This window comes from Camellia sinensis, chromosome 11, assembly GCF_055761805.1.
Source record: "Camellia sinensis isolate YWXY chromosome 11, ASM5576180v1, whole genome shotgun sequence".
NCBI classification, from domain to species: Eukaryota; Viridiplantae; Streptophyta; class Magnoliopsida; order Ericales; family Theaceae; genus Camellia; species Camellia sinensis.
Window position 1 is genome coordinate 171,022,926 of NC_138971.1, and position 72,089 is coordinate 171,095,014.

The 72,089-nt window shown below is 37.3% G+C and overlaps 3 protein-coding genes across 4 annotated transcripts; 2 read left to right on the plus strand and 1 right to left on the minus strand.

Annotated features, from left to right (window-relative positions):
• The first annotated feature begins 24,330 nt into the window (after positions 1-24,330).
• Positions 24,331-25,458, plus strand: LOC145802868 (uncharacterized). The gene has a single exon (XM_082895666.1). It carries the CDS (start codon positions 24,331-24,333, stop codon positions 25,456-25,458), a length of 1,128 nt encoding a protein of 375 aa, XP_082751792.1.
• A 15,588-nt stretch (positions 25,459-41,046) lies between these two features.
• Positions 41,047-44,058, minus strand: LOC114297732 (uncharacterized). Of its 2 annotated transcripts, none has more exons than XM_028242199.2 (4): positions 43,153-44,058; positions 42,611-42,787; positions 42,335-42,463; positions 41,047-41,516 (listed from the first exon to the last, which is right to left on the minus strand). In XM_028242199.2, exons 1-4 carry the CDS (start codon positions 43,723-43,725, stop codon positions 41,415-41,417), a joined length of 981 nt encoding a protein of 326 aa, XP_028098000.1. In that variant the 5' UTR covers positions 43,726-44,058; the 3' UTR covers positions 41,047-41,414. The 2 variants fall into 2 exon arrangements, with proteins under 2 accessions (XP_028098000.1, XP_028098001.1); XM_028242200.2 differs by having other exon boundaries at positions 42,611-42,784; positions 43,153-44,017.
• Positions 44,059-49,780: 5,722 nt separating this feature from the next.
• Positions 49,781-57,228, plus strand: LOC114297733 (uncharacterized). The gene is made up of 8 exons (XM_028242201.2): positions 49,781-50,240; positions 50,353-50,374; positions 55,050-55,106; positions 55,180-55,261; positions 55,468-55,563; positions 55,668-55,792; positions 55,886-55,904; positions 56,687-57,228. Exons 1-8 carry the CDS (start codon positions 50,135-50,137, stop codon positions 56,888-56,890), a joined length of 711 nt encoding a protein of 236 aa, XP_028098002.2. The 5' UTR covers positions 49,781-50,134; the 3' UTR covers positions 56,891-57,228.
• The last annotated feature ends 14,861 nt before the right edge of the window (positions 57,229-72,089 follow it).

Sequence of the window (72,089 nt, forward strand, 5' to 3'; positions counted from 1 at the left end):
TTGGGCTACAGTATGCTAGAGCGTGCCTCTCCAGTCGCCAACCCTACACAATTAACAGATTGAACACACTAAGTTACACAGCTGGGAAAGATAATAACTTAACCCCTAATGCCTCGGTGTGTTCTACATCTATATCCTCAACAAGATGTCTACAACTAGGCCTAAGAATGCCTAGAATGAGATGAGGATGCCAAGATGCACATTTAAAAGCATTTTCAGCAAAACAGAGTTCCGCTCGAGCGCAGGTTTCCCCGCTCGAGCGGTAATGCAACAAAGGTACACGCTCGAGCGTAAACTTTCCCGCTCGAGCATACTGTAAAAGTACTGGATGGGTGAAATCTCCGCTCGACGCCCGCTCGAGCGTGAGACATGACTCCGCTCGAGCGCCCAATCCTCCGCTCGAGCGGACTGCAAAACAGTGCAGAGAGATGCTGGATGCTCGGATTCCACGCTCGAGCGCCACTTTCCCCGCTCGAGCGTAAGTGCAAAATCTGGGAATTCCAGATTGCACCTCCAAGCTCCAACTCACACTCAAATGCATCAAAACCAATCCTCTTGGGCCCATTTTCTAGAAAACATTTATAAACACATAGTATAACATGGTTCAAAGCTCAATTTTGAGAAATCAAAGCCCAAGGGTGTTTAATTCAAGCTCAATTTCAAATCATTTTCAAGAACAATCTTCAAACATGACATGCATGATCTTTAAATAACTTTCAAGCTTCAAAACATGCTCTAGTGAGCCAATTGATTCACAAACAAGATGAAAACATGGACCATTACAAAATTATGGACATGCATGTGACAATTTGCCATGAATTCAACTCAAAATCCAACAATTCAAACATGCATGCATGAATTATGTTCTATTTCAACATGTATGAACTAAAACAAGACTTAGCTCCTTAATTTGACATGAATCATGCAAGAACAAGCTCAATTCATAAGCAAGAGGGTAATTACTCTACCTTAGGTCTTGAATTAGAAGACTAGGAGCTCAATTTAGCAATCTACACTTCAATTCTCTTCAAATTCTAAGCAATATTGAGATGAACTCAACTCCTCAAGTCTCTCTCTCTCTATGGTCGGCTAAGGGTCTCACAAATAGGCTAAAGAAATGTTTGATTCAATGTATAAGGTTCAAGTGTGTGTGTGAGATAGTGGTCCACTAGGGGTAGTTCGGTAAATAAGGCCAACTCTGCAATTGATCAATATTTAATCTAATTTAATCATACCTAATCAGTTTTCAGATAATTATACCATAAAATCATATTAAATATGACGATCATAATACACTAACCCATTTCCGGTTCGGCCGCCGATAAGGCCTTCAATTAATAGTTTAAACATAAAACACGAACAGATCAAACAAACAGTCCACAGATAAAATGCAATTCAAACAGATGTATTCACTCAATTCAGTTTCAATTTCGGTCAGTCAGTTCAGTACTTTAATCAGTTCAATTCTCAGTCAGTTATCAGTCATTATCAGTTCCATTTAACAGTAATCGGTGATTATCGGTAATCAATCAGTCATTAATCAGTAAACAGTATGAGGGTTGTTACAACTACTATAAACTTAACCCGATGCAATTGGCCATTAACTCTTATAGAGTCATAAACGGTATTATTGCCTTAGCTAGCAAAAAGAACGCTAGGATTACTCTAGCCGACATCCAATACTGTTATACCATGTGTGGCCTGAAGTCAGAAAAGGGCTACATCTATTACCTTAAGCCGAGATCCACAGAATACAAACTCATCGCCAACCTCCCAGACTCCAACAAGGGTGTTGGAGACGATTATTTCATCGTCTCGGGCAACTGGGAGTTCCGACCAGAGGACGACCTTCACCTCTACCCCTTAAGCTGAACAGTGTTCAAAGAGGGAAATGGTAAGAGCCAAGTGTCGCTTTACTTGCTTTCCAGTCTTTATTATTTTGATACTTTTTTATGTTCTAATGTCCGTTTTTTACTTGCAGTCCTTCCTCAGCCTCCCAAAGACTTTCGCAAGACATTCTTCCCCAACAAAGACTTCAAGAGGCTGCTGGACTTGCCTGTTAATCAGCGCAAGGCTCCTCTATTGTTGAACTACATCCCCACTTACAAATCCATCATTCCCGACATCCCTAAGAAGAGCAAGTCCCCACCTTCTATGACAACTCCCCAACTACTTCATCACCAAGGCCTGATCAGGCCTCAACATTTGACCCAACAAAGCAGCCGTCAACTTCTGCTCCACAACTGATTCCACCCTCTCAGCGCCAACACTGACGTCGAGCTCCACTGCTCGCCCCCGCAGACAGAACTAGTAGCCGAAGACACCGAAGTGCAGAGGCGTCGACTTACGATCTAGCCAACCCATCGACAGTAATCCGCTTCAGCACTAAAGTCAATGTCGCCGTCGTCGCCGATGAGATGGGGTGAAAAAAGGCCATTGCTGAAGACCTTCCAGCTGATATTCCCAATGTTGTCACAGTCCAATCTTCACCATCACAGTCCCAGCCCAAACCGAAGCCAAAAAGGGTAAAGAGGGCCAAGACCAAAGCCTCTTTCACCTAGGTTGAGTCTGAAGACATCGTTCCAATCTCGAAACTTGTCGAGGTTAAGAAAACAAGCTCTGAAGCCGAGAAGAGGCCCGCTGAGGCTGATCTTTCTGAAAGTACTCGGTTAAAGAAGCCGAGATCTGATTCAGCAACCACCTTGGGTCCATAAAGACCTGATGACCCCTGGGCCCTATCAATCACAATTGAGGACAAGCCAGTCAAAGCTGGTGATAGCGCTACTGACATTGAAGTCGGCGTCACCCTCTTTACTGCTTTGCTCCTCCCTAATGACCTCAACCGAATGGCCGAGGTCAGCAAATACGAAAATTTTGCTCTGATGGTGCAGCATTCTATACTAGTAAACCCCTAACACTTGGTACTCTCCATTCTCTGTTTTCATACTTAATGAATTTACTAACTTTGTTCTTTGCATTTCTTCTAGGCAATCTAGTACACCCACTCCTTTGTGGACCAAGGAGGCTGCTGGTTTGCTCAAGTCCCTAAACAAGGCTGAGGCCAAGATGAAAGCCTTGATAGATCAGGCCAAAGCAGCTAAGCAAACCCAAGATGAAGCTGAAGAAAAGGCCAGTGCTGCAGAGGCTGTTGCTGAGGTTCTTAAGGCAGAGAAAAAAGAAGCCAAAGCAAAAATCGCCGAAGCCCAGGTTGAGCTCCGAGTTGCTTTGGCAACAAAAGATGCCGAGATCAAAACAGCAGACGAGAAGGCTTATGCCGAGGGGGTAGCTGAAGAATACAAGAGACAAGTCAGGCAGGCATGCAACAAGGGTTACATCCTTGGTTAGATAACTGCTTTGAAGGAGTTGGCTGTCCCTGAGGACTCCCCGCTCAAAGACGAAGGCTGACTTGCGTTGTCATTCCCTCCAATTTCAAGCCAATCTGAGGCTAAAGCTGGGGGGGAAGAAGAAGAAGAAGAAGTTGGAGAGGAAGAGGAAGACGAAGAGGCCGAGGTGGCTGATGCTAAAGTTTGTGCTGGGGCCAAGTCCCCAACTCTGAATGAGCAAGTCCTAGACTTGACTCGGGATGAGGAGGACGAGGTCTCAAAAAGTGCCTCCCCCAAGAAAACAATATCCGAGGTGCCAATCATCGAAAAGAGCCTCGATCAGACTCTACAAGAGATCGACGCCGAGCTCGAGGCTGAGAAGGCTGCCGAGAAGATTTCCCAGTTGTCTTCTGGGGTCGAGACACAACCTGCCACCGACGTTGAGTAGTCTGACTATAAGCTTTTTCTTTGTACTTAGTACTTTTGTAAACAATGTTTTTAGTTTTCATATTTGGCCGACGTGCCACTTTTGTAATTTGAACAAGTAATCCCTCTGTACGCCGAAGTGCCCTTTTTCTTCTTTTGAATGCAACTATAACTTCTTTTTCCAAGTGTTTTGTATGTTTGTATGCTTTACTGTTTCTATACTTAGAATATTTTACATGTCTTCAATTTTATTCTTTTAGCTGTGCAGTTTTCTTGGAGTAGAATACCTCGGACATAACTTCCAGCTTGTTTATCTCGGCCTTGTCGTAACACTTAAAAACATTTGTAAAAAATATTTTCACAAGTGTTATCTAAAACTTGCCACTTTACTTATTGTCTTCTGTCAAGACTTCAGTCTTCCATATTTTCCAAGTTTTGGCAACCTGGTAATCTCGGCAAGTACGTAGAAACTTTTTTCAATATGACCTTGGCTTAACGTCAATTTGTAAATTTTTCTGAAAATTTCGACAAGTGTTAAGCTAACTTTAGTTTGTAAATTCCAACTCATAAGCATCATTCTCCAGTTCTCTACCCCTTAATGTGAACTTTAGTTTCAGTTATGTTCACATTATGCATGTGCCTATGATCTTGTTGCTGAAGTTAAATTCAAATAGAGACTAGCCAAGGTTCTCAGCCTTGGTTCCTCTGTTAATCTTACTCAAATGCACTTAGTTGCAATCTGTGTCTGACTTTGCCGATATGACAAGTCCAGGTTAATTAAAACTTAGTTCAACTCCATTATATGCAAGTATAATTTCACCTCTGCAATATAATGAGTCTAAAAGTTATTCGTTATGTTTCAATAAAAAATATCGCCAACTTAATTCAACTCTATTATATGCAAGTGTAATTCAACTCTGCCATATAATAAGTCTAAGTTATTTTTCATGTTTCAATTAGAAACATCGCTAACTTAGTTCAACTCTATTATATGCAAGTATAATTAAATTCTACCATATAATAAGTCTAAGTTATTCGTCATGTTTCAATCAGAAATATCGGCAACTTAGTTCAACTTTATTATAAGCAAATATAATTCAACTCTGTCATATAATAAGTCTAAGTTATTCGTCATGTTTCAATCGGAAACATCGCCAACTTAGTTCAACTCTATTATATGCAAGTATAATTCAATTATGCCATATAATAAGTCTAAGTTATTCATCATATTTCAATCAGAAACATTGCGAACTTAGTTCAACTCTATTATATGCAAGTATAATTCAACTCTGCCATATAATAAGTCTAAATTATTTGTCATGTTTCAATCAGAAACATCGCCAACTTAGTTCAACTCTATTATATGCAAGTATAATTCAACTCTGCCATATAATAAGTCTAGGTTATTCGTCATGTTTCAATAAGAAACATCGCCAATGGACTAGTCAATCATATTACACAAGTTTGAAATTAAGAATCGAGCTAAAATTTTTATTTATTATTTACTTCAGCTACTGACAAAAAATTTTAAAAAACAAAAAATCTAATGATAGAAAAACTTCAGGTTGCAAGTATTTCAAGGTCTTGGCAACTCTTTGCCTTCACTGTCTTCAAGCTGACATGCCCCATTGCCCAGGACCGAGATGATTTTATAAGGTCCCTCCCAATTTGGGCCAAGCTTGCCCTCTCTGGGATCCTTTTTATTGCCGACGACCTTTCTCAGGACGAGGTTACCAACTTGAAACTCTCGTGGGTTGACCTTTTTTTTGTAAGCCTTGGCAAGCTGCTGTTGGTATGCCCCCAACTGAATTGTTGCTTTCTTCCTTTTTTCTTCCAATAGGTCTAGATCTTGGGCTAAAAATGCATCATTAGTCCCATTCTCCACCCCCTAGGTTTTGATCCCTGGGATGCCAACTTCTAATGGGATTACTGCCTCTATGCCATAAGCCATAGCAAATGGGGATTTCCCAGTTGATTTTCTCGGCGTAGTCCGATATGCCTAAAGTATATTGGGCAACTCTTCCACTCACTTCCCCTTTGCTACTTCCAGCCTCTTCTTAATCCCATCCAAGATAGTTTTGTTGGATGCTTCTGCTTGTCCATTGCTTTGAAAGAAGCTTGGAGTGGAATAGTAGTTCTTGATTTTATACTTTGCACAAAAGCTTTCGATTAGCTTACTGTTAAACTGTGCACCATTGTCTGCTATTATCACCCTTGGGATCCCAAACCTGGTGATGATGTTCTTCCATATGAAGTTCTTTACATCAATGTTCTGAATCTTTGTAAGGGGTTCAGCTTCTACCCACTTTATGACACCCGAATTTTTATTTATTATAAAAAATAATAATAATAATAATAATAAAATAACAATAAATAAATAAATGCATAGTTAGAAAGTCGATTAAATTACTAAGGAAATAGAGACACCGCATATTTGGAATATTAAATATTTTAGTAAGTGGTAAGTGATGTTTTATAGTTGGGGTGGTAAGATTTTTAGACATGAACCTAACATCTAATCATAAGTAATTTTAGGACTCATAAAGGAATCATAACTTTTTGAATTGAATTTTGAATAAATAAATAAATAAATATATAACATGGTGATTTGTCACCATCCTAATGCATAGGATGGTGACTAAGTACCTTAGCCACGAAACAAAGGTGCCACCTGTTGCACAGGTGGCCAAACCTGACCATACCCACATGGTGTAAAGCCATGCAACATGACTATAAATACACTACGCCAAAATTGGTCTTTAGCGGCGATTTTTTACCGCCATTAAAGGATGTAAAACCGCTGTTAAAGTCTTTAACGGCGGTAATTTAGGACCGTCGTTTATACTTGTGTCGGAAAAGGTACAATCGTCGTAAAAAGGTAAATTACCATTGTTAAAAGCCGACCAAAAACGGTGGTTCTTTACCGCCGTAAATAGGTTCAAATTTTTGAAAAAATAATTCTCTGTTCTTGCACTCCCAGGTCTCAAACCCTTGACCTCTAATTCACACACACCAACCACTCCACCACAGCCACTCTATATGAAATATATTCCCTAAATAAATATTTAAATATTACTTTCACTTTATTGTAGATGGTCATGTTCAACCTTTGGCCGCGCGTGGTCACCACTCGCCGGAGCTCCGCCGACAAAGACCGCCGTCATTAACGGCGGTAATGAGAAGGCTTTAGCGGCGGTTTTGTTACCGCCGTTAAAAGAGGGCTTTAGTGGCAGTTTTTTTAACGACGGTTTCATTGCCGCCGTTAAAGATATTTTAGCGGCGGTTTTTTAAACGGCGGTAACGAAACCGCCGTTAAAGATACATTAACGGCGGTATTAACGGCGGTTTCGTTACTGCCGTTAATAGTATCTTTAATGGCGGTAACAAAAACCGCCGTTAATGCCCTGTTTTGGCATAGTGATAGGATGTGTTAACATCCAAGAGAACACACTGCTAGTAGTATCCAAGTAAGGACGCACACTGCCGGAGTAAAAGGGCGTTGAGCAAGAAACGGAGAACGAGCCTAGAATAATTTAGGAATAATTTTAAGGTGAGTTTTATTATACCTTGGGTTACTATAATATGTTTTCTACATGTCTTGAGTTATCATAATGTATTTTACGAATGTTTTGAGTTACCACAATTTATTTTATATAATTTATATTTTATGATTAGGTTAATGTTTCAATTACGTGAATTGTTTTCTAAAGTCTATTTGCGTAAATTAAAACCCATGGATATGTTTGTTTAAATTTAGTATATATTTGACAATGATCTCGTAAATAATTATTTTCTGTAGGTACCACCATGGAAGTCCCATACCTTGGGGGACTTAAATAACCATTGGCCCCTCTTTGACCACTTTGTGGTCCCCTGTCATGGATCCATTGACCCTTGTTCTGATTGTTACTCCAGTGACCCCTATTCTGTACCGTGGTTATAACTATTTACGTAATTTTTATTTCAATTTCTGCTACTTAAATAATTCATTTATGCAACTTAAATGTTTTACCTTGAATAACTATCCATGGCTATTTTGTACCCTTATGCTCACAGTATAATGTTTCTCACTCTGCTATGTGCTTATAGCTGTTATCCCTTTCAGGTGGCGAGGTTTAGCGGGATCAAGATGTGGAATGAATTGTTGTGTGTTTTTTTAATTTCTTTTTTAAGATCTCTATCTGTTTTTTTTTTTATCGAACTCTTGTAATACAATAAAACTCAAATGACTATGTTTATTTCATTTTATTAAACATTTGGTACCTAATTATTTTATTTCAATTTATTCAATTTATCCGTTTGCGCTGCGATTACAAAATTATTTGAATTATTTTATGTTTATCTTGTCACGACGCCGAGCCTTTGGGTATCGGGTTTGGGTCGTGACAAAATGGTATCAGAGCCAGGTTTTGTTTTTATATATATATAAAAAAAAAAAAAACGTATATGTTTTTGAAATTTTCTTTACAATTATTCACAATTCACATTAATTGAATTGAAAATTATTTCAAAAAATAATAATAATAATTTTAACCTTATATTATTATTTGACATTATTTGGTATGCCTATTGCATGCAAACTATGTTATACATATGTCTAGGCTAAGTTTTCCTGTGTTGTAGATAATGGCGAATTTAATGGAATTATTTTGATTCGAGCCCCCAAAAGCTCATCTCCTCCCGAATCTATTAGAGGGTTGGGGTGACTTTGAGAGTCTTGTCAGGCAGACCCATCTGACACTTGACTAGCTCATGGGGGAACCCGTATATCTGCAAGCCGACCCCAATGAGGATTTCTTATTTTGGAGACTTAGCCGAGGTAGCACTTGCGAGAGGTACATAGGGCCGACCCATGTTGTTGGTCTTGCTCCAGACTTAGAACCACCGCATTTTCTGGCGGCACCTCTATCCTTAGGTTTTGTAGAGAGGAGGGGACACGCATACCCTAGCAGCCACATCCGCACCACAACACCTTCTCCACAGCACATTGCCCATACCCCAACTGTGGACTTCACTGATAGTGCATCATATTTGGAGATACCGATACGGATTACCGGATGGGGATTTTGGGATTATGATCACGGTGCTCCTATCTACATAGTCTAGGTGGTATGGAGTTACTTTGAAACAGAGCACAATGGGTGGGAGTTCGAGTCCCTTATGCAGAGTGAGTTCCTGGGGTTATTTCATGGGCCAGTTTTTCGAGGCCAGTTCCCATGGTGGTGGCCTGACAGTCCCTTCTAAATGTTCGACTAGGAGATCCTTTTGTGACCTGGCCATGATTAGTCTAATCCTTATATTTTTGTATTAGTAGGATTAGATATTAATTTTTGACGACTGGACTAATGCCTTATGTACAGTAACAATGATATATATATATATATATATGATGTTTTACGTGGTATTAATGTAATAATATTAATGTGATAGTAAAACTAAATGTTATATATGACGTTGTATCAAAGTTGTATTAATGAGATGTCACGTTTATATCATTTTACCTTGTAGTAATGGCTAATGACGGAAATGGAACCGGATCGTCTGTCAGCGGCATTGATTCAATGGAGCAAATCATGGAAAGAGTAGTTACTAGTTTTCTGCGAGCCCTACAAACCAACATCAATAACGGATTGCCTGAACGACGAGAAGAACCAACTACAATAAAACAGTTCCAGGACTTGAAACCTACCATATTCACTGGCAATACGAACCCACTGGTAGCAGAAGCTTGGGTCAGAGATATGGAGAAAATTTTTCGAGCACTACCTTGCACAGAAAGGCAGAAGGTGACTTTCGCCACATTCACCTTCAAAGACGATACACAAGAATGATGACTACTTACCCTGGAGAAAGAAGATATTGCGACTTGGGCAAGATTCTTGGAAGCATTCTATGAAAAATACTTTCCAGATTCCCTTCGGGAACAAAAAGCATCAGAATTCATACATCTAAGACAAGGAACCATGACAGTGGCCGAATACGAAAGTAAGTTCATGCAACTGATCCGATTTGTGATATACGTCATCTCACCGAAGCTCGAAAAGCCAGGAAATTTGAAGCAGGATTGGATCCTGAAATCAAGGACAGGCTAGAGGTTTTGAAACTACCAACCTATGCGGCGGTGGTTGATCGAGCTTATATTGCAGAAAAAGGAATTAAAGCCTTGCGCTCTGGGGAACCAAGCCAGAGGAAGCAATTTTGGGAAATAGATAACAGAAGACCCGGTATCGTGCCTCCCAAAAGAGTAAATACGGGCACAACCAGTTCAACCAATTCAAGCCATCAAGGTCCTACAAATCCCAGAGGTGACACTATTCCAGCTTGCACTACCTGTGGAATGACTCATTAGGGACAATGTCGTTGAGATACGGGAGCATGCTTTAGATGTGGCCATGTTGGCCACTTGCTGAGAGATTGTCTAAAGCTTACCAGTCCTACAGCTAGCCCCTCTGCACCAATCCAGAAACCCATGATACCTGGAGGAGTGAGGAAGGACAAGAAACGCCAAGGAAAAGCTTTTGTCCTGGTGCTTGGAAACACAGAGGTTACTGAGAATGTTGTGTCAGGTATACTTTCTGTTTGTGGTCACTTAGCCCATGTTCTCTTTGACTCTGGTTTAACTCATTCTTTTGTTACATCACACTTTGCTACCAAGTTAGCATCAATACCTGAACCCTTAGGATAGATACTATCTGTGTTTTTTCTTTCTGGAAACTCCACCCTTAGTGCTGATGTGTACAAATCCTGTACTGTATTCTTAAAAGGTGAAACCTTACACGCAGACTTGATCCCCATTTGCATTAGTACCTTTGATGTGATCTTAGGAATGGATTAGTTATCTGCCAACCATGCCTCTATTGATTGTAAAGCCAAGAAGGTCTTCCTTCGGTCACCAAACCAACTCAAGCTTGTCTTCGAAAGAACTGGAGCCTCTCCCCCTCCAAGTGTTATATCCTTCATGACAGCCCAACGGCTACTAAGAAAGGGTTGTTGTAATTGCATCTGTTATGTGATCGACACTCAACAAGAGACCCCCACACTTGATGCAGTCCCCGTGGTTCGAGAATTTCCGGATGTATTTCCTGAAGACCTACCTGGTACCCCAGTTGACTGAGAAATCGAATTCACCATTGAAACCCAACCTGGTACACAACCAATCTCAAAGAACCCTTACCGCATGTCCCTAACAGAATTGAAAGAACTAAAAACCCAACTCCAGGAACTATTGGACAAAGGCTTTATCCGACCAAGTACCTCACCATGGGGAGCTCCGGTACTATACGTAAAGAAAAAGGACGGTACAATGAGGCTATGTGTCGACTATCGGGAGCTGAACAAAGTCACCATCAAGAATCGATACCCTCTACCATGAATCGATGACTTGTTCAACCAGCTGCAAGGCGCTCAAGTATTCTAAAATTGACTTGCGTTTTCGTTACCATCAACTAAAAGTTAAAACAGAAAGCATCGAAAAGACTGCCTTTAGAACTCGTTACGGGCACTACGAGTTTCTTGTCATGCCATTTGGCGTCACAAACGCTCTAGCGGCCTTTATGGAGCTCATGAATCTAGTGTTCAAACCCTATCTTGACGAGTTCGTCATTGTCTTCATTGACGATATTCTTATATACTCCAAATCGCCAGAAGATCATGAGCACCACTTGCGAAGAGTTCTACAGACACTACGCGATCACAAGCTTTATGCCAAGCTGAAGATATGAGAATTCTGGATCACCAGTGTACACTTTCTCGGTCACGTCATTAACAAAGATGACATCTCAGTTGATCTCCAAAAGGTTGCAGCAATCGTGGATTGGCTAAAGGTTTAGCCTTGTAACCGGCCAGTAATCCGTGATTACCAAAGGCCTGCTTAATAGTAATAACAGTAGTACAGTATAAAAGGGGCTGGCGGAAGCCAACCAGTAAATAAAAGATATCCAATGAGCTGTGAAAATCTAAATGGAAAAAGACTTTTATAGACTAGTCCACATCATAACCATAAACATATATACATATCAGATACACGTAATATACAGGTTAGGGATCCAATCCTTTCATCATAACTGTACAGTCAAAAGTCTTAAGCATTCATTACAAAACAGAGACAAAAGGGTGAATCTGAGACACCCCAAAACACCCTTGGGTTGAATGGACTCGGAACCTCGAAGTGAGGCACAATAGTTGGCTTGACAAAACATGAACTTAACTTGACGCTCCTAGCTTCGGTCCGGTGCCTGGCCACCTACATACATGTATAAACAGTGAGCTAAAGCCCAGTGAATAACAACTGTGTAAAAGGGTTAAGAATGAATGTCCTTTCAGTGATTAAAACAATCATTTGCATCAGTAGATCAGTTATTTAATCAGTGGCTCATATTTCATGCCATATCAGTCAATTAGAAATCATAGCAGTCATACGTGGTACATCAAATAGCAAGACAGTACAGTAGGTCTTAATAGACCGAACAGTCAGTTGATGGCCATTAAAATAGTAAATAGTAATAGTTCCCAACATTGGAACTGACAGAGATCTTTGTAACAGTAGCAGTAACAGTAACAGTAACAGTAACAGTAAGTTGTTATGGATGCCATGAGTACAGTTTACAAATAGGACAAACATTCATTTAGTAAATGATGTCATTTCGGAAAGCAGTACAATCAATCGTTCAGAAATAATTATAATTGAACGTATCTTTACAACATTGTTACTCACAGGTTACTGAGCTATAGGCAGGCTAATTAGCGTCCTCGGGTGCCAACCCTATACAGTTGCAGAATGAACACACACTAAGTTACACACTTGGGATTAATAACTTAGCCCCTATCTTGACTTGGTGTGGTTCTATAACATTATCTTCATTAAGATGCCTTAAACATGGCCTAGGAATGCCTAGGATGGAATGAGCATGCAAAGATGTACTTTAAAACACTTTTCAAAATTTGCTGAAAATAGGGGTCTCACTCGAGCGTGGCTTTCCCCGCTCGAACGAGCTTACCAAAATAGAGGGGTCGCTCGAGCATAGACTCCCTTGCTCGAGCGGTCTGTAAAAATGCAAAAAGTATTGGTTGCTGAAATTCTCCGCTCGATGCTCGCTCGAGCGTGAGACACAGTTCCTCGCTCGAACGTAGGTATCGTCGCTCGAACGTGCGTCTGCACACGCAAAAACCCGAGAGCTTGCAATTTACCAGCATTCCGTCGCTCGAGCGAGAGGCTGAGAACAAAGGTGGTCGCTTGAGCGTGGAATCCTTCGCTCGTGCATGGAAGCTAGAATATGGGTTTTCCATATTTGCTCCCAAAGCTCAAACCAAGAATCAAACATGCTAAAACACATCCTTTTGGGCCAATTTTCTGGAAAACAGTTAGAAACTCATAATACAACATGTTTTGAAGATCATTTTATAAAATCAAAACCCAAAAGTATGTCAATTGAACACAATTCCAATGAAACTTTCATGAACAATGCAAGAACATAACATGCATGAGTTCTCATGAACTCTAATGCTCCAAAGCATGATCAAATACAAGCTTGAACTAAAAAACATGGTGAATTTCTAGAGTATAACCACAATATGGACATGCATGCAAGAATTTCATGAAAACAACCTCAAAATTCTATGATATGGACATGCATGCATGAATGGACTCTCAAATTAACACATTAAGCTAATTCTTGACTCTAATCACCAATTTTTCCATGAACCAGGCAAGAAACAACTTAAATTCATAATTAAGGGAGTGAACTTCATACCTTACGTCTTGAATTCCAAGTATGATAGCTCAAATGTGCAATTCTCCTTCAATTCCTCTAATTTTCCAAGCCAATCTCTAGATGAATCAATTTTCTCCCACTCTCTCTCTCACTCACGGTTTGGTCTTGAGGAAGAAAAAGATGATGCATCAAAATGTGAATAAGGTGTGCAACAAGGTATATGCCCACTCAATGGCAAAACATGTAATTAATCTAGATTCAATTAATTTAGCATTGTTTATTCTAAATTAATCATTCCAAATTGAATTTTAATTAAACCTACCATAAAATGCTACAAATCCTAATTAGCATATAACACCAATCAATTTCTGAATCAGTCGCCGATAAGGCTTTCAATTCGTAATTCAAAATTAAAACATGAACAGATCATTAAATGACAAACAGATAAAAATGCATTTAAAACAACACACTCACACAACAATTTAGGATTTCATCTTAATCAATTACTTATCATGCTTAATCACAATTTAATGCTAATCAGAGGTGAGGGTTGTCACACCACGACCTACTAACGTGTCTGGGATTCGAAGTTTCTTGGGCCTAGTTGGCTATTATCGGTGCTTCGTGCAAGATTTCTCGAAGATAGCTTCATCCTTGACCTAGAACACGCCATTTGAATGGACCGACAAGCAGGAACGTTGCTTCCAAGAATTGAAGCACAGACTCGTGACGGTTCCTATACTAGCACTCCTTGTGGAAACAGAAAGGTTTGTAATTTATAGCAATGCCTCACACAATGGTTTGGGTTGTGTTCTTATGGAAAATGGGAAGGTTATTGCTTATGCCTCTCGCCAACTAAAGACTCACGAAAAGAACTACCCAACTCATGATCTAGAATTGGCTGCGGTGATCTTCGCCCTTGAGATCTGGCGTTATTATCTCTACAATGCAACTTGTGAGATCTACATTGCTCACAAGAGTCTCAAATATCTGTTTACACAGAAGGAATTGAATATGAGGCAACGACGATGGCTAGAATTTATGAAGGATTACGATATAAAGATCTATCACCATCCCGGCAAAGCTAACGTAGTAGCAGACGCATTAAGCCGAAAAACGACCAAAAGTTTGGCATGTACCCTCGGTCCTCACAAGATCAATGGGTTGCTCACCAACATAATCGTGGAACCAGAGTTGATTGAAGAAATTAGAGCCCGCTGATGTGAAGATAAACTTTTAAAGAAAAAGTACGAGGAGCAAGGAAACACGCCCGATCCTAACTTCACGATGAGCAATGGGATGCTAAAATTTCGAAATCGAATTTGCGTACCCGACCTTCCAGAACTCAAGAAAAAGATATTGGTAGAAGCTTATAGCTCGAGGTTTGCGATCCGCCCCGGCAATACGAAGATGTATCACGATCTAAAGGAACACTTTTGGTGGACAGGAATGAAGAAAGACATAGCAAGCCATGTCTTCAAATGCATGCGCTGTCAACAAGTTAAAGCAGAACATCAGAGACCTGTAGGGATGTTGCAACCACTCTCTATTCCTAAATGGAAATGGGAGCACATTACTATGGACTTCGTGGTCGGGCTACCACAATCAGTCTTGAAGAATGATGCAATATGGGTTATCGTGGATCGATTGACGAAGTTAGCGTATTTCTTACCAATCAGAATCATGTACCCACTCTCTAAGTTCACCACTCTATACATTAAGGAAATCATTCGTTTGCACGGCACCCCAGTTTCAATCGTATCCGATAGAGACCCCTGCTTCGTGTCTCATTTCTGGAACAAATTGCAAGAAGCTTTGGGAACTACTCTGAAGTTTAGCACAGCTTATCACCAACAAACTGATAGGCAATCTGAAAGGACGATTCAGACCTTGGAAGATATGTTACGCTTGTGTGTGCTAGACCTCAAGCATAACTGGGATGATCATCTACCTTTGGTGGAGTTCGTCTATAATAACAGCTACCATGCAAGCATTGGAATGGCACCATACGAGGCACTATATGGAAGGAGATGTCAATCACCTCTGTGTTGGACAGAAGTTGAAGATAGAAAATTATTCGGCCCCGAGATCGTGCAAATAACAAGCGATAAAATTCAACTCATCCAGCAGAGAATTCCCACTACCCAAAGTCGCTAGAAAAGCTATGTGGATACACGGAAACAAGACTTATAATTCCAAGTAGGCGATCATGTATTCCTAAAGATCTCACCAACGAGAGGGGTTATTCGATTTGGAAAGCGGGGAAAGTTAAACCCACATTACATTGGCCCATTCGAGATACTCGAAAGGATTGGTCCTGTGGCATATCACCTTCCACTTCCACCCGAACTGTCCAATATCCATAATGTGTTTCACGTTTCGATGCGTCGTCAATATCTTCGAGATCCAGAGCATGTTGTCGACCATCGTGTTGAAGAAGAAACGTAGGAAACTGAAAGCCAAATGCGAGCCAAATATCCACACCTCTTCAAAAACCAAGGTACGTCAAGTTTGGGGACAAACTTCTTTTAAGGAGAGTAGAAATATGACACCCGAATTTTTATTTATTATAAAAATAAATAAATAAAATAACAATAAATAAATAAATAAATAAAATGCATAGTTAGAAAGTCGATTAAATTACTAAGGAAATAGAGACACCGCATGTTTGGAATATTAAATATTTTAGTAAGTGGTAAGTGATGTTTTATAGTTGGGGTGGTAAGATTTTTAGACGTGAACCTAACGTCTAATTATAAATAATTTTAGGACTCATAAAGGAATCATAACTTTTAGAATTGAATTTTGAATAAATAAATAAATAAATAAATAACATGGTGATTTGTCACCATCCTAATGCATAGGATGGTGACTAAGTACCTTAGCCACGAAACAAGGGTGCCACCTGTTGCACAGGTGGCCAAACCTGAACATACCCACATGGTGTAAAGCCATGCAACATGACTATAGATAGGATCTGTTAACATCCAAGAGAACACACTACTAGTTGCATCCAAGTAAGGACGCACACTGCCGGAGTAAAAGGGCGTCGAGCAAGAAACGGAGAGCGAGCCTAGAATAATTTAGGAGTAATTTTAAGGTGAGTTTTATTATACCTTGGGTTACTATAATATGTTTTCTACATGTCTTGAGTTACCATAATATGTTTTACGAATGTTTTGAGTTGCCACAATTTATTTTATATAATTTATGTTTTATGGTTAGGTTAATGTTTCAATTACGTGAATTATTTTCTAAACTCTATTTGCGTAAATTAAAACCCATGGATATGTTTGTTTAAATTTAGTATATATTTGACAATGATCTCGTAAACAGTTATTTTCTGTAAGTACCACCACGGAAGTCCCATGCCTTGGGGGACTTAAATAACCATTGGCCCTTCTTTGACCACTTTGTTGTCCCCTGTCATGGATCCATTGACCCCTGTTCTAATTGTCACTCCAGTGACCCCTGTTCTGTACCGTGGTTATAACTATTTACGTAATTTTTATTTCAATTTCTGCTACTTAAATAATTCATTTATGCAACTTAAATGTTTTACCTTGAATAACTATTCATGGCTATTTTGTACCCCTATGCTCACAGTATAATATTTCTCACTCTGCTATGTGCTTATAGCTGTTACCCCTTTCAGGTGACGAGGTTTAGTGGGATCAAGATGTGGAATGAATCGCTGTGTGTTTTTTTAATTTATTTTTTAAGATCTCTATCTTTTTTTTTTTTTATCGAACTCTTTTAATACAATAAAACTCAAATAACTATGTTTATTTCATTTTATTAAACATTTGGTACCTAATTATTTTTGTTTTAATTTATTCAATTTATCCGCCTGCGCTGCGATTACAAAATTATTTGAATTATTTTATGTTTATCTTGTCACGACGCCGAGCCTTTGGGTATCGGGTTTTGGTCGTGACACACTTGGCGAAGTAATTTGTTGCCACTAGCAGGAACTTCCTTTGTCCAGTTGCTTGAGGTAGTTGTCCAACAAGATCCATGTCCCATTAGGCAAATGGCCAAGGGCTGGACACTGGGTTCAAATATGCTGTTGGTTGGTGTATCCAAGGTGCAAACCTCTAACACTTCTCACACTTTCTGACATAAGCTTCAGCATCTTTCTATATATAGGGCCACCAGTATCCCTGAGTAATGGCCCTATGAGCAAGTGACCTACCCCTGACGTGGCTTCCACATATTCCTTCGTGTATTTCATACAGGAAGTCTTCAACTTGTGAAGGATGCACACACCTCAAAAGGGGACCAACAAAAGATCTCCTGTAGAGATGTCCTTCTCCTGTCAGACCAAATCTTACCGACTTCAGTCTGATCTTGTGTACTTCTTTATGATCATCTGGCTGTTTTTCATCTCTAAGGAATACTATTATTCCATCCATCTAACTTGGTCCCATCTCCACACACATTGCCTCATGCTCTGTGTTCAGTGATTCTACACTTGGACCTGACAAATAGTCAACTATTATTGTCCTTACCTTTCCTGGTTTCATTGCACTAGCCAGGTTGGTCAAGGCATCAGCATGGCTGCTGTCATCTTAGTTAACTTGTTGTAGTTGGTAATTTTGGAATAATGCTACCAGTCTGCCCACCTCTTTTACATAGGCCATCATTCTTTCATCTCAGGCTACGTATTCGCCTGTTGCTTGGTTGACGATAAGTTATGAGTCACAGAAGACCATCACCTCGTTGGTTTCCATTGCTACTGCCAACTTCAATCCTACGATCAGTACTTCATATTCTGCTTCGTTGTTTGAGGCCTTAAACCCCAAACGAATGGATTGTTCCAGCATCTATCTATCCGGCGATACTAGCACTATTCTTGCCCCCGCTCCTTATCGGTTTGAACTCCCATCAATAAACAGCCAGAAGGAGTCGCCGATGAAAATACCGCAGGGCCTGAGTTTCTCTTATTTCTTCTGTTCTGCTATCCCCCACTGGGTTTCTTCTTGTTCATCTGGACATCCTAAACCGCGACTCAACGGAGCCTGATGTACCGTGGCTCCTGGTGTGAACTCAGCCACGACGTCAGCCAAAACCTGGCCTTGGATTGCTGTTCTAGGTCTGAATTCTAGATCATATTGGCCCAACACCACTGCCCATCTTGCTATCTTGCCGGTCAGATCTTCTTGTTGTAACAGGGACTTCAAAGGATGCTCAATTAGTACCATAATCTTGTGGGCTTGAAAGTAATGATTCAGTTTCTTGGAAGCCATTACTAAAGCCAGTGTCAATTTCTCCATGGGTAAGTATCTGGTCTCTGCATCTGTTAGGGTTTTACTCACGTAGTAAACTGTCTTTTGTTCTCTGATTACCACTGTACTCACTGCATGCTCTGAAACCGCCAAGTATAAGAACAGCTCCTCTTCAGGTACTAGATTTGAGAGAATTGGAGCGGTGGTCAAGTATTTCTTCAAGTCGGCCAAGGCGACTTCGCACTCTTCTGTCCATAAGAAGTCTGTGGCTTTCTTCACTATACTAAAGAAAGGTTTGCATTTGTCAGAAGTTCTGCTTATGAATCTATTTAGGGCTGTAGCCTTTCCAGTCAACTTCTGCACTTGTTTTGCTGACGTTAGGCTCTTCAACTCCAAGATGGCCTTGATCTGATTCGAGCTTGCTTCAATGCCCTTTTTGGTGACCGAGTATCCCAAGAACTTTTTTGACCAAACTCCAAATGCGCACTACGACGCATTGAGTCGGAGTCGAAATGTCCTCAGGATATCGAAGACTACTTTCAGGTCAGCCAAATGATCCTCAGGTTCCTTGGTCTTCACGACCATGTCATCAATGTATACCTCCACTGTTTTGCCTATTAGATGTTTGAACATCTTAGTCACCAATCTCTGGTAAGTTGCCCCTACATTTTTTTAACCCGAAAGGTATCACTCTATAGCAATACAGCTCTTTTGGGGTGATAAATGCAGTATTCTCCTCATTTAGGGGGTACATGGCTATCTGATGGTACCCCCTGTAAGCGTCTAGGAAGCTCATCCTTCCATGTCCTGAGGTGGCATCCACTAATTGGTCAATTTTGGGGAGTGAAAAATTGTCTTTGGGACAAGCCTTGTTCAGGCTGGTGAAGTCTACACAGACCCTCCACTTCCCATTCTTTTTCTTTACAACAACCGTGTTTGAAAACCATATTGGGTAGTTTACCTCTCGAATAGCTCTGGCCTCCAGAAGTTTATCCACTTCCTCTTCTACTGCCTCAACATGCATCAACGGAGGCCTTTTTACTCGCTGGATAACAGGTTTGGCCGACCTGTCCACATTTAGCTTGGGGTTAATGCCAGGCATCTCGTATGCTATCTAGGCAAACACCTCAAGGTTTGCTCTCAAGAACGCCTCTAATTCCTTTTTCTCTTCCTTAGCCAAGCCTGAGCCGAGAAAGAAGAAGCACTCTTCATCCCCATGCTAGACTAAGATCTTCTTCAAGGCCTCCTCACTTTTCTCGACGGGTTCTTTGCCGACGTCCTCAAGGACCTCCATGTCCTCATCCTTAATCTCTACTGTTTCTGTTTCTCGTATGTTGCAGGTGGATTTCATTGTTGCTAAGGAGCAATTCTTTGCCTGAACTTGATCCCCTCTGACCTCCTCAATTCCATGTTCTGTTGGGAACCGCAACAGTTGGTGCAATGTTGAGGGAACAACCCCCATTGTATGCAGTCATGGCCTTCCCAGGATAGCATTGTAAGGAGAGGGGGTGTCAATTATTGTGAACTCCGTTTTTACCTTCTTAATGCCAGCCTACACCTCCAAACTTATTGCTCCTAAGGGCCACGTTGGTGTTCCGTTGAACCCAACCATTGGGCCATAGGACTGCTTCAGATTATCTTGGTGAAGGCTAAGCTCCTTGTAACACCTAACATACATGATGTCACAAGAGCTGCCTTGGTCAATTAAGATGCGCTTTACCTCCAATCTTAAGGGATATTACCAGGGCATCGTTGTGTAGATGTTGCACCATGTCTAGATCTTGTTCAGTAAAGGACACCATTGGTCCTTGGGGCTCGTCTGCCCTAGGTCTTATCTGCCGGACATGATACACATGTTGCAGGTGTTTCACCTTCTGAGTTTCCCCACGTATCTCGTTCTCATTGACTTTCGAGTGAATCGCATTGATCACTCGAGGTCCACCTACTTGTGGTTGTGGTGCTAGTAGAGGTGGTGCTGCCGGTGCCTGAGGTAGTCTCGCTTGCTCTTCTCTTGTCTTGGCCTCATCTACCAGGTCCCTTAAATGACCCTGTCTTACCAGGTCTTCCAGATGTGCCTTTAGGGTTCTACACCCTTGAGTTAGATGCCTATCTTTATTGTGGTAGGCACAGCGCTTCCTCAGATTTCTTCCCATAAATTCGCCAGGAATCATCTTTAGTGATCTATAATAGGGCTTATTTTAGATTCTTTCCAAGACTTTGTAAACCGGAATTCAGAATATGGTAGTGATTGCCTGTGCAGCCCTCAGTCCTGTCTCTTGTTTATTATATTCATTATTACCTCGGCTTCGCTTCGGCGAGCCATTTCTCTTATCTTGTTTCGACGCTTTTGTCCCTGGCGTGTCTTCTTTTGCTCTCGCATACTTCTCTATCCTGGCCATAAGTTCTTTCATACTTTTTTGCAGTGTCTTTGCCAGTGATTTTCGAAGCAGACAATCATCGTTCAGGCCGTTCTTGAAAGACAAGACCGCCACCTCTTGGTTGCACCCTGGTATTCAGTTGAATACCTCATAATACCTCTTGGCATAAGCCCTAAGTGTGACACCCCGAACGTTTAGTCAAGTCCACATAAATATTTTTATTTATATATAATTATGGTTGCACGTGATGATAGATTATTACATGAATAAATGTATAAAATGACGTTGGGTTATTAATTAGGGATTATTATTTAAGGCTAAATTAACACAAATATAAAATTTATAATACAAATTAAAGTAAAAAAAAAGGGGGAATAAATAATAATAATATAATAATAATAATAATAATAATAATAATAATGAGTGTGGTAGTAAAATAAATATTTAATTTTCCATTGATATATGATAGAAGGTAATTTAATTAAGAATTAATTTAATTATATAATAATATTAAGAATCTGGGCTAAAATGTAATTATCTTATATATATATATATTTAATGGATAAATGACAATCTAAGTTTTAATGAAGGAGATCGGAGTGGATTATGAAATTGGATTAGATCGCCACGCGTCGGCCTCGGGGCATTTCTACTTCGCTATAAATTGGGAAGAGCTGAACAGAAGCATAAGAATGATTGGAAATCAGTGAGGAAAGAAAGGAAAAAGAAAAGAAAGAAAAGGAAAGAAAAGAGAGAGGGAGAGGTACGTAAATAAGTTGGGTTAGTGGAGTACGGCTAAGGGTCACTATTAAGGTGAGTTATATTATACCTTGAGTTACCAAAATGTATTTTATTTATGTTTTGACTTACCAAAATCTATTTTATACAAGTTATATTTTATTAGTATATTAATAAAAGTTATGTTTTACAATAGTTTCAGTTACCTGGTTTTATTTCTGAACCCTATTTGCTTAAAAGGAAACCCATGGATATGTTTGTTTTTATTTTAAAGAATAATTGGCTATAACCTTATGTGAAAATATGTTTTGTGAATACCACCACGGGAGTCCCATGCCTTGGGGGACTTAAATAACCATTGGCTTAGTGATTGACCACTTTGTGGCCCAGTGTTTGTCATGGATCCATTGACTAGTATAGTGCTAGTCACTTAGTGATGTACCGTGGTTATAGTGATTATTTCAGTTTCTGGCACATAACTAAATTGTGTATTCAACTCAACTCAATTTATAATGTTTTAGTTTAAATAAATATCCATGGTCATTTCCTGCCCTCATAGTATAATATTTCTCACTCTGCTATGTGCTTATAGCTATTACCCCTTTCAGGTGACGAGGTTTAGCGGGATCAAGATGGAAAATGAATCGCTATGTTTTTTTTTATTTTTTTATTTAAAGATTTCTGTCTTCTATTATTAAACTCTTGTAATACAGTGAAGCTCCAATGACTATGTTTAATTACCTTTTAAGTAAACGGTTGGTACCCAGTTATTTATTTTAATTTATTTAATTTATCTGCTTGCGATGTAACTACAGAATTATCCGAATCACTTTATTTTATTTTATTTATCTTGTTACGACATTAAACCTTTGGGTATCGGGTTTGGGTCGTGACAAAAGTGGTATCAGAGCCAGGTTTGTTTTTAAAATAAATAAATAAATAAATGAAATAAATAAATAATTAAATGAATAAATAAAATATATATATATATATATATAGTACAAGTTTTTAAAATTTTATATAATTTTCCAAAAAAAAAAAAATGTATTAAACTTGCATTATTATGTGATATGTCTAACGCATATAAGTCATGTTATATATATGTCTAGGCTAAGTTTTCTTGTGTTGTAGGACATGGCAAACCTATTGGAGCTATTCTGGTACGAGCCCCAGAAGCTCATCTCCTCCCGAACCAGTTAGAGGGCTGGGGTGACTCAGAGAGTCTGGTCAGGCAAGCCCATCCAACACTTGACCATCTCATGGAAAGATCCGTTTACTTACAGGCTGACCCTGATGAGGACTTATTATTCTGGAGACTTAGCCGAGATAGCACCCGCGAAAGGTACATAGGACCAACCCACGTTGTTGGTCTTGCTCCAGATATAGAACCACCACATTTTCTGGTCGCACCTCTACCCGTAGGCTTTGTAGAGAGGAGGGGACCTGCACATCCTAGTAGCCACCTTCGCACAACGACACCACCTCCCCAGCACATTGTCTATACCCCAGTTGTGGACTTTACCGACGGTGCATCATACCTGGAGACACCGATACGGATTACTAGACGGGAATTCTGGGGTTATGATCTCGGTGCTCCTGTTTACGTGGTTCAGATAGTATGGAGCTGCTTCGGAGTTGAGCTTAGTGGGTGGGAGTTTGAGTCCATCATGCAAAGTGAGTTTCCGGAGTTGTTTCATGGACCAGTTCTCTGAGGCCAGTTCTCTTGGTGGCCTAATGGGTCATTTTAGATATCTGACCAAAAGACCCTTTTTGTGAGCTGACCATGAGTAGTCTAATCTTTTTGTATTAGTAGGATTAGATATTGATTTGGTGACTGCCAGACTGACACCTTATATATGGTAATAATGATGTATCTGGTATTAATGTGATGTATATGTGGTAATGTTAACATGATGGTAAAGTTATTATATTATATATGAAAGTGGTGATATTAATAGCAAAACTAATATGATGTATACAAATGTGGTAATAATAGAACTAATATGTTACATATGACGTTGTATCAAAATTGTTTCAATATGATATCACGTTTACATCATTTTACCTTGTAGTAATGGCCAACGAAGGAAATGAAAACGGATCATCAGTCGGCGGTACCATCCCAACGGAACAGATCATGGAAAGGGCAATCACCAACTTTTTACAGGCCTTGCAAAGCAGCATAACCAATGGGACAGTAGAAAGACGAGAAGGATCGACTACGATCAAACAATTTCAAGATCTGAAACCCACCACGTTTATCGGCAGTCCAAACCCACTAGTAGCAGGGGCTTGGGTCAGGGACATGGAGAAAATCTTCCGCATGCTACCTTGCACAGAAAGACAGAAGGTGACTTTTGCCACCTTCACCTTCAAAGACGATGCACAGGAATGGTGGCTCCTTACCTTGGAAAAGAAAGATATTGTGACTTGGGCGAGGTTTTTAGAAGTATTCTATGAAAAGTGCTTTCCAGATTCACTACGGGAACAAAAAGCGTTAGAATTCATACATCTAAGGCAAGGAACCATGACAGTGGCCGAATATGAAAGTAAGTTCACACAGCTAGCACGGTTCGCGACATATGTCATTCCCACAGAAGCCCGAAAAGCCAAAAAATTTGAAGCAAGGTTGGATCCTGAAATTAAGGACAGGCTGGAGGTTCTAAAACTACCAACTTATGCGGCGGTGGTAGATCGAGCGTACATTGCGGAAAAAGGAATTAAAGCTTTGCGATCTGGGGAGCCAAGTCAGAGGAAGCGATTTTGGGAAAGAGATAACCGAAGGCCCAGTGTCGCACCTCCCAAGAGAATAAATACAAGCACAACCAGTTCAACCGGTCCAAGCAATCAAAGTCCTACAGATCCTAAAGGTGGCATCATTCCAGCTTGCTCTACCTGTGGAAGGACTCATTGGGGACCATGCCGTCAAGATACGAGAGCATGCTTTAGATGTGGCCATGTTGGCCATTTACTGAGAAATTGTCCAAAGCTCGTCCGCCCCTTTGAACCAGTCCGAAAACCCGCAGTACCTGAAGGAGCGAGAAAAGACCAAAAACGCCAAGGAAGAGCTTTTGCCCTGGTGCCTGGAAACCCAGAAGTTACTGAAAATATTGTGTCAAGTACACTCTCTATTTGTGGTCACTTAGCCCATGTTCTCTTTGACTCTGGTTCAACCCATTCTTTTGTTACACCACACTTTGCTACCAAGTTAACGCCAATACCCGAACCCTTAGGATACATACTATCTGTGTCTTTTCCCTCTGGAAATTCCATCCTTAGTACTGATGTGTACAAATCTTGCACTGTATCCTTAAAAGGTGAAACCTTACACGTAGACTTGATACCCCTTGGCATTAGTACCTTTGATGTAATCTTAGGAATGGATTGGATAGCTGCTAATCGTGCCTCTATCGATTGCAAAGCCAAAAAGGTGTTCCTCAGGTCACCAAACCAACTCGAGCTTGTCTTCGAAGGAACTAGAGCCTCTTCCCCTCCCTGTATTATATCCTTCATAACAGCCCAACGACTGCTAAGAAAGGGTTGTTGTGGTTGTATTTGTTATGTGATTGATACTCAACAAGAGACCCTCACACTTGATGCGATCCCCGTAGTTCGAGAATTTCTGGACATGTTTCCTGAAGACCTGGCACCCTAGTTGATCGGAAAATCGAGTTCACCATTGAAACTCAACCTGGTACCCAACCAACCTCAAAGACCCCTTACCGCATGTCCATGGCAGAATTGAAAGAACTAAAAACTCAACTCCAAGAATTACTGAATAAAGGCTTCATTCGACTAAGTACTTCACCATGGGGAGCTCCGGTGCTGTTCGTAAAGAAAAAAGATGGTACAATGAGGTTATGTATCGACTATCGAGAACTAAATAAAGTCACCATCAAAAATCGGTACCCCTTGCCATGAATCGACGACTTGTTTGATCAACTGCAAGGCGCCCAAGTGTTCTCAAAAATTGATTTGCGTTCTAGTTACCATCAACTAAAAATCAAAACGGAAAGCATCGAAAAGACTGCCTTTAGGACCCGTTATGGGCACTACGAGTTCCTTGTCATGCCATTTGGCGTCACCAATGCTCCAGCGGCCTTTATGGACCTCATAAATCGAGTGTTCAAACCCTATCTTGACGAGTTCGTCATTGTCTTCATAGACGACATTCTCATATACTCTAAATCGCCAGAAGATCATGAACACCACTTGCGAAAAGTTCTACAGACATTAGGTGATCACAAACTTTATGCCAAGTTGAAGAAATGCGAATTCTGGATCACTAGTGTACACTTCCTCGGTCACGTCATTAACAAAGATGGCATTTCAGTTGATCCCCAAAAGGTTGCAGCAATCGTGGATTGGCCACGACCTACTAATGTATTCGAGATTCGAAGCTTCTTGGGCCTAGCCGGCTACTACCGGTGCTTTGTGCAAGACTTCTCGAAGATAGCTTCACCATTGACGCAGCTAACTCAAAAGAACACACCCTTTGAATGGACGGACAAACAGGAACGTTGCTTCCAAGAATTGAAGGACAGACTCGTGACGGCTCCAATACTAGCGCTCCCCGTGGAAGCAGAAGGGTTTATAATTTACAGCGATGCCTCATACAATGGTTTGGGTTGCGTTCTTATGCAAAATGGGAAGGTCATTGCTTATGCCTCTCGCCAACTAAAAACTCACGAAAGGAACTATCCAACTCATGATCTAGAATTGGCTACGGTGATCTTCGCCCTCAAAATCTGGCGTCATTATCTCTATGGAGCAGCCTGCGAAATCTACACTGATCACAAAAGTCTCAAATATCTGTTTATACAGAAGGAATTGAATATGAGGCAACGACGATGGCTAGAATTCATGAAGGACTACGATATAGAGATTCATCATCATCCTGGCAAAGCTAATGTAGTAGCAGACGCACTAAGTCGAAAAACGACCAAAAGTTTGGCATGTACACTCGTTCCTCGCAAGATCCATGGATTGCTCACCAACATAATCGTGGAACCCGAGTTTATGGAAGAAATTAGAGCCCGCCAATGTGAAGACAAACTTTGAAGAAAAAGTACGAGGAATAAGGAAACACACCTGATCCTGACTTTATAATTAGCAATGGGATACTAAAATTTCGAAATCGAATTTGCGTACCTGACCTTCCAGAACTCAAGAAAAGGATATTGGTAGAAGCTCATAACTCGAGGGTTGCAATCCATCCTGGCAATACGAAGATGTATCACGATTTGAAGGAATACTTTTGGTGGACCGGAATGAAGAAAGACATAGCAAGCCATGTCTGCAAATGCCTACGTTGTCAACAAGTTAAAGCGGAACATCAGAGACCTGCAGGAATATTGCAACCACTCCCTATTCCTGAATGGAAGTGGGAACACATTACTATGGACTTCGTGGTCGGGCTACCACAATCTTTTTCAAAGAATGATGCAATATGGGTTATAGTAGACCAATTAACAAAGTCAGCACACTTTCTACCAATCAAAATCATGTACCCTCTAAATAAGTTTGCCACTTTATATATCAAGGAGATTGTTCGGTTGCATGGTATCCCAGTATCAATCGTGTCTGACCGAGATCCTCGTTTCGTGTCTCATTTCTAGAATAGATTACAAGAAGCTTTGGGAACTATACTAAAATTTAGCACGGCCTATCATCCGCAAACCGATGGGCAATCCGAAAGAACAATCCAAACGTTGGAAGACATGTTACGTGTATGCGTGTTGGACCTCAAGGGTAACTGGGATGAGCACCTACCTTTGGTGGAATTCGCCTATAACAACAGCTACCAGGCAAGCATTGGAATGGCGCCGTACGAAGCTCTATATGGAAGAAGATGTCGATCACCTCTGTGCTGGACGGAGGTCGGGGACAGGAAATTGTTAGGCCCCGAAATCGTGCAAGTCACTAGTGAGAAAATCCAACTCATTCAACAGCGAATTCGCACCGCTTAGAGCCGCCAGAAAAGTTATGCAGATACTCGAAGACGAGACTTGGAATTTCAAGTAGGGGACCATGTGTTTCTCAAAATCTCCCCAACAAGAGGAGTAATCTGGTTCAGAAAATGCGGGAAACTAAACCCACGTTACATCGGGCCATTCGAGATACTGGAAAGAATTGGTCCTGTAGCCTATCGCCTTGCACTACCTCCTGAGCTATCTAATATCCACAACGTGTTTCACGTTTCAATGCTCCGACGGTATCTTCGAGATCCAGAACATGTCATCGATTATGAGAACTTGGAGGTTCGAGAAGATCTCACCTACGAAGAACAACCAGTGCAAATTCTCGATCATCGTAATCAAGTTCTCCGAAATAAGACCATACCGTTGGTAAAGGTCTTATGGCAAAATCATCACATAGAAGAAGCTACTTGGGAAACCGAAGCACAAATACGAGCTAAATACCCGCACCTCTTCGAAGGTTAAGGTACGTCAAGTTTGAGGACAAACTTCTGTTTAGAAGGGGAGAAATGTGACACCCCGAACGTTTAGTCAAGTCCACATAAATATTTTTATTTATATATAATTATGGTTGCACGTGATGATAGATTATTAAATGAATAAATGTATAAAATGACGTTGGGTTATTAATTAGGGATTATTATTTAAGGCTAAATTAACACAAATATAAAATTTATAATACAAATTAAAGTAAAAAAAAAGGGAATAAATAATAATAATATTATAATAATAATAATAATAATAATAATAATAATAATAATAATAATAATAATGAGTGTGGTAGTAAAATAAATATTTAATTTTCCATTGATATATGATAGAATGTAATTTAATTAAGAATTAATTTAATTATATAATAATATTAAGAATCTGGGTTAAAATGTAAATATCTTATATATATATATATATATATGTTTAATAGATAAATGACAATCTAAGTTTTAATGAAGGAGATCGGAGTGGATTATGAAATTGGATTAGATCGCCACGCGTCGGCCTCGGGGCATTTCTACTTCGCTATAAATTGGGAAGAGTTGAACAGAAGCATAAGAATGATTGGAAATCAGTGAGGAAAGAAAGGAAAAAGAAAAGAAAGAAAAGGAAAGAAAAGAGAGAGGGAGAGGTACGTAAATAAGTTGGGTTAGTGGAATACGGCTAAGGGTCACTATTAAGATGAGTTATATTATACCTTGAGTTACCAAAATGTATTTTATTTATGTTTTGACTTACCAAAATCTATTTTATACAAGTTATATTTTATTAGTATATTAATAAAAGTTATGTTTTACAATAGTTTCAGTTACCTGGTTTTATTTCTGAACCCTATTTGCTTAAAAGGAAACCCATGGATATGTTTGTTTTTATTTTAAAGAATAATTGGCTATAACCTTATGTGAAAATATGTTTTGTGAATACCACCACGGGAGTCCCATGCCTTGGGGGACTTAAATAACCATTGGCTTAGTGATTGACCACTTTGTGGCCCAGTGTTTGTCATGGATCCATTGACCAGTATAGTGCTAGTCACTTAGTGATGTACCGTGGTTATAGTGATTATTTCAGTTTCTGGCACTTAACTAAATTGTGTATTTAACTTAACTCAATTTATAATGTTTTAGTTTAAATAAATATCCATGGCCATTTCCTGCCCTCATAGTATAATATTTCTCACTCTGCTATGTGCTTATAGCTGTTACCCTTTTCAGGTGACGAGGTTTAGCGGGATCAAGATGGAAAATGAATCGCTATGTTTTTTTTTGTTTTTTTATTTAAAGATTTCTGTCTTCTATTATTAAACTCTTGTAATACAGTGAAGCTCCAATGACTATGTTTAATTACCTTTTAAGTAAACGGTTGGTACCCAGTTATTTATTTTAATTTATTTAATTTATCTGCTTGCGCTGTAACTACAGAATTATCCGAATCACTTTATTTTATTTTATTTATCTTGTTACGACATTAAACCTTTGGGTACCGGGTTTGGGTCGTGACACTAAGGCTTTCATCATTGCCAATTCTCAAAGCTATCAGGGAGTCTACCCTCAACGGCTGTAGTTTGTTTGTCACAAATCGGGCCACGAATATCTCGGCTAGGTCTTTCCAGTTTTTCACAGTTTTTTTCGGCAACTTGTGAAACTAGTCTAATGCGATTTCCCCAAAGAATGAGGGGAACTCCTTGCAGAGCAACGGCTCGTTCCTGGTTTACAGTGCTATTGAGTTCAGGTATAAGCCGACGTGAAAATTGGGGTCAGACTTACCGTCGTATATCTAGAATCTCGGTATGTAGAACCTTTTCAAGGCCTCAAATTTGTCCAATTCTACCGAAAATGGTGTTCTCGGCTTGACCGGGGAGGTTACCTCGGCATCTTGTCACTTCCTCTGGAGGTAATATGTTAAATCCTCATTGGTCCGTCTAAGAGCTCGGCTGTCAACGAATTTTAGCCTTTTCGGTGCACTACTCCAGGTGTCATTTTGAGTCCTCTTGGACCTCCCTCCATTAGTAATGTCGAAACAGAGCTCCTTTCCTTGAACATTCAAATGTTCTTTGGTGTAGGCTTCTTTGGTACGATGTGTTTTTCGAGACTCTTCCTTCATCGATTCTCCTCGCCCGACCTCCCGTGAAGGCTGGTGAGAATGTTCCTTGGTCCTGTCGTGCTGAGGGATTGCAGGAACTGTTTTCTGCCCCCCTTTCTGGGCATCTTTCTTGGCTGCTGGAATCAGCGTATCTTGTAACAGAAACGGTGGCTGCATGACGTTATTCTGCATCATGAAATTGACAACCGATTGCAGGTCCGCCAATTTGTTCTCCATTTCCTTCATCTCGCCGTTCCTCCGCAGGCATCTGTCTTTCCATACCTGGAGGTCGTCCTCGTTATAATACCCACCTCGGTCTCCCTCTTGGCCGAGGCCTTTCTCTCCGGGATTCTTGTCCCGACTTTCTTTGTTGCAGTTATCATCCTCCTCGTTAGGGTCAATGTGTTTACCACTTCCAGTAGGGATGTCGTCCTCGATCTTCTCTTTCTCTCCGTCATTGGCCATCTATTTTCTTTTCTTTCCCACAGATGGCGCCAAATTGTGTGTGTTGATTTCTGACCACACTGCCAAACAGGTACTCAGCTAGAAAACACTGGCAGAATAGATTGCGCCCGAACGACCTGTCACAGAAAGATAAGGCTCCACCAGTGATTCGTCTACCCGGGGGCACTCCGACGATAAAGTCAGTACTCAATTATCTCTCAAAGATAGCAAATAGTGCCTTTACTCATTAGTCAAAATACAATAAGCGTACCTTAGACCCACGAGGGTACCTTACTTTTATAGCCAGCACTAACCTGATGCTTGTAGAAGCCTAACTTCAATGGACTCTGGCTCAATGCTCACCCGGAACTCTCCAATAGATAAAGATAAACTCCCTAACAGTTTTATCCTTATCTAGACTGAGGTCCTCCCCCATTCTAGGACTCTTATAGCTTATCCGTTTATCCTGAATTTCGGTATCTCCGCAGATAACCTCGGCCTAGCCGAGATCATCTCGGCGTCATGACTAGGACACGTGGCACCTCGACTGGCACTTCGGTGCCACATTAGCCACGTGTTGTTTATTCAAAACATATGTCCCCACATTGGTTAATAAATATATATGTATTAACTATAATGAAATGGAACAATTTCAAAAGTAGATTATAAAATTTAAAATTTAATTCACGGTTAGCGGATAGAACATGTAGATTAATACGAATTAGTGTAATTTTAGCAGATTAAATGATATTTTATACCGTCCTAGTTACCACCATAACAAAACAGGTAATGTTATATAAGCAAAAAAAAAAATTATATAGAAAAATATAATATTTTTATTTTAAATCAAAATATTTATTTTTGTGATGGATAATTATAAAAATATCATTTTTACATCATCCTAAATGTGTTAATGTTTAAATATTCTACTCATAAATTATTTTCCTAACAAAACAGCTTATAGTAATTTAAAATTAATTTGACAATCTCTAGATAAGTAATTTTTTTCTTATTTCTTTTTATTTTTTATTTTTTAAAAAAGAGCAGTTTGGTTTGGCTAAAAAAAACTTCCTCATACAAATATATATATATATATATATATATATTTTGAGAATGCCAACAAAACTGTTAAAAGATATTTTGATAAATTCTAACATGTCACTTTGGTTATGTTAACAATTATTCTACAGTGAAGGCAATATGGTAATTTTTCAGTAGAAAATAAAAGCTTGAGATTCTTCATAATATAAAAAATAAAAATAAAATTAAAAAAGAAAGAAAGAAAGAAAGAAATAAGACGATAATTATCGAACACATCAATTTTTTGAAAAAATTAGTCTAAGGTCCCTTTACCATTTTTAGTAATGGAAAAGATCCACAATATTATTTTATGATGTCTAAAGTCCCTCAACTTCACACTCATTTATCACAGAGAATTTTGACTCTCTCCAATCAAACCTCATTTCTCTCTCTCTCTCTCTGTCTAAACTACTCCCGCGAAGTCTCCCTCACATCCCTAGACGATCTCGATCGTCTCATCCCATAATTTCCATAACCCAGTTCGTCTCTAAACTCATTGTAATCATACTCGTAAGCCCGATTCAATGGCGATCGCGATCGCTCATCCGTTGATCCATTCATCTCAATCTCAGAACCACCACCACTTTGCTTCCTCTCATACAAAATCAACTCCAATTTTTGGTCCAAATACAGAGCATAAGTCCTCACAAAATTCGAAGGGTCCCACGAATTCAAGGCACTTCGTCTAAAAAATCTGACATGTTCACTAATCAAGTCCTTCTACGAGTCGCGTACATGATCTCTTGCTGAAACACAGGGTTACCATCAGAGAAAAGGCGATGAACGACGATCAAACTTTTCAAAGCAACGATTTAATCTCGAGTTTTCCCCAATCGCTTCGATATTGATACTACGCAAGCACTCATATAGTCTCTCAAGTTGGATGTCAATTGTGAGAAGGGATTAGGGAAGAAGGTTGAAGGTGAAGAGATTGAGGCGTTGAGAATATTGCTCAAGACATTTAGAGAGATGGAACAATTCTATGACTGCATTGGAGGAATCATTGGGTTAGGTTTATGTGTTGTCCATTTTTGTGTTTTAGTTCAATTATTTGTTGTTTGATTACTTTTCAACTTAAGGTTGAGTTGAGATATTTAGTTCATGTGAATTGTTGAATTGTTTTGGAGTAGAATTATTGGATAAGCTAAGACAAAGGCTCTGTCACAACTCAAACCCACCTCTATAGGTTTAGTGTTGTAACTGGCTAGTAATCCTTAAGTTATCAAAGGCCTATGAATAGTTTATCACATAATAAGGGGCTATGGAAGCAAATATAAAAAATATACATAGTCCATTGAGTTATATTGACATTAGGGTTGTGCATAATATTGCCAAAACCGCTCCGAATAGCTTCGAACCGCGCCAAACCGCGTATTTTTTCATTTCTAGCAGGCAGGTTAAGCTTCCAACAGTGGCGGGTCGGCGCGGGTGGCGGTTTGAAAAGGCCAACTCGCCTAATAAGCCAACCCGGCCCGTAAGATTACATATACTCACACCAAATGTACATACACTCACAGACACACACAATAATTTCTTAATCAAGCCTAATTGACACCCAAACATCTCATCTCATTCATCATCGCCGCTGCTCTCTGTTCTTGTTCCTCCTCCTTACCTTGTCGATTGGCACTACCCTCATCGTCCCTACTCTCTGCTCGTCGGTATGTGGCTCTGCTCTCTCTCTCTCTCTCTCTCTCTCTCTGCTGGTTTCTGTTATGAGCTTGGATATCCTTCTATAGATCTATTATGAGATGCGAACACACATGGTCAAAATGGGTGTTTTGGGAGTGCAACCTAAAATGCAGAAAAGACATCTTCTTGAAATGAATATGAACAACAAGTAACATAATGCAGAAAAGACAGCTTCTTGTTGGTATAATCAATCTGGGGCATTAGGCTCTGTTTGCGTAAAATGTTTGTTTTTGGACTCAAACCCACCTTCATGTGGGTGAAGGAACCTTAGAAGAAGGTGCTCTTCTTCTAATTATTCTTTGTTCAGTTCAGAAATAAAGAATAATTTTCGAGTCCATTACCTACTAATTATGCTTTTCATAATTCTTCAACAGTTTTGGGGTGAAAATTATTTATTTTCTTTAGCTTTTTCTAAGCCTTGGGCCTGAACAAAATCTTAAATTAGAATTGAGTTGAGACCTTTATTTTCCTTTATATGAAGTAAAAAAGTCATGAATTTTTTCTTTAAATTAGATTTGATGTTTTATAAATAATTTTGCTTGTTGGCCATGCTTTATTTAGTTGTCAGTAGCTTGTAAATGGTGCATTTTGTAGGAAAGATTTTCCATGGATTAATAGTGATATTAGTCAATATTTTAATTTTGACTATTTTAATTAATTTATAAATTAGATTGTTTTACTCTTTCATTCAAGTTTTATAATTTGAATTATATTTTTTATAAACTGCTAATCCGCCCGAACCGCCAAGGAAAATCCGTCATTATTTGCCAACCGAACCGCTGGTTTTTGATAAGAAAAATGACAAATTCTAATGCCACTTTTATCAATCCGCCACCCGCTGTACAGTTTCTATTTTTCCCCAAAACTGCACTAACCCGCTTCGCGCACATCTCTAGCTAACATATGTGGGACATAAATTTCAAAAACTTATATATATACATGTGACGTCATAAAAACAGTAGTCTTACGTCACCCATTTACATAGATAAAGTCAAAAGGGGACTTAGCACAATATACAGATAAACAGAAAACTTGCTCATATACCAAAAGAAAACAAGTCTTATATATTTACAAAACATGACCACATGACTTTCGGAACCTCCTCGGGAGGCACAAGGTTTGGTTGACGAAACAAGTTCTAGGCAATCATCAATGAGCCTAGTCACGCGTTCGATCACCTACATACATAATATAAATAGTGAGCAAAAGCCCAGTGAATAATAACAGAGTAAAGGGTTTTAATTGAATGATGTCCCATATTAGATTCGGAAATCAGAGTTCATATCAGAAACAAATTCATATTCATATATACAAATCAGAGTTCATACTTAATCATACGTGGTACATCCATTAATGCTAACAGAACAGACACAGAACAGATGGTGGTTATGAGTAACTAGTTCTATAAAGGAACCTCTGGATCCGGGTAACAAATAATTGATTTGTTGAGCTCCATGATGAAGCCTCCGGTACGGGTAATAGATTGTAGATATATTAAGTTTCATGATGGAACCTTCGTTACTTGGTACCAGCTAACAGATATCACATGATACTAAGGATGCCACAAATACGTGTTAGAAATTGGACAATCATTCATTATACAGAATATAACATTTTAGAAAACAGCTATTATTTCATCATATAGAAAATAAATAAAGTTGAACATAGCTTTACTAAGTTATTACTCATAGATGGCTCCGAAAGCAGACAAACAAAGCAGACAAACGAGATGGTTTACGATGAGTGACCTACACAAACATAACAGATACATGTATTAAAACACACATTCAGAGTAGTCAATTTATTTCATTTCATTCTTAGTGTGTTTCTAGTCTTTGTCCTCATTACTATGTCTTAATTATGGCCAGGAATGCCTAGGATGGAATGAAGATACCAGAATGCATTTGAAAACACTTTGTCAAATTGCTGAAAACAGGGTCTTCGCTCGAGCGCAACTTTCTTCGCTTAAGCGGAGGTTAAAAAATGTGAGTGGTTGCTCGAGCTCAGTTTCGGCCACTCGAGTGGTCTGTAAACTCTACAAAAGTACTAGTTGCTTGATTTTTTTTCCGCTCAACGCACGCTCAATGGTCGCTCGAGCATGAGACTGAGGTCTTTACTCGAGCGCAACTCTTGTTGCTTGAGCGGTCTGCAAAAATTGTAAGCTTTTGGGAGCATGCATTTTACGCTCAAGCCAACTTTTGATCGTTCGAGCGAAGGTGCCAAATTTAGAGTGGTCGCTCGAGCTGAGGTTCTGTCGCCCGAGCAGAGAGACATAATCTGGAATTTGCAGATTGCTCTTCTAAGTTCAAAACTCAAATTCAAAGCTGCAAATTATGATTTTTTGGGCTAAAAACTTGAGGAAACACATGTAAACTGATAAAACATCATGAATTAAGGTTCATTACACAAAATCAAGGCCCAAAAGCAAGTGAATTTTTCAAAACCACACTTGAAAATATGCATACATAACATGCATATGTTGTCAAAAACTTTAACCTTCAAAACATGTACAAATGGAGTGTTAAAATGCAAAACCACAATGAGCTCCCATAATTGAACAAAAATAGGTCCTCGCATGTGAGAATTTGTTGAAATCAAAACTCCAAATCCATGAAATGCCCATGCATGTATGAAATGTTCATCTTTTCTACTCACTAGCTCATTTCTTGCATAATTCAACTTAATCCCCCTAGAATTCATAGTCTAGATATCATAATTATATAATCTAAGTGTTGAATCCTTACCTCAATTTCGCAATTAAGCTCTAGATGGTGAATTCACTAAGGGTCCAAGCCAAATCCTTGAATTTCCAAGCTAAATCATTTGTTTGAACTCAATTCTCTCTTAGTCCTTCTCACTTCACGTTTGAAGGCAAGAAGATGAGAAATGAGAGTATGTAAAGTGGTCTAAGGCTTAACATTAGCCTTATATAGGGTCCACTAATTAATCTAGCTTAGCCTAATCAATTTATACTTATTTAATCTAATTATTTGATTACGAATTGAATTTTAATTAAATCTACCATAAAATTCTAAAAATTTCAAATAACACATATACCAAGCCAATTTTGTGATTAGATGCCGATAAGGCCTTCAATTCGCAGAACAAAATAGAAACACAAACAGATATGCCTATAGCAGACAGATATAAACACAAATAATGCATTACACATGCAATTAATTTAAAGTTTCATCTTAATTACTCATTATGCATTCTTAATCATGTTTTAGTGGCTAATCATAGTTCGGGGTTGTTATAGGCTTTCTTCATAGAGAAATTTGTGAAGAAAGTCAGAAAAATTCTCTGTGAACAAAGTCAGAGAAATTTCAATTTTCTTTTGAACAAAGTCAGAGAAATTTGTGAACAAAGCCAGATTCGGCTGTGTTTGGTGGAGCTTTGGAAACGTGATTCCACATCTTGGTTTGAGTGTTGTGTTTGGTTAGAATTTTCAAAAATTGATTTCACACTCACTTTTAAAAACACGTCTGCCCGGTCATCCTCCCAGACATCCCCTCGGACATTTGGCAGGTGGACCAGAACAGTTTTTTTTTTTTTTTTTTTTTGGCAATTGGCACTTGTTGTTTTTTATATTTTAAATAAAAGATATTTTTAGAATTTTTAAATTTTTTTTATGAGTTTTGCATAGAATTTTGGGTTGTGTGTTTGGTTATGAGTTATAAGTTTTTGAATCAAATATCATATGTCACATCAAAAATTTCAAACTCAATTTAAAACTATTTTCAAAACTCTTAACCAAACAAATTTTTTACACTCAAATCATAATTTCAAAACTCACAAACTCAAAATACAACTCTATTATCAAATCATAATTCTAAAACTCTACCAAACGCTATCTTCAATTTTATCTGAATTCTTTTGCTTGAATTCAGAGAAATTTTACTTTTCTGTGGTTTGAACCCAAAGCAATTCTCTACACGTAATGAGGCGAATTTCTCTAGTTTGGAGGGAATTTTTCTGAGAGAATTTCTTTGTTGTTAGGTTTTTGTAATTGGCAATCCCGTATGACAAAATTTCTTTCAGTTATAATTTTATTCGCTCTTTTATAACAGTGAAGCTATGAATGTTTAGATGCGAATCTAATCCGAATTGTGTCTATACAGAGGAGTTTGTGATCTTAATCTTTCATGTTTGCCACTTCGCTGACTAAGTACGAGGAAGATCATCTAGTACTTTTGCAGAGCGTTTGAACTTCTGGGAAGAAAGTTTTACCGCTTGAGCAGTCAAAGTATATGTTTCGCATCGCTTTTAGTCATACCGCTTGAGCGGTGAAATGTGCGCTCGAATAGTCTGCGCGATCCTGTTTTCTATAAAGTGCATCGTTCACTGTTTCTAGGGTTTGACCTGCCCACATTTTTAGAGAGGAACAAGATACAAATTGTTTTATATTGGAGGGAGTTTTATGAGTGTTTCCTTGATGATTTAAGAGTGATCAATAGATCTGTGAACTTCATATCAACATCATCATCAATGGTTTGTTTGTTTTCTTTATTCACAAAAGAGAAAGTTATTTTTCGGTAGATTCTGGGAAACTTGATTTTAAAGCTTTGGTGGATTCCGGAGTGACTTATTGTTATGGATTCAGCATCACTGTTGTGGATTCAATGTTGGACAAGACAATTCCGAAGTGAAGATGGTGTTGGAAGAGGCACATTTAGGTCAGTTTAATTCGGGTGTGGATTTGTTAGATAATTGAGAGTACACTTGTGTAACAACCCAGATTTTTAACTATTCAGTAAAATTTATGCTAATATTATTTAATCACAGTTAGAAAAATATACGATTTATTTTGTATTAGTATATGTAATTTTGTAAAATAATATAATTATTGTGAATTTAGGGGTCAAAGTATAAATAAATAATAATAATAATGGGCGTGATAGTAAAATAAATAATTAATTTACTGTTAGTATACGATAAAGCGTAATTTAATTAGGAATTAATTTATTTATATAATTATATTAAAAAAATTGGGTCAAAGTGTAATTATCTTAAATATCTATTAAAGATAAGAATGAATCTTTATAATTGATTATTGAATCTGTTGGAAGATTCGGGCCACGTATGTACATCCCTTCTTATAAGTAGGGAGGCGGTGGTTCACTGGGGGGAAAGAAAGGAAAAGAGAGAAGGAAAGAAAGAAAGAGGGAAATGAAGGAGAAAGAAAAGAGAGAAGGATGGGAAAAATAGTAGAAACTGAGAGGGCTTTTGATAGTAGAAAAAAAGGGTGAGGAATTAAAGTTAATGTGAGTTATATTATATCTTGAGTCACCATAATATATTTTACGTATGTTTTGACTTACTATTATTTATTTTATACAAGTTATGTTTTATAAATTATTATAAACTATATTAATATTTCAGTTACGTGGTTTAATTTCTGAACCCTATTTGTTAAAATGAAACCCATGGATATGTTTCTTTATATTTTAAAGAATATTTGACTATAATCTTATATACAAATATTGTTTTGTAAGTACCACCACGGGAGTCCCACGCTTTGGGGGACTTAAATAACCATTGGCCTTTGTTTGACCACTTTGTGGTCCTCTGTTTGTCATGGATCCATTGACCTCTGTTTGTGCGGAGCAAAGTGTTGTATGGAGCTAAGTGCTACACTATTGTGGGAGCCATCTCTAGAGTTCGTACGAGCCACCTCTTGAATCCGTACCTCTGTTTTGACTGTCACTTCTGTGACCTCTGTTCTGTTCTGTTCAGTACCGTGGTTATGGTTATTTATTTACATAATCTTAGTTTTGCTACTTGAATGATTATTTATTCCGACTAAGTTATCTTAAATGTTTTGGCTACATAACTATCCATGGTTATTTTGTGTCCCTTATACTCTTGGTATAATGTTTCTCACTCTGCCATGTGCTTATAGCTGTTTACAAATTTTCAGGAAATAATGCAATTCAGGAATAGCTTTGGAAAGTCCTAGATGCGGGACTGCAGAATAGACACACACAACATTTTTATAATATTTTTTATATGTAAATATCGATCTTTTTGGTCAATACATTTTGTAATAAAAATAGAAACTCTGATGATTATTTTGGTACCCTCATTTAAATATTACTTTCGCTCGCGTTTATTGATTTGTTTTAGAATTGGCCGGAGGTAACCTCAGTTACTGGCCATCACAATGCTTAACCCTTGGGTACGGGGAGCGGGTCGTGACAATTTGTGTAATTCTTTTTTGTCTTCTTAGCGGATTGTTTTGTGACTTTAGCACGTAATTTTTTTATCACAGTTAGAGACACTCCAATTGTGATTTTTTCACGTTAAATCGTTTTGTTGATTTGTCTTTAATTGCTTGATTGAGATTGTCATTCGTTATTTAAAATTGAAACATAATCACAATTCAATATCTTGGGTTTTGAGATTTTTCATCTGGGAAGTTCAGAGAAATTCCACGTATTGAATTTTTTCTGAATCGATTTGAGAGACCTTAGACATTATGAAAAATATTATATATCTTTTATGTCATAAAATCTTAATACCAGGAATTCTAAAAAAAATCTTTTAATTTTTGTAAATCCTAAAAAATTAAGAGAATATTAAAAAAATTAATTACCAAGCCCCACCTTTTATGGAAAAGTATACGTATCTAGAATTCAGTATTAGGAAATTGACCCAGAAAATAAATAAAGCGTTGATATTCAAATGATATATCGTGAGTTAATATATAAATTAAATTTGGACCAAACATTCATTATTTTGGATAAAATTCTAAATATATATAGAGTGTTGGACCATTGATTACTAGGATTGATCCGAGCGTGACATAACATGATCTTCTTTGCGTTGTGCATTCGTACCAATATGTACCAGTGTTTTGTTGTAAGAACTTTTCAGCCACGTGTGGGACATGGGGTTACAATGGCAGTAACTGTTATGGGGTTGGTGGGGGGAATGATTTGATATTTATTTTAATAATTTGAACTGTATATATTATAAAATTTATTGAGTGAATTATTTATAAAAAAATCAAATTAATCAAATATTTGAAATCTTATAACAAGATTACATTTTTCGTAAAAGAATAAATGGCTAACAGAATTTTGATAATATTTTTAAAAATAATTAAAAACCCAATTATATGGTTATGGATATCTTATTAATTTGATTTTTTATATAGGTAATATATTCGACAAATTTTATAATATGAACTGTTCAAAAGACTCACCTACCTTAGAGTGGTAACTGCCCCATGTTCGGTTAGTTCAGAGCATCTCAATTAATGTGTTACTCAAACTTTCATTCAATTTTAGAATCATTTGGTGAAGGCAGACCTTAAAAAACATAACTTGAAATTAAAAAAAAAATCAAAAGAAGGACAACAAAAAAAAAAAGTCAAAAAAATAAGCTTACTTTTTAGTGACATCAAGGTAATTTTCTATAACAAACTGATCTATTTCTACTCAAACTAATAAGAAACTTGATTGAAACATGAATGATTCAAAATGAAGAGAGCTGTTATTTGATTACAATGTAAACATATATATACACTTGAAAAAGAAGTAGAGCAAAATGCAAAGAGTGCCACAAGGTTGAGGCTTTTTTGAATCATAAAAAACCACAGCTTCTAGTGCTAAAAAAAAGTTACAACCTCATCACTTACATTTATTATTCTGTTATTCAGGCAGACATTAATCAATCCTTCTGATTTTTTTTTTTTTTGGCTCATAAAAGGCTATATTCATGACCCATGTGGTCCAGCCCTATACATCCTAATAGACCCTTCTTTTTTTTTTCTGTTTTTTTTTTAGAACTCCAGAATAATATATATAATAGGGTTCATTGCTTCATCAATTATATATGTTCAATAATAGCCATGGTACTGAGGCTGGGTCGGACCAGAAATGTTGAAGAATTGTCCTCTTCCCACTGTTCCTTCCTCTTCTTCTTCGTTCAACCCTTCAATCTACCCTCACATCACATTAAAAAAGTTCAATAAGTTCCAATACATATATATATATATATATATATCAAACATATAAATGTTGTTTGGTAAAATTTATAGTTTACTGATTGTTGTTTTCAAAAAATATTAAACAAGTTTATATTTATTTTTTTTAATGATGAAAAAAAAGGAAAAAATGAAATTAGTACTTTCAAAAAATAATTACAGTTTCATAAAAAAGTTTAAAACTTTAATTATACATATTTATAAGTTTACCATTAATTTATAATTATTTTTTTGAAAATATTATTGATTTGATATTTTTAAATATATATGTATATTTGGTTCATATTTGTTGAAAATAAGTGTGAGAAGTGGACGGGAAATGATGACTCTAAATGATTGTCGACAGTTGAAGATGGTGACTAAAAGTTGTTGAATATAGTTTTCAATAAGAGATAGTGATTGATGGTGATTTCTATTTCTATAAGAGGTGATAACCGAATGCAAGTGCTGAGAGGTTAAATCAACAATGATAGCCAGAAGGAATAAGAGGAGAAATGAATATTTCTTTTTAAAACAATGAAAATCAACTTTTTTGCAGTGACAAAAATTTAGTAAATTGTATAAATTTTTAAAAGAATTGAAAAACCAAAATAGACACTATTTGTTTGCATTTTTTAAAAATAAATATTAAAAAAAAAACTATAAAACAAAGATTACCCAAACAGACAACATTTGATTTTGCACTCTCCACTTGTCTTTTTCAGTAACAGGAAGTTCACTAATTGCTTTATTTTATGGTTCATTGAAAAGAATAGCAAAAAAAAAAATTTTACCCAAAAATCATCTTCGTCTTCATATCGATTCAAATTTGCAGCTTTAGGAATCTCTCCGGTTTCATCGTTGCGCGCAAATCTGCCACGTATCCTAGGTCGATTGTCCGCTAGTGTTTTCCGACATGCATACTGGCATCACCAACACATACGGACAAATTAAATTTTAAAATTTAATTTTTTTAAGTCTAATTTAGACAATTAAAAATTGTTTTTTTTTTATTATTTATTTTTTGAAAATATATTTACCTTAATTTTTTTAGGTAATTATATATTTACCTTAATTGTCTTGTTGAAGTTTCTCTGGGTTCGCTTTGCTTTGTACCTATGAATTCTCTCTTTTCTTTCCTCTGCACTGTAACGACCCACTTTGAAATTTGCTTCCTCCATGAATGAGCTCTCTGTAGCTAATGGACTTGATGATAACCTCTGATTTGCTTGGTTTGTTTTGATCTTCTGAACAACAATTAGGAAAAAAATAAATAGACATATACATTTACACACAATCCAAGGTAATTCAGTTGGTCAGGTCAGTAAAAAGTCACGGATTCAAAAATCTCAAACCTAAATTTCACTATCCACTCAATAATTACTTGAAATATGTGACACAAAAATTACGTGTACTCGTCCCGCATACTCATGTCATGATATATATTTGTGAACATAAAAAAAGAAGAGAAAAAGGCCTTGTTATCTAATATATGTAGAATATATAATTATTTGGTATATGTGGAATAGGGACTGCATATGTGCGGGATTAGTAGGGTGTCTAGTTCCCGGACACCCTCGAGAAAAAATGAAAAAGAGAAAAAATAAGTAACCTGTAAATCTCCAGTGCTGGAAGCCCTTCTGATAAGTCCAGTGGAGAAGTTGTTTTCAGGAGAGCTCATGACTTGAGGCTGAAAAATTGAAGACTCCATGAGAGAATCAAAGCGAGGTTGAAAAGGAAGAAGATGACTGGGTTGCTTTCCATCAAAAGAATTGCTGCTATAGCTCCTCTGCATCATCTTCACCAAAACATTCTCAGCACATCCATAGCTGTGAGCCCCGAAGGACTGTTGATACCCATAAGCACAAGGAGATTGAAGAGGGACTTGACATTGACACTCCTCTGTTTTCACTTCCAAAGCAGAGAAATTTGAAACATCTTGCAAATGGGTTGTTTGGCAGAGTGAGAGATTTTCCAATTGGTCACTTGGAGGTGAAGATGAGAAGATTGAAGGGGCAATTTGGTCCCAAGAATTGGATTCATGAAGTGGGTTTTGAAGAATTGGGTTGCTGCTGTTGTTGTTGTCTGAGATTGTTTGGATGATATCAATGGGGGGTGAGTCAGTGAAAGGTGAGAATGGATCAGATAAGAAATACCCATCAAGTAGAAAGAGATCAGAAGACATTTGAGACAACCAAACTTTTGAAAATTGAAACTCAATTTTTTGGTTAATTGTTGTATATATGAAATGTAAAGAGACAAAAACACAAGTGTGGACAATTTGGTGTGTGGTTTGTTTAATCAAAACGCAGGACGACAATTGAGGAAGACGACAAGAGAAAGCTCTCTTTTCTGCTTTCTCTCTCTACAGGAGACTCTTCTCTCTCTAGAATGGAGAGATAGAGACCAAATTGAAAACGGGCTCTTGTGAAAAAGCTCAACAACGCAATTACCAGAGACCGTCCCACTACTTGTATAAAAAGGCCCTCTTGATTCTCTATTAATGGTTTTTAAATCTGGTTCTTTTGAGACGCCTCAAGGGACGCCTTATGCTATGTTGTGTGTTTGATTGGAAGATTTAAGGAGAAATTTAAAAAGAAAAATAAAAAAAGTAAGTGAAATGAAAATAAAATATGTCTTAATTTCATATAGTTTCACACACTTTTTCTTTTTTCCTTTCCAAATTTCTTCTCAAATCCTCCAACCAAACACAGCATTAAGGAGTTGGTTATTTTAATTGGGTGTTTAGTTTTTTTTTTTTTTTGGACTATTTTTAGGAAGTTGATTAGTTTTTTTTTTAATAGTAGATTTGATGGTTATGAAAGAAAAAATAAAATGATTATAGTTTGGATTTGATATTTTATCTTATTATATAAATTTTAGTCTATTTTGTGTTTTAATGAATTATTTTAATTCAACCATCTCCTTAAAAGAAGGCCAAAATATGATACCCTTTTGGTATCACTTAAATTTTTAGATTGTTTGTTCATACAAAAATAAATAAATAAATTATAATTTTATTTTGTGCAATTTTGATATTGTGAAAAAAAATTGAACCTGTTTGATTAAAAAAATATTGCATATATATATATATATATATTTTAAAAAGTAAATATCCCAAGTACCTTTAGAAGTTATATTTTTTTAAAAAAAATAGAATTTTTTTGTTCATATTTATTTCAAGGGTTTCGAATAGATTTTTTTTTTTTTTTATATTTTTTTAGTGATTATTTGTCTAAAATATTAGATGAATTTTTTTTGTAATGAATTTTTTTTTAACAAAAAAAATCAATGCATTTAAGAAGGATTCTTTTATTTTTCATAAAAAAAACATATAAAAAATAAAATAAATAAAAATAAATTTTTGATTTGTTATATGAGTTGAAATCTTTTAGACTAAAATAACGAATTGCGAAATGACCCCATAAACATAATTGGTATAGACATAAATTGTTAACTTTTTGACATATGATTTATAAGTAAATAAGCCAATGTACTTATAAAACATAGGCTCATAAACACGGAAATTGGTATGGAATTGGATACAACGGGTGTAAATTTGGCCCGGCTCGGTTCACCGGGCCCGGGCCTGGGTCAGCCCATGTCGGGTCTCTCGGGTTCCTGTTAAAATTTGGGCCGGCCCATAGGTTAGGAAATTAGGCCTAGGGGGTATTCAGACAGGGCTGGTGGACCTGGGCAGGGACTCGGGTTTGGACAAGGCTTAAATATTTTTTTTAAAAAAAAAAATTTCTATTCTTTTTGCCAAAATTTTATTTTTTTCCATCAAAAATAACATTGGGTTTCGGCGGACCAAGCCTCGGATTGGGCTTTGAGTGGGCCATGAGCGGGCTGATGAACCGGGCCAAGCCAAGCCTAGAGTCTCGGACTGGGCTCGAACCCGGGCCTAATCGGGCCGGGACACCTCGGGCCACAGGCAAGTTTTGAACCACCCATGGGCTGCGGGTCATTTTTACACTCCTATAGATTGATAAGATTTTTTAGAAGTAAATTTCATGGATTAATGCTATAAAATCTTTTCTATAAATGTGTATCATGTGTTCATTATGTGTTTGATTTATATGTTCATAACATAATTTTTTTTAGCTTTATTGTGATGTGGTAAATCATCAGTTTAGGTTTGTTTTAAAATTATAACAAAATGCGTAATTTTGAAATATGTAGTTTAAAATGATAACATTTATATTAGTACTAGATAATGCAGTTTGGTCGGTAGGATATGAGTTGGATTGATCCAAGCGCTCCAGAGGATGGTTGCCTTTCGTTTTCCTAATCACACCTGCAACAAGTCCAGTAAAAAGGTTCTGAAATGGGGGTGGTTACTTTCTACGGACTCTCCGACGACCAAATTAGATGAGAATATGATCAAAATAACAGTTTAGAGAAGGTTGAGAGTAGAGAGAGAGAGAGTGAATTGCTTGTTACCAAAACGTTCCTCAGAAGTTGCTTATATCTCTTATTAATCATTTCCTTGTCTATTTATGTTGTCTCATTGGCTGCCACCTGCTTGCCGTCGGCTATGGCCATTTCACTATGAGTGCTCTTAGGCCTGTTCTACCAGGCTTTATGATAACTAATCAAATAATTGTTTGAAAAACCTATAGCAACCATGGGGTTGGGCCCTTCTGGGCCTTGCCCCATCAGTACTATTTAAATTTAATGAGATATTATATATAATTTATTTTTTTGTTATCATTTTATATCACCTCTTACATATGAATATTCATAATTAATTCCTTTATTTTGAAATAATTATTAAGCAAGTAAAAGAACAAAAAGTATTTTACTATATGTTTTGGTGATATAAAAAAGGTTCTGAATTTTAGTTTTGAACTTAAACCGTTGACTAGTCTTGTTGCAATGAAAATAAAGTAACATCAACTATCACAGTATTTTTTAACTCCTTCAAAAAGGAAAAAATGGTGGCAATTTGATCATTTTCCCATTTGAGTATGGTAGATCTTATTTTTCCCTTTCTTTGATGAGAGGTAAAGATTAATTTTATTGTGAAGTCGTATGCAATGCACAAAAGATGCACCTAGATGTTCAATTCTTTTTTTTTTTTGGTCTTGTTATTCTTCCTCTTTCTTTATTTCTTTTATCTTTAATTCATTATGCAAGACAGAAGAATCTTTATTAATGATTCATCAAGTTGCTAGTATTTTTGTGCAACACAAATGGGCAAATTGATTCTGGAAGCAGAAGAACTGCTAAAACAATGTGAAAACCTTACAAAGATTTATGTACAAAGATTGGACAAACCTTTATGGATTGTATCTGAAGACATGAAAATTGATGTTTATATGTCCACAACATAAGTCCAAGTTTATGTTTAATTTGCTTTTAGAATTTATTTTTAATTTTTTTCTAAAATATTAAAATCTAATTTAGTGAATTTTTTTTAAAAAAATGAAAAAACTCTCCATTTTAATATAATTTTAATTTTTTGAAGGGAACAAATAATTTCTTTAATTTTTAAAAATATCGTTTTAATATTTATTTTTTCATTTTTTTAAAAAACAATGAAAGCTGGATTTTGAGAAAGAATGATAGAGAAAAAAAAAGAAAGCCGCATTTGCACTAATGCCCCTACAATTTACCTTATTTTCAATCTAAGCCCATCATTTTTTCTATTGACAATTTAACCCAATAAACTTTGTTTTGTTTCCATAATCAACCCTGCCGTCACTGAAAAGCTGCTACTTTGAAAAGTCAATAGTCCAACTCGTCATCGTCTCCGAAGTCTTTTGAGTTGTTCCTTAGGCGTTAAGGGGCAGTTTGTTTTTAGCTATCATACTCCACTCTAGGCTGTGATAAATGAACAGTAAAGATAGAGCCTGTTTATTTTGGTTTGGGAGGTCCAGATTCGTAGTCTAAAAGGACTATGGATGGGCCTTGGCAAGGGTATTAGCAATCCGGAGTGAGAGATGATATTGGCAAATTAGTCCGTTCGGATTGGGTATTATCGGACGTCTGGCCAGAAATCTGGCCGGTCAACTGGTCAACGCATTTTTTTATTTTTATTTTTATTTTTTTTAACTTGTTGAGCATTTGTTTTTAAACATTAATGTTTAATGGTTTTATATTTTTTGTTAAGTAAAAATCATAATTTTATTTGTTTTATTATTTGATATTTATTTTATATAAAAATAATTTAACAATTCCCTTACTATCAAAATAAACACAATTTTACTAATCCCCTCACTATAAAAACAAACACAATTTTATTAATTTTCTCACTAACAATTTTCTCACTATTAATCCCTTCTATTCTACCTCTTAAAACAAATTGGACCCATTTTTCTATTGACAATTTAACCCAATAAACTTTTGTTTCGTTTCCATAATCATTCCTGCCGTCACTGAAAAACTGTTACTTTGGAAAGTCAATTGTCCAGCTCGTCATTGTTTACGGAGTCTTTTTAGTTGTTCCTTAGGCGTTAAGGGGAGAGAGCATTGGGTTATATTAGTATAAATTAATTTTTATAATTATAATTTTTAAATGATTAATTTTTAAATAATTAAATAAATTATAAAATTATTTTGTTTTAATTTTTTTTATAATTTGTGAAAAATTAAATTCTTTTGGTTAATTAAATTGTTACATAATCTTTTCATTATGCAATAAAAATTTAGAAATTGTAAATATTTTAAATCTTATTATTTTTTACTAAATAAACCAAAAAAATTAAATCAAACATAAAATATATATTCTATTAATAAATTTTATAAAATCTTATTTATTGATGCCTATTTTATGTTTGGTTTATTTGCGTAGGGTAATCAAATATATCTAAGGTTAAAACAAAATGACATAATTTTAAACCAATAATACTAGATGGTCCGAAAAAATATAGCTTGAAACATTCAAAATGACGTCATTTTAGGTGTAAAATGACATCATTTTAACACATTCGAGTCACAAAAATTTAGATCACTAAACATTTTCCATTTTAAAATTGCTTTATTCTAAATTTTAACTTAACCCGTTAAATTAGGTTATTGCCTACGAGTGTTCATAACATCATTACATCAAAGAATGACTAAAAAAAAAAAAAAAACAAAGCAGGCGAAGTGGATATTTGGGTTTTTTTTTTTTTGTAATTTTTTTTGTTAGCTTATTTTCGTATTTAGTGAATTTAATTTTTTTTTAAAGTTTGTAGATTATACGTAGTGAGACGAATTGAAAAATATATTTGTTTTCAAAAAAAAAATCAAACAAAGAAAAACATAGGCTAAAATAGTAGATTTTTTGGATTTATTTTGATTTCAATTTTGATTTGAATTGTTTTTAAAAAAATTAAATTTTAAATTTATCTATACAAGACGGACTGAAAAAATAAAAAAATTTGACATAATTTTTAATAAAAAAATTTGACATAATTTTAAAATAAAAGTCATTAAGGACAAAATTTTTTTAGAAAAAGCAGTGGATTATTTCTAACTTCGCAAAGCCCTAAAATTTACCTTATTTTCAATCTAACCCAATTAATTTATTGTATTTCTAATTCAACCCAATAAACCTTCTTTTATTTTCACAATCACCTTGTTGTCACTAAAAACTTATATTTAATTAAGGGTAAATTACACTGACACCCTCTAAGATTTTTATTTAATACAAATCTCTTCATGTTTGAAAAATTACACTTATCTCTCTATCAGATTAAAATAACATATTTGTCCCTTAACTTTTATACATATAAAATAATAAAATAATATTAATATTTTGTTAATGTCATTTCAAGAGAAATAACAATCATCTTATTTAGTTTAACTCACACAAGAATTGAATTCCTTTATTTTTCCTTTTTATTTTTATTTTTACTGAATTTTTCTTAATATTTTAAGCAATTTTTTTTAGATACACCTAATCTAAATATACTTAAGAATTATAATATTTTGTGAATTCCTTTTAAATTCATCAAATACAAAAAAATACAAAAATCAGTAATACTATAATAAATGTGAATAATGGTGTTTGGTAACACTGTAATAAATGTGGGTAAATAGACGATAATTTTATATAAAATTTATGTTTATATATTATCACTCAATAAAAATATGTTTAGATAAAATTTAATGATAGAAAGTTATATAATGCACTCATAACGATAAGAAAAAGAAGAAGAAATGGTAAAATGATCATTTAAAAAATTTTAGGATATGACATCTAAAGGAGAAGAAGAAATAAGAAGAAAAAGAAATGGTCATTTGTAATCTATAATAAGATTACGAACCTCTAAAAAGCAGAATGTAATTTTTTAAATGTAACGTAGAATCTGTATTAAAAAAAATAAAAATAGAATAATAATAAATAAATAAATAAATTTAAGGTGTAAATTTAAGTTACCTTTTAATTATTTTTCAAAAGTCAATCGTCGTTGTTCTCAAAGTCTTCTGAGTCGTTCGTTGGCTACAACATCGTGAAGTTGAAGTCCAAAAACCATAGCTTGCATATTATTATCTATAAGTCTTCGATTCAAGAGGGACATAGTGTCTTGGGTGTTTTTCGAAAGTGTTTTTGAAAATCTTCATCTTCATCAGCTAGGGTTTCCTGGTTTTCGAGCTCTTCGAAGATGTCAATGGCGTCGCAAGAGCATCTGGACAAGATGCAGCTCCGCCAGAACTACCGTAACCTGTGGCACACCGATCTCATGGGCACCATTCAGGCCGACACTCCCTGTATTCTCTCTCTTCCACATCTCTCTCTCTCTCTCTCTCTCTCTCTCTCTCTCTCTCTCTCTCTTCTGTACTCTAATATGGTATTGATTTTGGTTTGTTTTCTCTGATGCAGATTGTTGCCTTGCGTTTTGGTGGTGAGTACTCTCTGATGATCCGTTTCTTAGATCTGTGTTTTTTGTTTTCAATTTCTCTTGTTTTGTCAGAGATCTGTAATTGCTCGTGGACTTACTGTTACTATGGTTGACTTGATCTGTGCTTTCAAAATTGAATTTTGCTCTGTTTCTTATTATGAATTTCTTTTGATGGAATTAATCTAAAGTAGCCTCTTTTTTTTCCCCCTTCTGATTTTTGGGTTTTACATACTTCCTTGTCTGTACTTGGATAAAAATTGTATTGTTCAATTTGATTTTGTAGTGAAATACTCATTGCCCAATGGTTTTTTTATCTTTTATTTTATTTTTTAAGATGGAAGCTGGGCTAGTGCTACTGAATTATCTAGTGACATGAAACTGATATATATTGAATAAAACTAAGGAAAATTATATGCATACCAACTTTCTAAACCTAGTGATGTGTAAAATAGATAATTGGCTGATGATTGATGAAGAGAGAGAGAGTTAACTTAAATATTGTAATACACTACCACATCATTGGGTTTGAAAAGTGGGTCTAGCATTTGGGCTAGAGTAGCACTACTATAAAACTAAATTGGGTGTTAATGGAGGTGAATCATTAAACTGTGAAGTATTTGGTTTAGGGTCTTTTGATTGTATCACGAGTTTATTATATTGCCTGCTTAATTCATGAATTTTATTGGAATGAGGAAGCTTTCTGGATGGAATGCTTGAAACTGTTCATTACATTGTTATCAATATGATGGGCTTATTTGGATGTTCTTGTTAAATATAAGCAAATCCTTTTGCTTCTTGAAGGAAATCTTTAAAATACAAATTTTCTTGAGGATATGCATTACTGATGTAATTAGATTGGATTATAGTTACCCGGAAACTCTCCTTGAGTGAGAAGGGGGACACTTTTGTGTTTCCCATATGGTATAGAGAGGAAAAGACTTCCTATGATCTTAGTTCTTTGATAGAGAGTAAGAGACTTCCTAACTCTGTTTTATAAAGGGAAAGTGGGAAGGAACTTTGTAAAAACTACTATACGTTTCTTATTCAATTCTTACATGCTTTCCATGGTGATCCACAACGTGTGATTAGTTTCCTTACTGTTTCTCCTTAGGTTCCAATTAAGCACCTAATATATTTTATTAAAGTATCAATTGAAGTATTCATAAGAGTGGAATTACAGGCTAGCTTGTCCTAGTGATGGTTAGAATGTCGAAATTATTTTTACCAGAAGTTAATAGGCAGCATGAGTGCTATCTCCCGCCAGCCTTAAAACATGTATAGGTTTGCTAATTGGACTTGGGTTCTAGTGTTGTATATATGGATAAAAAAACTAATATATATATGTATATATATATACATATATAAGTATTGAGGACATGTCCCCATATTCATACCCAACTTTTGGATAACACTTGCACACGCACCCACGCCTACATTCGATACACATGCCCAAGACCATGTAACATTTTCCGAAATTTGGCTTAGTTCACTAACTCTTGTTTTGAAGATTTCACAATAATAAAAATAATAACTTTTGATGTCGTAACCATGGTTTTAAAAACCGGACCGGACCGGCCGGTTCAACCGGTTGAACCGGTGACCGGATGGGGTTCCGGTCCGGTCGACCCTCTTAAACCGGCCATTTGAAAAAACCGGCCTATTTTTTGAAAACCGGTGAACCGGTCGACCCGGCCACGGGTTGATTGAACCGGTCCGGTTTTTTTTTTCCTGTTTTTTTATTTTCTTTCTTTTCTTTCTTATTTTATATATATATATATATATATATTATATATTATATATATAATAAAAAATTAATTGGAAACTCTCTTTTAAGGGTCTCCTCTTGTGAGGAATCCCATTGAGAGCTTGAAATTATTGTGAAAGCTTCTATCTATTTATAAGAAAAAAATTCTTCCAAAAAACTCAAGAAATCTATGTGAGATTCAATCAAATTCATTGGAGGGAAACTTAAAATTTGATATCCCTCCAAAAATTTTGCTCTTCTTTCAATCAAAGTGTTTGAATTAAAATCATATGGAAGAAATATTAAATATTTAAATTCTTCTTCCAAAATGAAAATTAATAATATTTTTAAATATATTTTTATATTTTTTAATAAAAAAAGTATTAAGAGAAATATTTAAGATTATTAAAATTTTTAATTTATAATTTTATTACTTATATTTTTATTTAAATATAATTTTAATATATTTATGACGTCACGGTTCGATTCCGGTTCAACCCGACGGTTGAACCGGTGACCCGTCCACCCGATCATTTTTCCGATTCATTCACCGGTCCGGTTTTTAAAACATTGGTCGTAACAAAAATAATAGATGATTTTTATTCTTAGGTATGCCAGTGTTTTTTTTAATTAATATTACTAGTAGTAATCTATGGACTCATGTTTAGTTTTCTATCACTTTTTCTTATACAACTCCTAGACAAATAAGAGTTTTTTTTTGGTAGTGGTTTAGTGGTTAACTATGTCTATCAACCTTGAATTTGTGGGTTTCAACTTGAGGGCAGCCTCTTTTTGCAAAATAATACCAAAGGTTAAGTATGTACTCTATCTAATCCCCTCCAAAATGCCCTTCCAATGAGGACTAAACAAGTGGTACTTTTTATAGTAGTAGTAGTGTTGTTGGTAGTAAAAATATTTTTTAGTAGTAATGGCAGTATTTGTACTAGTTGCAGCAATCTACCTCTCATTACATCCAATAACCTCTTCTTTTTTTTTTTCTTTTTTTTTTTTTTTGAAGAATTTTTTTTTTCCTTGGTACATAAGAGAACATTTTCCCTGGCTTAGCTCATAAGCTTCTCCCTCCCTTTCCTGGAGTAGTTGCCCATACCGTGTGGAACTACCTGAGTCTTTCTTTTTGGATTATAAAGGTGAAGCCTTTTTTTTGGTCATTGTCCTGTCCCACCTGTGGATAAGCTCCCGCCTCTCCAGTTTTCATTAGGAATTAACCTTGTGCCTTCTTTAATTGGGGAGTAAAGAGGTACTAGTTTGAGTTATCAGCTAGTGTTAAGCAAGTAGCAAACCAGTAACATTAAGGAGCAGAGAAGGGAAATATTGTCGACAGAATGTCTTGGTTGCATCCAGGGTGATTGCATGTCCAAACTGTGAAGCTATGGGAGCAACTGAAAGCTCTTTGGCAATAGCACTGCCAGTGGCAGGAAAATAAGGGACTGTTTGGTTTAGTTTTAGAATAATGATTTGAGTGTAGAGCTGTGTTTTGAATTTTTGAATCATGATTTGAAATTTGAATCATGATTTGAAAAGAGAAAATTTATTTGGTTATGAGTTTTGAAAATAGTTTTGAGATGACTTGTAATTTTTAAATTTTTTTTTTTTAACTGATTGATGTATAGAATGTGAGAGAATGTGAGAGGAGAGATGAGAGAGAAAAAGTGATTGATTGATTGATTAATAATAATAAAAAATAAAGAGAAGATAAGAGTTTTGAAAGTAATTTTGAGTTGTATTTTAAAAATATGCTGGTTAACATATTTCATCCAAATCATGATTTAAAAACAAAATCATGATTTGATAAATTATGCTTTGAAAATTATTCCAAACGCTACGTAAATTTGAAATTCAGATAAGCATGGGGTTTTCAAATGAAAGTTGCATGAGGCACGGGGTTTTATTTGAATGGATACTTTAAGAAATTGGGAGGAAAAAAAATGATAGGTGAGATAAGGCCATATAAACTTAATACCATTCTAAAAAATTGAAGGCTCTGGGCTGAGTTAAAAATATATACAAATCCAGTTTGGAAATGGACTGTCAACATGTTTCATGTATGCATGACATCTCAATTCATTTTAATCACAGTACTGAAAATAGAAATAGGCTTAGAAAATGGTCAATAAGATCCATTTCAGAAAATAGATTTAGAAATTAAAACTGAAGCTATTACAGTGAAAACTCACTAACTCATTAATTACTGATAATTCACTCTGTTTCACTATTGTATTATTAGTGACTGGTTAATGGAATTCTTTGTAATGAACTACTTGTCCTTACCTTTGCATTTAATTTCCAATTAATGGTTTATTGTCCTTTCCTAACTTATTTTATAGTTTTAAGTAGTTCGTTGCATATTGAAAACAACCCTGCTACAGACAACCACAGAGTGGTTGGAAAAAAATTCGTAGTTTAATGTGTTTGATGATGGATGAGATTGGGTGATCTCTAAGTTGTTTTGATGGAGAGGGTAATGTTCACCGGGATGGAAACGGGTTCCTTTGCCCTTCCTCCCTATGAAACAGACAGCTGAATCAAGGTCTCTACCTTCCCTTCTTCCCTCCCCCCTTTCCTCCTTTCACCTTCTGCCTAACCAAACATAGGCTTAAATTTTGAGTGATGCTTGCAATATGGAAGCTAGTGTGAGCTTGTTGTGACTGCAATGGCTTGATAATATTGCAAACGGAAACCAAGATCTTGCCATCTTGAATATAATAGTTTTTCTGTATGGGTTGCCATGGAGAGCACATTATAAGAAATTTATACTATTGTTTTGAGAAAATTATATCGTTGGCATTATTCTTTTAGCATTGTATTTGTTTCTTGGTTGGAACTTGTTTACCTCATAATTTCACAAGCTATCTAAATTTTCATCATTTTTTCCCCCATTGTAGTACAATTAATTGAATTTCTTCTTCATTTCAGTGGACCATGTGTCTCATACCTCCTCCGCAAGCGAGCTCTTTACAATGATATGTCAAGGTAATTGATTTTCGTTACTACTTTGATATGAAACGACCTCCTGGTTTTAGCATACTTTTCTTGCTTGTCACAGGTACACCTGCTGTGCTGGGTATCTGCCCTGTAGTGGTCGGTGTGGAGAAAGTAGGTGCCCAGAATTTTGCCTTGCCACCGAGGTGCGATCATTGTTTGATTTTGTTTGTCATTACTTCGTTTATGTGTCCATTTTATTTACTTGTCTTCTTACTTCGACACACTATTTGCTAGTTTCTACCCTTTTTCTTTTTAGATATTGAGAAGGAAGTTATTACTTCATTTTGCATCTGCGTTGACTATTTTTTGGGCACTTTTTATTGATTCTAGTCTTATTTCATTTGTTTAGGTTTTCTTATGCTTTGGAAACTCTGTTGCGTCAACCCGGTTTCTGTTGCAAGACGAGTTTAACATACAGACAACACAATGTGATAATTGCATTATTGTATAATCTCTCTCTCTCTCTCTCTCTCTCTCTCTCTCTCTCTCCACATTAACTGAATACAAATACTTTGCATTTTGTTAAACAAGTTTTTTCTTGATATCTAGGGTTTCATGTTCTGCCTTCAACAAGTTGCATGCATATTTTCCATTGTTGCAATGATTGTTGGAAGTCAGGAAATTCAAGAGGCTTCTCAGATACTGTCTTGTTTGGCTGATATGGTTTATTGCACGTAAGGGTTCCCTTCCTAACTTCTCACTGAACACTTGACTGAATTCGTTACAAAGTATCTTACCGAATTTGTTGCTTAATTTTGTTTGTGCAGGGTTTGTGCATGTATGCAGGTATGCACATGATAAACGAGAACAATTATAAATAGGAAACTATAAAATTACATGTATATTCCTTGAAGAACATGGAAAATGCTTATATATATATATAATACTTTTTTACAAGAATTTCAACATGGACTGATGTGTCTCCTTAAACTTCCCCATCATTCCCCCCCCCCCCCCCCCCAAAAAAAAAAAAAAAGAAAAAGAAAAAGAAAAAAAGGATCACAATTTTCGGTATTTTTGGGCATTCGGTACGATGAAAAGTGAAAGTCAACATAAAACGTTTTTCGTGGTCAACGGAAAACAGGCTTGTTTGGGTGGAAAATGTTTCCCACTTTTGAAAAGCTGAGAAACATTTTCCAAACTAAAGTTTTACCAATGCCGCAAGGATAACAATTTTCGGTATTTTCTAGCGTTTGGTACAATGAAAAGTGAAAGTCAATAGAAAACGTTTTGTGTGGTCAATGGCAAACAAGCTTGTTTGGGCAGAAAATGTTTTCCACATTTGAAAAGCTGAGAAAACATTTTTCAAACTAAAATTTTACCAATGCCATCACACATTATCACCACCCCACAACCATCACCTCCACCACCATCAACCACTACCCCTCCCTTGCCACCCCCAACACCACCACTAATAAGTGCAATCAAACATTGGAAAATGTTTTCTTGGGGAAAATGTTTTCTACCAAACGGAGCATTGGTGTGGAATTCTGTTCAAAATACTGTTCATTGTTCTTGATTCATTTCACTTCATCTGTAGTAATTAACATTAATGTGGAGAATTGCAGACACAACACAAAATTGAAATGGACAAACGGGATGGTATGTTTGGGCCACCATCAGTGATGGCAGTGCCGCCTTTCCAGCAAATGTCACGCCTTGATCAGCCATACCCTCCTAGTGCTGGATATCCACCTCAACCGGCCTATGGTTATCCACCTCCTCAAGGCTATCCAGCTCAAGGTTATCCCTCTTCTGGTTATCAAAGGTGATCAATTCACTGCCTAGCGTATTCCTTGTGAGAAAAATCATGTTGAAGTTACCCGTATAACAATCATTGCGTAATTGAACCAGACACTTCTGTCGTGTGTTGTTGTTTTTGTGAGATGGGTATAGCAACTGATTTGTGTGTTTGCTTTTGCTTTTGCTTTTGCTTTTGCTTTTGAATTATATTGATTATAAACAAATAGTACTTCAAAGGTAGATCTTTCTTGTTACCTATTCAATGTATTTTCCTTCAAATTCACATAACAATCATATAATGCTTGCATTTGGATTTATATTTGAGTTCACATATATATACGGATTTGCAAAATTGGTTTTGAGATAAGTCTGGTTTAGCTTTCTTGGTGATCCCATTCTGTTTCTTAGGAATATTGAACTTTTGATCTGTTCTTGGTTCTGGCTATTGTTTATTGCATCGAGGTGTGAAATCGACAACCAATATTGATACCCATTGAGATATATATTTTAGGTTAAACGTCTTTAGACCTAGGAGGTGGTGATATAACATAAGATAAGAAGGGAATCCTACGGCCAGACACTTACACAGTGAATGAATCATCATATCGACGGTGCTGCAATCTTTCCTATTGTCATATTGATTAGTGAATATTTTATTATTATTATTATTCTGCGAATCCAATATATATGATTTCATGAAAAAGGTTTAAAATCTGAAGTTGATTTCAGCTGGATAAAAGTAAGAACTGATGATCATATTGATGAAGAGCAAGAGCAAGAGCAAGAGCAAGATAGCTTGAACTAGGAGTGGAATTATAGGCTAGTTTGTCATTTTTCTTCGTTTTCCCAAAATACCCATAAAATTTGTAATTGCTAAAACACTATATCCCATAAATGTTAAATAGTTTTCAAATTCAATTCTCAAAATTTCAAATTCTATTACTATATATATAAAACTCAACCACACACTACACATGACCTATACAAAGTCAAACCTAAAAAATATGTATTTTACACAAATCGAGCGGCTAAGCAATGACAGAACACAAAAACGCGTTAAAACACCTACTATCCAAACATGTCTTGCATAAAAGAGTGATTATAATATATATACATCATCAGTAAAGTTATGTAACATGTCTAAACTTAAAATCAAAATGGCTTCATCATCATCATCATCATCATCATCATCACAGCATGGTGTCATAGGGCTCTTCAACTTTTTGTTTGAACTCAATGCCATTCTTAGATTCTTTCTCAAGTCTTTATCTCAATTAGAGGTTGTCCATGTAGTGAAGAATCTATAACAAAGTAACTTTATTTTTGTGACTTCTACAGGATTTAATAGACGTCAAGAAAGTCTTTTTTCTTGTACTGGAGTGTAATACACTGTACTCTTTTTTTCGAGCAAAAAGGAAAATGAACAATTAAATTTAGCTCCTTTCAATTCATTTATTTATTTATTAATTTTCTTCTACACATCTCTCTTTAAATTTATGTTCTAAATATAATTTGAGGTTATGTTTAGATGTTGAATTTGTAGAGACCAAAATAATAATAATCATAATAATAAATGAGAAAAAAATTCACCACAAATGCAAAATCCAATAACATACTATATTCTCACATTGGAAAGACGTAATTGGGACTTTTTGGGCACAAAAGACAAAATATGTTATTTTAGTTATAAAAAATAAAACATCACATTCGATCCATAATCATTACACTCTTCTTTCAAAAAAAAGTCAAAAAATTAAAAAGTCAACTCACTCTCCGAACGGCACATTTATCTTTTACTAATATAAGAATCATCATACTTAATTAAACATCAGCTTCTCAGCCTTCATTTTGTCACAAAAAAGTTGTTGGTTTTGTCAATTTGATAATCATAACAAGAAACTACAACTGTTTTACTTACGCCTTGTTTGGGATTATGCTTTTTTTAGCAACTTTTTAACTTTTTAGTTAAAATATGATATAAAAAAAATTAATATGTTTGAGATGATTTTTTGATTTTTTATGAAAAGATGTGCAAAAAGTAGAGAGAAAAGAGAATCCTTGACTTTTTTGTATAAGTTATTGGTTTTTTTATTTTTTTAGTAACTTTTTAACTTTTTAACTAAAAAACTCACTTAGCAAACGAGGCCTTAATGAACTCTTTTTTTAAAATTAAGTGATGAATTGAGAGTATACAAAAAGTAGTACTCATCTTATTATAAATATAGTTGACAACAATTACTTGGCCACCCCCTCCTAAGTAGGAGTCGCCTTTACTTGTGTACAACATCTTTTGTATAGGGCTGTTTAAAACCCTATCCAATCTGTTAAAATTGTATTGATTTGTATTAATTTGTATCATTTAATTTGCTAATTGTGTATTAAACTTTGAATTTTATAATTCTCTTTTGAAACTGTTTCTCTCCAGTATAGTTAATACATACTATATTTTTAACTTTGAAAGGAATATCAAAGTAAAAATGAATATGAGAGATTTAAGATATGAAATTTGTTACAAATTAATAGTTAGTATATGAAAAATATTATATCAAATTAGTTTGTATTATATAGGAAAAATTATTTATAAGTCTCATTATATCAAATTAGTTTGTATTTTATAGGAAAAATCATCATACTTATTTAATGTCAAGTCTTATATAATTTCTTATAGAGTTTCAAGTCTTATTTAGATAGAAATGTATTCCACAAGGTCTTATGAAATATGAATAAATGATATTAATATACTATTATATCCTATAACGGCAAAACCATATATAGGAAATTAAATGTTACCATAAATCATATCTATATGAATGTGAATTTGAATTTCAAAATATATGAACAAGCAATATTTTCACATTTAATTTAAAAAATAAAAAACGTAGTAAGTTTGCGAAACGTAACGTGACACGTACGTAAATATTGAATATAACAATGTCACAACACAAATTCAAAAAAAAAAAAAAAATACAATCGAAAGTAACACGCACAAAACATGACAACATTTCAAATGTGAGTTAACATTACAACTTAAATGTTGTTGGAACAATCTTCTGTGTAAATAAAAAACTTGAAATAAATTCAAACAAAACAAATAAAAAACATACCAGATTTATTTATCGAACCCAAATAAAATTAAGACCAAGTCGAGTGTGTGACACTCTGTCCTTAAGACAGATTCGCCCCGCTACGGTGCTTACGGTTGAATGGCGTCTATCTCCCAGGATACAATGATCTTCACAAATTTATAGAAGCACTTCAAATAAATTTGTTCGGCAAACCAAACCTGTGTTCTATCTCTCTGAATATTTATTTTTAAATCTAAAATGAAGAATAGTACACTAAAAGAAATTTGGACAGCAAAAAGACAAAATTTGAGACTGTTTTTTTTTCATCCCCAAAACTGTTGGAAATACCAAGTATTTATAGGCAACTATAATAGACCCGAATAGGTGCAAAATGGGGTGCGCAACTGTTTTGAACAGATTTAATCCAAATGAACAGGTGCACTCCTTAAGTCAAACAATTTGGACCGTTTGTACAGGAACAGTTTCCTTTCCAAATAATTTGACAAGTAGCCGATGCACAAAATACTAAACTGTTTGGAATATATAAATCTGTTTCACCTTTATTAAATAAATTATTTTGAATATATGTATATTAAAAAAATTAAATAATTTAATAAGTAAAGTAAGAGGTACAAATTTTAGGAAACCACTTAGGAATCCAAAAATTTGAATTTAGAATTAAATTAAATTCCCACAATTACAAATTTTAGGAAACTACTCAGGAACCCAAAATTTGAATTTAGAATTTAAATTAAATTCCCACAATAATTTTTATTGAAAAAATTCAAAGGAATTTTATCTAAAAAATTAATGTTAGACTCGAAAACGACATCAACTTCCCATTTACTCATAAATGGTTTTGACATTCCGTTTTCACCGTGTGACTTGCCACATGGCAAGGAACACGTCACCTCTTCGGACTCACCCCAAAAGACGTTTGGGGCCCACTCAATTTGAGCTAAAAAAAATATATGCCTATATTAAACCATTTTTCCAACAAATGTAACGTCATTGGAGGTTAATGAAAGTGTGCCAATGTATGGATGTACCATTTTACAATGCGAATGTGTTTTTTTGCATTTGAATGTCGCATTTGATATTGTCACGTTATGTTGCGTTTATGCAGGTGTCACGTTACGTTTCGCAAACTTAATGGGTTTTTAATTTTTTTAATTGAATGTGAAAATGTTGCTGGCTTATGAAAAATGGTACATCCATATATTGGCATACTTTCATTAGCCTCCAATGACGTTACATTTAGGTTGTAATGTTAACCCATATTTGTAATGTTGTCATGTTTTGTGCGTGTTACGTTCGGTTGTATTTGTCTTTGAATTTGTGTTGTAACGTTGTTGTATAAAATGTTTATGTACGTGTCACGTTACGTTTCGCAAATTTAATGGGTTTTTAATTTTTTTTAATTCAATGTAAAAATGTTGCTGGTTTATGAAAATGGTACATCCATACATTGACACACTTTCATTAGCCTCCAATGACGTTACATTTAGGTTGTAATGTTAACCCACATTTATAATATTATCATGTTTTGTGCGTATTACGTTCGGTTGTATTTTTTCTTTCAAATTGTGTTGTGACATTGTTGTATTCAATATTTACGTACAGGTCACGTTTCGTTTCGTGAACTTGCTAAGTTTTTGATTTTTTAAATTGAATGTGAAAATGTTGCTTGTTCGTATATTTTGAAATTCAAATTTACATTTATATAGATATGGTTTATGGTAACATTCAATTTCCTATATATGATTTTGCCATTATTTATGATATTAACAACTAATATTGAGGGTAAATGCGTCAACAAAATTTTCACAGGACTTATGGGAACATAGTTATTTAGTAGGACCATATATAGTATAAGTCTCCCTAATAGGACTTATAAATAATTTTCCTTATTATATGAGAGGGTAATTTTTGGGAAAAATTGGGCCGAGCTTCGAGTTGGGTTTTGAGGCCCAAAACGCAGAGGACTAGGTAAAAAGGCCGTACTGAATACTCCGGCCTAGAAGGCAAGGTTACTCCAGCCTTGGGGAGACAAAGTTACTTCGGCCCAAGGAGGTGAGTTTATTCCGGCTCAAGAAAAGATAGTTGCTTCGGCCCAAGGAGGAGTAAAGCTACTCCGGTCCAGAGGCAACTCGGAGTTAGGCCGGTCTCAGAATTAGTCCGGTCGCGACATACTCTGGTTAGGTCAGTCAGAACTTGCTACTTGGAAGTTTGATCTAAACGCACCAAGGTTGAATAAGGGCAGCCGAAGTAATGAGTTAGAAGAGAAGACCGAGCTAAGGATAGTTCGGCCTTCTATGTGGCTCAGCATAGCCAAGTGTTATTTTGGTCATGTGGTAGTTCGGTCATGGAGAAAACCATCCCACTTGGTTTAAGCAGTGGGGGAGGGTGTAAAAGGATAAGCATTATCCTTAGGAGTATGAATCCTAGGAGGACTCTGCATGGAGAAATACAAGTCCTACTAGGATTGTGCCGCGGGAAACTTATAAAAGCTCACAAGCATCACCTTGGAGGAGGTAGTTGAACACAATCTTTCTGAGAACTTAGAGCTTTGTCTATTTGTCAAGTTTTCTGACTTAGGCATCGGAGAGGTTTCCGGCACACACCCGCCGGCTAGCTCACGTTTGTGTTTTCAGGTGACAAAGCGACGTCGTACGGAGGAGCGTGGACTTGGTCAACAGGATTATACGAGGAGAATTATTTCCTCCCCGTACAATTGGCGCCGTCTGTGGGAAGATCAGACAAGAACAAAAACCTCTTGACCAAGCTTCTCCTTTGCTCATTCAATGGCACACATTGAAGACTTGCCACAGTCCGCCGTCGACGGACTAACTCCAGAGGGGGGCGCAAGGCGCGAAGGATTACCCTCTGTCCCTCCTATGGCAGATCTAGAGCCCCAACAACATAACTCCAGGAGGAGTGGCAGGGGAAGGCGGAATAGCAGCCCTCGACATTCTCAGAGCCCTGACAGGCAAAGGAGGAGGATGGATCATCAAGCCCTGGAAGATCGCGTGAAGGAACAAGATGAACTAATTCGAAGGATGGCGGCGGACATGGAGGCTTTGAAACGCCAGATGAAGACTAAAGATGTGGCGACAGGAGAGGGGCGCAAGCACAAGACGCCCCCTCGCCACTCAGAGAATCGTAGTAGGAATACTACACCCTCCCAAGGAGAGAGCAGAAGCCTCAAGACAGGCGACACTCACTCCTTATCTTCAAGAACTCATCACTCCAGGTCTGAGAGGACGAGATCCGAAAGATCATACACTGAAGGAAGCACGTATTGGCCTTCACATTCACACCAAACCAGATCCAGACAAACAGAGCTGCCCAGGTCATCCGACTTACGAACCGTGCTAGAAGAAAAAGCACGATGCAAGGAGGATGCCAGGGCAAGGGATCCACACCGAGTTTCGGCCTTACAACGGTTGGCTCCTCGGACGCATGGAAGCGTCGAGGTTGGAATGCCAATACCGCGACCGGCCTACGAACCAACGGACAAGGCATTGGCAAGACTACAGACTTCGCCGTTTGTCCCAGCGATCGAAAACGCGCCCCTACCATCAGGCTTCCTTCAGCCGAAATTCAATACATATGAAGGGAAGACGGACCCGTATTCACACTTGAGCCACTTTCGCCAAGTCATGGCTGTGTACAGGCGAAACGAGGCCTTAATGTGTATACTCTTCCCGTCAAGTCTTGGCGACCTAGGCTTGACTTGGTTCGAAAAGCTCCCAGAGGGCAGTATAGCCTCCTGGGCCCAATTGGCAGAAGCGTTCGTAACAAGGTTTTGGACAAATACTAAAACACCGGTGGAGATAGACCAGTTACTCTCCATCGACATGGGTGAAAAAGAGACCCTCAGATCTTACAACAGTCGCTACTGGGAGACATTCAACCAGATTGGAGACTGCCCCACCAATCTAGCCATTGCGCAGTATAAAAGAGGTCTTCCAGTAGGGAACAGACTAAGGGATTCGATTACCATGACGCCACCCCTCACCATGGAGGCCCTGATGGAGAGAGTACATCAGCACATCAGGGTAGAAGAGGATGGCGCACGTGCAAAAGCAAAATCTAGTACAACCACAATGCCAGAAAAGAAGACCTCAGCAAAGGTCAATACAATAGATCGACAGAATAAAAACGGACGCGGCAGACGAGATAACGGAGAAGATCCAGATAAAAAATGGTTGAGAATCCGCACTGCCATAACAACGGTGTTCAAGAAACCAATATATCGGATTCTGAGCGAAATAAGAGATGAGCCTTTCGTCAAGTGGCCAGCCAAGCTAGGAGAAGCCCAGAAAGACTACAACGACAGATCACGGTGCACCTTCTACCAAGAAAAAGGGCACCGAACTGAGAATTGCACGCCACTGAGACAGCACTTGGAAGAATTGGTGGCAGCAGGACACTTGGATAAGTACATTGAAGGAGGGACGCAGCCAGTCCCCCAGGACCATAATAACCACCCCAATGGAATGCCAATAGACGCCCCGCCTCAAGGCGTCATCAATGTCATACATGGAGTCTTTGAACCTGAGCGTGTATGCGAGCTCAGGGGATCGATCAAAAAGGCAGAACACTTTAGAGAAGTACTAAGTGCCCAACCAGCCATCAAGAAAGGGAAGACGGAGGCAACAAACGTCATGACTTTTTCTGACAAAGACTTGGAACGAATTTACTGCCCCCACAATGATGCCCTAGTCGTCACTCTCCGAGTCAAGGATTTTGACGTCAAGCGGATTCTGATTGACCAGGGTAGTTCATGTGAAATCATGTACTACGAGACATTCAAGCAATTGAAGCTGCAAGACAAAGACTTGGCACCTGCCGTATCTCCCCTAATTGGGTTCAACTCCATGCCAGAATGGCCCGTCGGCAAAATCATTCTTCCAGTCAGAGCAGGAACCGTGACAAAACAAGTGGAGTTCTGGGTATTGAAGGTCCCCTCCACTTACAACATCATCTTAGGCAGAACATGGCTGCATGCCATGCGATCAGTGGCGTCATCCTACCACCAAGTAATGCGGTTCCCCAACAACACCGGCATAATTGAAGAAGTCTATGGAGATCAGATCATGTCAAAGCAATGCTTCGTCACGGCGAATGGCAGCCGCGCCGCCAAAGGATATGTTCATTCGGTGGAAGAACCGGAGAGTAATGAGCTATTCGCAGATGTCGGAAAAGCGACGGATCGAAAAGCAGTGGAGGACCAGGAGATGGCAAGTTAAGGCCAAACTGGGACGGTCCTTACAAAGTGGTTTGGTTAACAGACAAAGGGGCATACCACCAAGACAAGGACGGCAAAGCAATCCCTAGGCCATGGAACACGGCCAATCTCAAGTTATTTTATTCTTTCTTTTTCAAAGACGTGTAATTTTTTCTTTCTTCAATAAAACAAGCGATTCTTTTCAGCATGAGTTGTTCTCTGTAAAAGTTAGCTTTAGTGAAGATTAGGTACATAGTAAGCATTTTATTCTAAGTTGGCTGGAAAAACTAACTTAGAGGTTGGCTGGAATAAACCAACATCCCTCCTAAGCCCAGGATAAGGATCCAGGCTGCAGGACGTTTGGTCGGAATAACCAAACTTTATTCTAAGTTAGCTGGAAAAACTAACTTAGAGGTTGGCTGGAATAAACCAACACCCCTCCTAAGCCTAGGATAAGGATCCAGGCTGCAGGACGTTTGGTCGGAATAACCAAACTTTATTCTAAGTTAGCTGGAAAAACTAACTTAGAGGTTGGCTGGAATAAACCAACACCCCTCCTAAGCCCAAGATAAGGATCCAGGCTGCAGGACGTTTGGTCGGAATAACCAAACTTTATTATAAGTTAGCTGGAAAAACTAACTTAGAGGTTGGCTGGAATAAACCAACACCCCTCCTAAGCCCAGGATAAGGATCCAGGCTGCAGGACGTTTGGTCGGAATAACCAAACTTTATTCTAAGTTAGCTGGAAAAACTAACTTAGAGGTTGGCTGGAATAAACCAACTCTTTGTACTCTTCAGCCGAAGTAAGTGTAAGGCTGAAGAGTGGTTGGCTGGAATAAACCAACTCTTTGTACTCTTCAGCCGAAGCAAGTGCAAGGCTGAAGAGTGGTTGGCTGGAATAAACCAACTCTTGTTACTCTTCAGCCGAAGTAAGTGTAAGGCTGAAGAGTGGTTGGCTGGAATAAACCAACACTTGTTACTCTTCAGCCGAAGTAAGTGTAAGGCTAAAGAGTGGTTGGCTGGAATAAACCAACTCTTGTTACTCTTCAGCCGAAGTAAGTGCAAGGCTGAAGAGTGGTTGGCTGGAATAAACCAACTCTTGTTACTCTTCAGCCGAAGTAAGTGTATGGCTGAAGAGTGGTTGGCTGGAATAAACAAACTCTTGTTACTCTTCAGCCGAAGTAAGTGTATGGCTGAAGAGTGGTTGGCTGGAATAAAACCAACACTTTGTACTCCTTAGCCGAAGTAAGTGCATGACTAAGGAGTGGTTGGCTGGAATAAACCAACTCTTGTTACTCTTCAGCCGAAGTAAGTGTAAGGCTGAAGAGTGGTTGGCTGGATTAAACCAAGACTTAGTACTCCTCAGCCGAAGTAATTATGTCGGCTAAGGAGTGGTTGGCTGGTAAGTATAGTTTAACCAACCAAAAACCGAAATAACACTTGGAGATTAGAAGACATTACAAATGCAAGCATACACACAATAACCGGAATAAGAGAAGTAAAATTTTCATTGTAAGAGAAGTCATTACAAGGGGGCTTAGTTCGGTTACAAAGAAAAAAAAGAATACAAAGTCAAGCGAAAAGATCTTCAATCTCGGCATCAAAGGCAGCATCAGTGATAGCTGGAAGACCGGTCTCTGGCGGCAGGACTCCTTCAGTCACAATAGTGGTATCGACCGGAGCCACAGTCTCATTTGGCTGCTCAACAGTCAGATCTTCCACTCTGGACTCCGGTCGATCTATCTGATCCACGTTTTCAACCGGAGTATCCTCAGTGGCAGAGTCTTCATCTGAACCTGAGTCCTCAAGGAATTGCTGCTGCATCGTATTGGCGTATTCCAGCAGGGAGTTCGGTATAAAGTAGGCTGGAGGGTTGAAAACCTCGGTCTGAGGATCATGACCGAGCTTCTCAACGGCTCCCCTCCAGCCGCACTTAAAGAAAAGATCCTTGGCAGCATTGCATTGTAGGGCGTAAGCATCCTCTGCCCTCTTGAAGCCCTGCTTGTCAGCCTCTTTTACCTTCTCCTTTATTTCGGCATCCTTCTTTCTTTCAAGTTTTAACAACTCGCGCAAGTACTTGTCCTTCAGAACTATGGCAGTCTTTTGTTTTTCAGCTTCGGCCGAACTAACCATTCCGGTCAGTCGGCTGACCTCACCTCGGAGTTCGGCCAGTTCCTTTCTGGCTTCTTCTAGTTCGGCCGATTTCGCCTCTGCCTCGGCCGCTGCTTGCCTAGTCACTTTCCTCAGCTCCAGTACTTTCCTGTGGGTGATTTGGTTTTTCTGAATAGCCTGACAAAGCAAACAACTTCCCTTTAACCGAAGAAAGAGTTAAAAGGAAAAAAAAACATAAACAGAAAAGCAACCGAAGTCACTAACCAGAATCATGGATTTAGTAGCAGACCGGATGGACTTCAGCTCGGTGGTTAACTGTTTTTGGTGATGTTCCATGTCTTTGGGCAGACACACGCTCTTGGCCAGGTTGATGGCCAACAGGTGGTCTTTCTCAGCAACGACCGAGTCTGTGTCTAGAATGTCTCGGTCGTTGAAGGTTAGTTTCGGTGCCCAGCAGCCGATGGTTCGGTCGGAAGACTCCGGTTGGGGGCTCGGTGGAAAGCTCGGCTGAATAGGAGGTTCTTCATCAATCAAAACTCGTTCGGGTTCGGCAGTTCGGGCACGTTTGGTTCGGCGGGAAGAGGATGGCTGTTGGGTAGGAAGGGCGACAACAGCAGGCTGCGATTGGCTGGGAGGCGCCACTTCGGGCCTAGTTGTTTCGGTGAGAAGGGCCCTGACTCTGCTCCTTTTCGCCATCTCTTCTTCTGCGGTTAGAGGGACAAGTCTTATCTCGGGCAAAGTTGGGTCCGGCTCCGGTGCCTCTTCAAGAAGGAAGTCAGTCACCCTTGCTTTTCGACGACCGCTGTAGCGATAGGTCGGCTCAAAATTTAGAAGCTTGGCCCAATCTCTTTCTTTAATCCGAAATGCGGCTCGCAAGACTCCGAGGTTGGGATAGCTATACAAGGAATGGAGATGGGCGAAATCTGCAAAAAAAGAGAAGTGTTAGTTCGGCTAATAGACTAAACAACCGAGATAACACACAAAGCAGAAGACCGAAGTAAAATTACCAGGCTCTCCCATTTTCCAATTTATAGGTCGCCCAGGAATTTGAGCTTGAAAATCCTCAAAGTTCCCAGAGACCCAAAAGAAATCATCATCATTAAGATCTTTATCCGGAGTGTGCTTAATTATCTTCTCTCGACGGCGGCGAATTCTAAGGTAGTAGACCCACCCAGCATTCTTTGAGCCAATAGAGTATTGATGAAAGATCTCGGCCAGACCAAGATTTAGTCCGGTTTGGTGGTTTAATGCGGCTATCCCCATTATAATACGATATGTATTGGTGGATAGTTGGGTGGGACATAACCTAGTCTGTCTAAGAAATTCACAGATTAGCGGTTGGACAGGAAACCGTAGTCCGGTTTCTATTATGGATTGAAGGGTAAAGGGGACGAAGCCTTCATTGTTCCAGGGGGTAGCATCTTTTTCGGCCAACGTCAGATGGACATCATCAGGAATCTGGTAATCTTGCCTAAATTCGGCCATGCCACCAGGGGTTTCGACTAAATATCTATACTTACCCATTTGTTGTATAATTTATGAATAAATTATTTCGGTACAAAAACTAGGCTCAGTAGCTCGGTTGAGCACACGCAGGAGTGCCTGGGCAACCTAAGTCTGCAAAGTAGAAAACAAAGGGGTTAAGCACAGATCGTTGGACCGCGCTACAAATTATAAGCAAGATATACAAATCCTACTTCGGCTTAGTGGGCTAGTTCTACCTCGGCTCATCAGAAGGTTTCTTAGCTCGGTTTTGAGCAGTTTAGACCGGTTTAACGTCTAGGGGCAGCTTTCTGAGTTCGGTCTAAAAAACTAAGAAAGCTGGTTTAGTCCCAAGGCCTAAATCGGTTGCGGTGTGAGGAAAGTTACTCCGGTTGAGCCCCTAGGGGCGGCTTTCTGAGTTCGGTTTCAGAACTAAGAAAGCCGGCTTGGCCCCAAGGTCTTAGCTCGGTTGGAGACCGAAGTACCTAGTTCGGTAAGTGCAAGCTTGTTCGGTGAACTTATCTTGGCTAGAGTGGATCAGAAGAAACTACTGACATTCCTACAAGTTCTAGTCCGGTTATTTCCTAAATCTATATACATAACACAAACAGTATCCTAGTTCGGTTACTATGTGATTTTGGATCCAAGATAGGTTTCTCTACATAACAGTTTATACACGTACAAGTTCTATGATTTTTTCATGAAAGTGCAGAAGCAAAAACAAGAAATACACAAGCATGCTTCACCCAGATAGAGAAAACAGAAATGAAGAAAGCAAAAAAACAACAAGTTTTCTCAGAACTTACCAGGGGGAAACAAAGGCAAAGAAAGAAGAATGGTAGCAAAACCACAGCTTCTTCGAGAACAATGGAAGAACAGTTAGAGCACACAGAGAGAAGACGAAGGATTTGAAGAATGTAAGTGAATGATTCAAAAGTAGAATGGTTCTTTTGTGAAAAAGGAGAGAGAAAGAAGCGGCAAAAAGGGGCGGGAACTGTACGAAATTTTTGTAGAGCGGCGTGACAGTTGGCCACAGCTTATCAAAGTTTGCCACGTGTCACTGGAATGGGAAGCGTTACAGTCGCTGTGATTGAAGAGACGTTTTGACCGAATATAGTGATACCCGAGGTAAACTTAGCTCGGCTGGAAAGGCTAAAGGATTTTTAGCTCGGCTGAAAAAGCGTAACAAACTCTAGCTCGGCCAGAAGGCTGGTAATCCCAATCATGTTGCACAGATGGAATTAAGGGGCAATTGAGAGGGTAATTTTTGGGAAAAATTGGGCCGAGCTTCGAGTTGGGTTTTGAGGCCCAAAACGCAGAGGACTAGGTAAAAAGGCCGTACTGAATACTCCGGCCTAGAAGGCAAGGTTACTCCGGCCTTGGGGAGACAAAGTTACTTCGGCCCAAGGAGGTGAGTTTATTCCGGCTCAAGAAAAGATAGTTGCTTCGGCCCAAGGAGGAGTAAAGCTACTCCGGTCCAGAGGCAACTCGGAGTTAGGCCGGTCTCAGAATTAGTCCGGTCGCGACATACTCTGGTTAGGTCAGTCAGAACTTGCTACTTGGAAGTTTGATCTAAACGCACCAAGGTTGAATAAGGGCAGCCGAAGTAATGAGTTAGAAGAGAAGACCGAGCTAAGGATAGTTCGGCCTTCTATGTGGCTCAGCATAGCCAAGTGTTATTTTGGTCATGTGGTAGTTCGGTCATGGAGAAAACCATCCCACTTGGTTTAAGCAGTGGGGGAGGGTGTAAAAGGATAAGCATTATCCTTAGGAGTATGAATCCTAGGAGGACTCTGCATGGAGAAATACAAGTCCTACTAGGATTGTGCCGCGGGAAACTTATAAAAGCTCACAAGCATCACCTTGGAGGAGGTAGTTGAACACAATCTTTCTGAGAACTTAGAGCTTTGTCTATTTGTCAAGTTTTCTGACTTAGGCATCGGAGAGGTTTCCGGCACACACCCGCCGGCTAGCTCACGTTTGTGTTTTCAGGTGACAAAGCGACGTCGTACGGAGGAGCGTGGACTTGGTCAACAGGATTATACGAGGAGAATTATTTCCTTCCCGTACATTATATATATATAAATATTATGCAAATTAGTATTATATATTATCCAAATGTTTGATAATTAGTTATAATATTTTTCAATCTGTCAATTCGTCCAAAATCATTCAAACTGTGATTTGTCAATCTGTTATTTGATTTATAATTTTACTCTCAAACCGTCCAAACCCTATTCCGCACACCTCTACTTTCATATCTCTCTCTCTCTCTATATATATATATATATATATAAAAGTCTATATGTGTCGGGGAGTTAAATGTTAATCATGATTCTTAACTTTAAAATAAAAGATGCTGAAATAAAAGTTACGAGAATCTTTGGCATTTGGTATTGGAAAAAAATGTTATTGATTTTTTTGTCACAATAATAATATATTAGGATAAATTACAAATTAGGGCTGAGCAAGGAATCCGTGAAATTCGTAATCCGATCCAGTCCAGTCCAATCCGATAGGTTTGGATTGGTTTTTTGAATCCGCGGTTCGGTTCCGGATTGAAGAATTAAAAATCCGTAGTTCACGGATTGGTTCTGGATTGAATCCCACGGTTCCGGATTGGAACCGATCCGGACCGTATACAAATAGTCTATATGTTTATTATACATCCTCCCTTATAGTATCTTCTCTTATTCTATGTAAAATGTAAACTCAAACCTAAAACCGTATAATATCTTCTTTTATTACTTTTGTTTGTTAGTTTTAAGTTTTAATTTGCAATGGTCTAAATACTTATGGTGAAACCAGTTTTCTTATGGTTGTTTAAATTCTAGAACAGTATGTCGTTATTATAGAAAAATATGTTGCTATTATGGAACTAATATAGCGCTATGTTTATATTTTTATGAAATTTAAGTGTTATATATATATATTTTTGTTATTTAATTATGTGAATCCGTGGTCCTAAACCAATCCAATCCGTATTTAAATGGATTGGTTCGGATTGGTTCCATGATTTAAATGGATTGGATTGGTTGCAATTTTTCAGGAACCGTAAATAACGGATTGGTCCTCGTTTCACCTCAATCCGGTCCAATCCGGACCATGCTCACCCCTATTACAAATATGTTTCTTAAGATTTGATTAAAATACGAATTGCTTCTTATGATTTTGAAAATTACATTTCACCCCTTGAGGTTTCTAATTTTATAACAAATCGTCTCTTTTATTAATAAATCATCAAGTCAATCAACAGTTTTTAATGATGTTAGAAATATATTTTAATTAATAATTTAGGTAATTTTATTATTGTATAGGAGAGTAATTATGAATTTC

What these genes read in the sequence shown, in the direction of transcription:
- LOC145802868 (XM_082895666.1), top strand. Translation starts at nt 24,331, where the DNA reads ATGACAGTGGCCGAATATGAAAGTAAGTTCACACAGCTAGCACGGTTC.
- LOC114297732 (XM_028242199.2), bottom strand. Translation starts at nt 43,725, where the DNA reads ATGTCTTCTGATCTCTTTCTACTTGATGGGTATTTCTTATCTGATCCA. An exon ending in ACTTCAACAAGACAATTAAG is followed by an intron (nt 42,464 to 42,610) that starts GTAAATATATAA and finishes TGGTGATGCCAG; the next exon opens with TATGCATGTCGGAAAACACT. An exon ending in AAGACGAAGATGATTTTTGG is followed by an intron (nt 41,517 to 42,334) that starts GTAAAATTTTTT and finishes ATGTGAGGGTAG; the next exon opens with ATTGAAGGGTTGAACGAAGA.
- LOC114297733 (XM_028242201.2), top strand. Translation starts at nt 50,135, where the DNA reads ATGTCAATGGCGTCGCAAGAGCATCTGGACAAGATGCAGCTCCGCCAG. An exon ending in TGTTGCCTTGCGTTTTGGTG is followed by an intron (nt 50,375 to 55,049) that starts GTGAGTACTCTC and finishes TCTTCATTTCAG; the next exon opens with TGGACCATGTGTCTCATACC. An exon ending in AATGTGATAATTGCATTATT is followed by an intron (nt 55,564 to 55,667) that starts GTATAATCTCTC and finishes CTTGATATCTAG; the next exon opens with GGTTTCATGTTCTGCCTTCA.